A 72,089-nucleotide genomic window follows, 5' to 3' on the forward strand; every position below is an offset into this window, starting at 1 on the left:
TCGCAACCTCGACTGAATCTCCCGGGTCGGGCGGGCCGTGGGAGGACACCCCGGAGGCGGGTGGGGAGCGGCCGCGTGTCCGGCCGTGAAGTCTCTGGCGCGCTCTTAGTGCGGACCAAACTGGGCGTCGGCCATAAATCTCCGATGCGCGGAGGGGAAGGGTATCTCGGAGCATCTCTGAGGAGGAGTTGAGCGTTTCTGGGACTTGGGAAACTCCAAGTGGAGTGGGTGATGGGCGAAATGGGTGAGCCCGCGGAATGGGGGAGAGAGATAAAAAAAAACCATTGCCTTCGACTGTTTTCAGGATTTTCTCCTTCGGAGCCCGTTTCCACCGTCTCGTCTCCCCTTTCCGCCCTCTCGGATCATCCTCGAGCCACGTGGAAAGGATGGGTTGGGTTGGGGGGTGGGTTGTTAGATGAAGGGGTGTCGCTTCGAGATGAAGGAGACCCAAACAGGGACGCCGCCCACCGACTGCCATCGCCTCAACCAGCCACCTTCCCATCTCCCTCCCCGTTCGACCTTACCATACCTCCCGTCTGGCCGCCACGCACAGGGGCGGGGAACCGTCTCATCGTCGACGCAACCCGTGACCTTTACGAGGGGTTCACCCGTGGATGGACCCGAAAGTGGTCAGCCCTGCCAGGAACATCCTCCGCCCTTCCCTCCCCGCCGGTAACTCTCCCCGCACCGCACCTTCCCCCAGTTCTCTCTATCTCTCTCTCTTCCCCGGGGACAACTCCCATCCGAAGAACTCCCATTTTCTCTCCTCTGATTCGTCCCATCCCCCGCGGGAGGGATGATGTTCTGAACGTCTCATCTCTCTCCTTGACTCCACGTTCCATCCACACTCACACCCTCCAGATTTCCCATCTCCCCCCACATCCCAAGACGGGGGCAGAATAAAATATTCTCCACGTAAAAAAATCCCAAGAAAGGTACAAATAAAAAAAATAATAAAACGAGGGACATTCCATTCCGAGGGAGGTGCAACCGAAGACGCCCCTTTTGGTCTGGGGTGGGCTCTTGTGAATGCGTATATAAAGGGACAGTTTGGGCTGAAGGGGCATCATTGGCACCGCCGAGTCAACACGAGGATCATCTCCACTTAGACAAGCACCGTCGTTCGACACAACAACAGACATGAAGCTGGTGAGTTCAATTTCGGTGGAATTCTTCGACGCATTCGTGTCCTCCCAAATACGCCTTCCAGGGTCTAAGTATGCCTATATCGGGAGCATTGCCTCAGAGTAAACGGTCTTGAAAGGATAGAGCACTCAATTAGACGATCTCTGCATGATCGTCATTTCAGTCAATTGATAAAAACAGGGTCAGGGCGAGCGTAAAATTTCGCGAGTGTCTCAAAGAGACGGTCAGGAACGATTGTAAAATTGGTAGAAGTTCCTTCGATGGCGAGCAGCTGCCAGCTAAAAGGCAACTCCTGGGAAATTATGCGATTTGATGGTCATTTTTTAAGAGCTCGTAATCACATTTTCTGATTTTAAATATTCTACTCATGCTAAATCACTCCAGTGCTTAGATACATCCCCAAATATAAATATATCACGAATCGAAATAAATCAAACATGTGCGGAGATATATTTACTTTGGAATATCCATAACATCGTTTAACTGAGTACAGCTTGTATGCTATAGTGAGGGTATAGGGTAGGAAGCTATTTTATAAAAATAGAAATCTGAGATAACAATAACTAGAGTCATTAAAACTATTAGATCCCAACAGTTTTTAATATATTGAGTGTTTTTCTTCTAAAAAATGTAATGTTGAACACGTGAAAAGTTACATTCTAAACTTAAATTTATTCTACTGTGTATTGAGAATGTGACTGGATTGGGAAAAAGATAATTTATATATTACAAACTTTAGTGACAGGGCAGCAGTTGAAACCCAAGGTCTTTCGCAATTTATTCATAAACAATCGCTGATGTTTTTCGAGAAGATAGAACATGTTGATATAATTTCATAGTTTTTTAAATTTCTCTTCTGTTTCTAAAAATTAAATTATGATTTTACTATCATTTCAGCTAAAACTACATGTCACTACTGCAGCACTTTAATTTCACATTTCATTCGATATAATGTATCGAATTATTCTACAATTGCTGCGATTTTCAGCAAAATATGACGGCAATAAATCCTCTTTAGATTCCATTTTTCTGTTTTTTCTCTAGTTTATTCTCAAATCCTCTGCAAATATTTGCTAATAATACTGAAACAGCATATTTCACGAGGATTGGATACTTAGTGAGTTAAAATTTGATCATAAGCAAGTTGATTTAAGATATAAACCAGTGACCAGCAATCAAAGTGTGTGTACACTATTATTAATGGACTCGTAGATGAGTAGAATTATAGATAAGTTAGTGCAATTTATTAAAATAGAAATACCAAAACATTCATTTGCTTATCAGTCACTTAGAAATCCTTTCTATTTTGTCATTCATTAATATTCAAGCAATTATACCTGCCACTGCAATATTTTCTGGAGGGTGCAAAACTGAAAGAACAAGCTTTATAAAAATATGTATAATGCTTTAGTATGCTCACTCCACCATGAGTTTCAACTCTGTTATGGCTATGCTGATTCATTTCAATACGTTTTAAAAATACTTTTATAATTCAAAGTCGTTTGCACCTTTGTTATTTATTTTATTAATAGATAAGTGTGCTGACGCAAGCTAATAGTGTAGATCATGACACAGAAATGATGTGTATTGCATATTCACAAACGAACTCGCAAGTTATTGAATACATGTGAATAACTTAAATGTGAAAATACACTTTTCACAATCGTCTTTCGTAAATGAAGCATGTACATCTAGTTATGTTTATCTTAATTTCCGACATGCTGTCGTGAGTTTACACTGGTATAGTTACCAGTTGTACATTATTAAACTATTTAATTCCTTGTTCACATTATTTTCAGCTTCTTGTTTTGTCCGCCGTTTTGGCTGCTTCCATGGCTCAGTTCCTGCCTCAAATCATAAAACCAATCATTCCCATCACTGCTTACAGCAGCGATCACGCCCCTGATGGCTCCTACGCATACAGGTAAGCATTTGGGGAATACGACTGACAGATAAATCTGACGACGTCCGGGTACTAATTAGAATTACACCGACTATAGCACCTGTATTCTTCAAACTAACTCCTACTTGAAATAATCAGTAGGGAATTGAAATCGTTGTCGAACTCCGTCTCGATTTAAAAAAAAAGATTGCCCCGTGCCCATATAGAACGATATGATCTAGATGATATCTCGCTGTTCCTTTAGCTATTTTATCAATTTAAAAATATGAATTATTGCCCAAACGTTCTTCTATAAGGTTATTTATTTGAGTTGCATGCTTCGCATGAAAATACACATACCTGATCTGAAAAAAAATTGAAAGTTAACCCCGTAGTAACCAGGTCTATAAGAACATCACAAATTACCATAAATTTAACACAATCAGAATAACTGTTAAACGTAGAAATTTTAGAAAAAAAAACAAAAATTTATAATGCTAAAAAAATCAACTTTCAGCATTTAAAATTCTTGCCATTGCTACTTGACATTTTCACTTCGTTTCTCACGTTACTCCTATGGCTGTTTCGACATACTCCACGTCCCAATATCGCATTCCCCTTAGATTATAACCTGAACAGAACTACTCGACTTACATAATTTACTTGATTATAGAGTCCCGTAAACAATTAAAGGATTGGGCCAGTAGCATGTCATGAACTCGCCTCCTCCGCATGAAAAGGCGTTCACTGGGAGAGCAGCGGCCGAAGGCGAGAGGTTGCAATGGGGCCAGGGAACAGAGATGGGCACGCGATCTACGCTCTCCTCGAAAATATCTCGCGCGCGAGAAATGACAAGCGCCCAGGACGGTGGTTTGCGTTTCGAAACATCTCTCGAGGCTCTGAACTGGATGCGCGAGAGCAAACATTAATCGTAGATGCGTGGCCTCCGGGAGTGAAGACGAGCTCAAATGTAAAGCTCCACTGAAAACCTTTATACGACCGGTTGACCGGCTTCTTCCCTCCCTCCCTCCGCATCCCTCTATTCGTTCCTTTTCCCTTCGAGGAAGAAGGTCGACTGGATTTAAAGTTCAAAAGAGGAGGGTCTCTCGAAGTGAGTGGGGAGGACCATGCAGTCTGGGGTCATATGGTCCTTCTGGAGGGGCATACGAGATTGATGGGACCGAAAACGTTCCCATGACCGTCTTTCTTTCTTTCGCGTCTTTCCCCGTATTAATATTTTTGCATAATTTTCATTTTGCGGTAATTTTCCCATCAAGTCTCCACTACCTAACATTACCATGGTAATGTAGTTGGATTAAAGTAGAAAAACGAGTCGATTTACGTCAATAATTAAAAAGCTTTACGATAGACAGTTGGGAGAGGGGAAGGCTTTTATTTTCCTGGGAACCATTCCCATGCCACTGAAAAAAAATCGCATTGACGGCGCGCGTATAATTTTGGTGGTAGAAGAGTCTGTGATGGTATTGGGGCGGGGGAATTCCCGGCTTTCGTGCAACCTTCTCCACCGCCTTAGGGGACTTCGGAGGGAGATGAAGCAAGTCAGATTTGTGCTGAGCCGGGCACGCCGTCAATTCCGCATTCTTGCTCCGGCTTCTGCTCGGAAGATGTGACCGAGGTCGGAGCAGCCTCGCTCACTCAATTTAGTCGTCCAAATACTTTCAATTGATATGCGCCTATTTTTTCCATATACAAGTTATAACAATTATATTTCAAGAAAAAAATTAAAATTTTAATATATAATGTAAATTCCTTCCATTTAAGAAAAGGCTTGAATTGCGTATAACGTAAAGTTTGGCAGTTTGCGCTAGATTAATTTTCGATTTACATTAGGGAACGCTTTAAAAAGGGGTTTCGGTGATTTCAAGCGATAATTTCAGTTTTAATTAAGCATTAAGTCGAATAGCAAAAATACCTGCAATTTATTACTTCCTTTGAGTATGTATATATAAATAGTTCATTTGTGTATATATATATATATATATATATATATATATATATATATATATATATATATATATATATATATATATATATCAGTAGGGAGCTAAAAGCATTGTGTTACAATATAATAATATCACCAACACTCCCGATGCAAAATCTAGTATTTCACTTATTGTTTCACACTCAAATTTCTATTTTTCTCATGAACCGAGAAAAAAACCAGCAGTGCCGTTTTGCAACTCGCAGTGAACCTCAGATGAGGCATATAATGCGCTGGGGGATAAAATGAGTAAGGGATCGTCTTTCAAGTCGTGCCGTCCTCACTACGAGATAACTCGCTCAAATTACTGCACGGCAGCTGTGGTAGAAATCTGCGTAGAACGGCAGCTCGGCAAAATGAAACAGCCCATCCCCGAAGGTAACCGATATGTACTGCATCGGATAAAATTGCTCGAACGAACTGATCAAAATAGGATGAAGCGGTTAATCAACTGCTCTGATATTCCAGCGCGAGCTTGAAACGAGTTGAGACATGCTACGGAGATGAGTTAATTTAATATCTTCGCCTTGGGGTAATATACAGCAAAGATTAATGGGTGGTATTATGATTGAATGAAGTTCATTCGGGAAGGATTTAAACCAGATTTTACGAGCGCCTATTGTAATAAAACTCTGCATATTTATACACTCGAAAGAGACGGTTTACGGACTGCACAATCATTTTCAAGTAAAATAATGCCGCAACCTAGGAAACATATTATAATTGAATAAAATCATTGCTCCAGGGTAAATCAAAATCCTTAGCCTTTGTTGTAGCGTCCGGCCCAAATAACCCTGAAAATCTCTTCCCCTGTAAAACACGCACACGTAAATGTGTGAGCATATTTGGTAGTATTGGCTGAAGTGTCGTTATTGTGTACGTATGCACGACATAACACATGCCCATGGTTCGATTCCTGGTTCAGAATGATATTTTTCTGTTCAGAAAAAGCAATTTTTCACTTATTCAGCTCACTCTTTTGCGTGTGTCCTATCCATAAAGTTTCTTTCCCACGAATACCCTTGAGAGAGTATATTATCGCCGCTGAGAATAATTTCGCGTATGAATGTGCGGATCACGGCCATAGAAATCCTCCTGAAGGTTGGATTTTAATAGGTGAGGGTAGGGCTTACAAGTCTCAAGGCGTGTGAACTTGACACACCCAGGGTGAAGGGACTGGCTCCTTTCTCTATGCCTACATTCGTTTTTGTACGAAGTTCTGGTAACCTTCGAACCACAATGCTTTGATTTTAGATTGGGTGGTGAAAGGACCGGGATCCTTCTGTCAGAGACCGAACGTTCTAACCTCTAGGATACCGCCCTTTCCTATGCACAATTCATTTATTCAACTCATAAATAAAGTACGAATTCAATTAAGATATTTTATATGTTCTATACATACGGATTATGGATTGAAAATTTTGCCGAGTGCTTCACAGGAGTATTACGAAAAGTATGGGAAGAAGATTAAAACAAGAAAACGAAAGTTATGAGATTCTTTAGAATTGAAAAAATACAGGTGAAATGCTAAGGCAAGATGCGACAAACCAGAGCAGGAGCAGTTAAAATATTTTGGCAATATTTTAAAGGAAAAGGAGCATAGTAGTGGGGACGTTTGAAGAAGAATTACAGTAGCAAAAGAGATACTTGCGAGAAGAAAACTGATGGCAAGAACATGGAGTAAAGATGTATAGAAATTATTGATAAGTATTCTAAAATGGAGAGCAGCGCTATGTTGATCAGTAACCTGATATTTGAGGAAGGTGGATGGGAATGGATTGGAAAGGTTTGAGATGTGGGTGTGGAGAAGAATGGAGAAAATAAGTTGGACAAGGAGGAAGGCTAAGGGCAAAGTTTTCAATAGCCAGTGGGTGGGCGAAGAGAAGGAAAATTCGTAAAAAGCAGGAAAATTGGGCGAAGGAAATATTGAAAGATTGTGAGATGCTAGATAGAAGGGAGAAAATATTAGCTAAGCGGGGGACAGGAAGGAAGAGAATAGAAAATGTGAAAATATTTCAATAATACACAAAATACCATAATTTTACGGTCGGAGGCGGAGAATTGATGTAGATAATGGAGACCAAGTCCACTGCCTATTTTAGTCAATCGACAGCTGAGGAATTCTCCTCCAGTGGGGGGTGGAGGGAAACGTGGTGCGCTTACAGTGGCACACAGGGGTCGCACCAGATTGTAAAAGGGGGACCACTGAACGGCAGAAGGAGGGGACATGGCGAGGCATTCCTCCACACTCCCCAATCCTCCCTCCACCCCCACGGGTGCAGGAATCGTGAGCATTTCCTTCCCCTCGGAAGGGCGCGAAGCGCTCACGGAGGGAGGTCTGAAAGCGGTGGAGACGGGAGATGCCAACGTCGCACGAAAGCCGCTCTAGAGGCGGGAGAAGAAGGAGATCGCCATCGGGCCCTCATTATAATTACTCTTAACAGAGGCCCTCGCCGCCAGCGGAACTCTCTCCCGGGAGAAACAAGGTGATGCCGCGAGGAGGATAGCGAGTTGTTTTCTGTTTTCATCCCGCGGTGGGGTGAGCGTGAGCATTTTTTAATGATGTAACGACTCGATGGAAGACGAACCGTCTCCACCCCCCTAACTAATACCCCCCATCCCGACCCCTCTTCCCCCCTGCGCCAGGAAAATCATATATCGACGTTAGAGCCGATGGAGGAGAGAGACCCGGCTGAGAATCGACCGAGGGAGGGTGGGAAACTACATAATGATCGATGACTATTTTAAGGTCGGCTCCCCGAGTAATTGAAATTTTAGCCTTTTACGGCGATGTTACTACTCTCCCCTAGGCACGAACCGCGACTGTTTCGGTGGAACGGAGAGCAATTACGTGTCCTGCGTGAAGTCGGCGACTCTCCCCAGGAAAATACTCGACTCGAAATTTCATTGCCCTCTCAATAGAAGGAATTCAGTCAGCTGTTTAGAAGAAGTTTCCTTTTGGAGTAATCTTCGTCAAAATGCTCAGCTGCGAACTAAAGAAATCATTTGTTAGGATGAACGCTGAAACGCTGTTACGAACCGTTAGCGTTGCTGAAAGAATTCAAAATTCGGGGCAAAAGCTTGATCTCGTGATTCCCGGTGGTGAACGCTAGGTGGCGACCAAGTCACTGCTAACGGGGCGCGGGATACGTACTTCAATATCGTAGCGCCGGACACATCGAGAAATGGCACACACACCACCTCCAAATTTCACTGTCATGGTTGCCGCAAAACGAATTTAAGTAGTTTGAAAATGTCGTGGGCGAGGTACGTTTATTCCAAACAAAATTTGGTGAGAACTATTTCAATTATCCAAATTTGGATAGGTAGAATAACAGCAGACATATATGTGAAATTCCCGGAGAGAATAAGATATATCCATCGCCAAATTATTTACAAATAAAGGTAATGAGCGAAAATAAAATTCTAGCTGAATGAATTTTCATACGAACAATTACTTGAAAAACTTTTAAGAAAGACTACCAGAACTAATTCCAGAGAAGCATGGCATAATTGGCAAGTAAAAATTTGGCATCGCTAAGTCAGTGGATATCAATGCAAATCTAGATAAATGGAATAGAGCAGGTGAGATATTCTGCACTGTTGCTGGAAAGATTTTATGGGATTGGATGGGCTTACATGATTGGGAGAAAGGAAACCAAAATGCTTAACACGGATACGATATGAGGATTCCAAAATTATAAACTGGATTAAAACTACGCATTTTACCTACCTACTGTTCTTCCAAGTTAAGTGAGTGGGCTGAAATTAGTTGTTTGTGATGATATCGTATTATATAGTGCAATAAATAATATTACACCCTACAGTGAGGCATCTTCAAGGTATGAACTCGTGTCTCTCCCAAGATATCTGACTTCAATAAAATAATAATCAATGCAATTAAAATTCGCCAATTCACAAATAAAACATTAAGCCGGATAGGTTAGGTTAGATCACATTTGGGAATAACATAAGTCCTTCATCGTGCTATATTCAAAATTCAGGTCAGGGGGCCAGATCCTGCTCCTGTGCCGCCTGAGGCGTTCAAGAAAGTTCTGGTTTGGAACTCCTCCGAGTAATCTGAAGATGTTTGTAGTTTGAATGTGGTAGGAGATGCCCAAAGGCTTGATTCAAACGTAAAAAAAACTCGACACCCTTAGGTCAGATCCAAAACGCTCTACCAATTGGGCCACCACGGAACCGTCAATCGATTTCAAATCAAGCAAAGGGGATATTGCATGTGGAGACGAGTTTGTAGGAGAGGCTTTCATGATTCCCTAATTCTTAAATTCATGAGTAAATTCACTATACTCAAATACATGGAGGATACATTTTTAAACAAAATTGCTATCTCAAATTCACTGGAAGCATTCTGTTTTTAAAGGGAACCTATCGGAATATTTTCGAGGGTCTGCTTGGAAAGGGTGATTTTAAGAAGGTGATGTGCTCATTTTGGGCTTTAATTAATGAAAATGCGAATATCTGATGACAGAAACAATTTTTTTTCCTATCACGCTAGTTACACCACTGCCAACGGAATCAGCCAGCAGGAGCGAGGATACCTCAAGAACCCTGGAGTGAAGGGTGCTGAGGCCAACGTTGCTGAAGGATCCTCCACTTACACTTCACCTGAAGGCATCCCTATCTCTCTTCGTTACTTCGCTGATGAGAACGGTTTCCACGCTGAGGTAAGACGAATGGGGCCGGATACAAATAACGCGAACATATTCAAATAACTTACGCTAATGGTGCATATTCGATTTAACCCACACAAGGATCAAATTATCCCACTATGTTTTAATCATAATTTTTATTTTTCACCTGATTCGTTTATTAAATTACGAAAAAAGGCATTTACGCAATACTGAATTCGGGATAGGTGCACAATTGGTGAAATATACAACGAGAAAATGATTCATTTGCTTCGCGGACCTCGGAGGATTCAATTTTTCGCGGTGAATGTGGCATAAAATACAAAGCAAACCAAGGAACACATTACTGACGCTATAGTTCGTTCATATTTTTGTTCAAACAAAAATATCAAAAATATATAGATGCCTATGCTTTCCACCCAAGAACTACCAGATTATATTCAGAGATGGAATGAACATTTAGGGCTGACCGTTGTTGCGACAAGATAATCTTTTTACAAGAAATATTTTTAAAGACATGATATTTATTCACCTGAAGCTCGAATCCAGCAATCATTTGACGAAAATTTCACACGTAATATTGAAAATAATCATTTGGGTCAAAGTCAGATAAAAAAATCATCATCTAATGGTAATATACTTTGTAAATATACAGCAATAGCGCTGCTACAGCAGAAATAAATTTTTGCAAAAGGTTGATACATAATCCCCATAATTATGGAAGAGAGAAATAGTTTTTCTATAATGCGAGGTAATGACAATTAAGCTAATTTAATGAGGAATTTTCCATTACACAAATGAGCGTAGAGCAGAGGTCTCTCTCCATTCCATTGATCTTGAAGTAATTTCTCGATTCAAAGGAATGATTAAATTTTTACACTAATTGATTACATTTTCCTCTTACTGGCTTAATTTTGGTTTTTCGTCAATTAATAATAAAAATAGCACTAATTTTCATCTACTTTATTTGTATATTAACTACTTATTAATAATCCTAATATTCCACGAAGTTTGATTAAAATATTGATTACACCGTAACGTGATGCTATCACCATGAAAGCGGGCTCTATAAATAGAAAGGAAAGAAGTCAAGAAGAAGAAGTTGCGCAAAAGGTTACCATATAGGAAAAACATTGAAGTTTCTCCATATTTAAAATGCATTAAATGAAAAGAAAAGAGAATAATAAATGTGAATGAAAATATTCTCTTTAATAAGCCCGAATTCAGTTATATCCTATGGGAGAGGGAATCTTAGTTATTTTATCGAGAAAACATACATTCAAAATACGCCAACAAAAATTACCTCGAATGTCCCACTCAGATAATCATTGGAGGCATTTTTGGCTTCCAATCAATCCGTAAAGATTCATCAAGGTCCCGACCACAGTAAAGTCTGAACAATATCGGCAGGTTACTTCATTTTCAGCATCCATTTCTCGCTTTCAGCTCAGAAGCCGAAAGTGGTTCGACCGGTTAGTGAGGAGAGGCAGACGGTGAGTCGGGGGCAATGGGTAAGGTCGTCGATCAATTTTTCAAGCTCCGGAAAATTCACGTTAAGGCACAGCGCCATCATTTCCGTATTTTATTAACCAAAAATAAGAACCCAGGGATTAGGAAACCTTGCCTTTCTGCATACGCAAGCTAGCGGAAGATCGCTTACGATTCAGAGTTCTCTCTGAAGGGAGATATCCATCTTCATGTGGCCCTCCGCTGAGAAACGCCCAGGGTCCGCCGACAGATCGTGATTCAGCGCAACCTCGTAATGCGAACATCAATAAGGTGATGAGAACATCAGATTTCTGTAAGAGAGGAATAGGTTAGGTAGAGGCTACGCTTACACCCCCATGGAGGGATTTTTTCCTCCCGCCCACCCTCGAAGATTCAGGACGGCCGAGAGATCTAGTCGTGGGGCTAAAAGGTCGCAAATAATATTTGACGTCGCGGGAAGACATGTCGTACCGTGAGGTGCATCCCGACTTGATTTGAAAGTGAAACTGTGAAGGGGATTAACGTTCGTGCAGATTGACAGCACGACTTTTTATCTCGTCGGTAGATGGCGGCAAGGTTTTGAAAGATTGAATCTACTGAAGGCTAAATCACGCAGGCGACATCATGGTCCGATTGTAGTCCAACTAAACTTATATTCCGGCCTCCACGTCAATTTTAGGATTTTTTGAAAGAGTTTTATACAACCAGTTTCCCTAATTATATTGAAGTTTACCTCATATATAGGTACTTATGGAATCCCTATCAGTTGGTTTGCTTTTGATGCTAATGAATAGGCATGTGAATCGGAATAGAATTTTTACTGTGTCAAATACAGCTGTAATGGCGCATTGCGAATTGATGGCATATTTTAGCCCAAAATCTAAAGAATATATGAATTAAAACGAAAAAATGGATGCTAGTTCTTTAATAAATAAATAATTCTAAAATACAAATGTCAGCAGCAATAAACTCGTAACGAGTCAATGACTTAAGATTGCAACTATGAAGGGATTGTTTATGCGTATTCTACGTGGAAACCATGAAAGTTTCAGTTGCAAAATTACCATATTTCAAGAAACATAGTTGCAATTTTGTTAATTTTATCGTTATAGGTTTTATAGTTAATTGTATATTTAACTTATTGCACCATGCTTCTGATGCATTACAGTGGAGAATAATAAAGAAATTTTAAGTATTTATTATTTCAAAATCCATGATGAATTGAATATTTTTGGATACTACAACTTAAGGCACAATTTAGGGTGAAGCCTGCTTAGCATTCAACTGTTTCGTGAGGATAACAGTTTTTTTAGAACTCGTGGTTGGGAATGCGTATTTAATTTTTAAAAACGCAACCACAATAAAGAAAACGGTGAACCTGGCAAATTTCCCATTTAGCATGTTAGTTTGAGTTGTCTCTATTCAACTATTGCTATTTTTCAAGCAGCTACGCTCAATTCTAAGTATTTTATGCCAATGACAGTGATGGAGGACACTAGCGACCGAGGGTCTATTTTGTGAAACATTTTGTACACAGTCGCCTCCGCAAGGAGTGACTCACGCAGAGATAGAATGAGCCTACCTCAACATAACGGCGAGAAAAATGTCATTGGATTGAACTTTGGTTGAGATGAGCGAAAGCGGGGAAGGACGGTGCGATGTGGAAAAGGTGCGCCTACGGGACGAAATCCTCTCCGGGTTAAGGTTGTGGATTTTGGGAACGGTAACAAAAAAATGGGAATGTTATATTGTTAAGGTCAAAGGATGGCGACAATCTGTAACGAAGAGTCTATTTAAGCGGCTCCCAGTTGCCTCCTATGAGCAGTATCTTCGCATCCGGATATAATCCAGCTGTGGACACGCCAGACTGTGTTACGCAGTGGTGACCCGTCTGTAATCTTGAAGTTTTTGCTAATTTTTAATCGTTTAAACCTAACCGGTTAAGGATATATAGCGAATCCACTTCCGAAGGATCAGGAAATGCGGTCCACGTCGCTAAACCATTTGACTCGATAAACTAGTAAGGGAATAGTATTATTAAACCAGATGAATCATATGATAAACTATTTGCCAAACGCTTCGACAAAAATCTAATATGAAGGGCAGATCCTGTAGTTTATGAATAATTTTATTGTTTTTCGTGATGCCCCTGGGTCATATTCGACGAACTCTCATCGAGAATTTATTTTAAATTAGATGTCAGAATCAAAATTTTCATTCGGCACGCTTTTCCTTATAAGGGGCGCTTGTTTTTATTTTGTGTAGTCCGAAGAAATTCATTCATTAGGGAAAGTTCGCGCACGAAGAGTGAGAGAATTAAAAGCGAGGTCGTTTTAATTTTTGGTCGCACGGATTGCATCAATGCTTTGGAGTCAATCCTAAAAGTTATATGAACTACTGAGCGCCCACAACCATGGGAAATAATTATGAATTAATTACTTCAAAGTGGTTGGGGAATGCAAAGGGGGATGAGAGGGAGGGGGATCTGTGGGAGGAGGTTGAGAGGTGAGACTAGACGGGTGGGAGACGGGGGAGGCGAAGGATGAACTGCAGATGATCGGTTGGGAACCAGAGAGTGGTCGACCTTTAATCTACTTAATTCTCTGAAACCTTATCAAGAAACCCACATATTGGAAACTATGTCAGACCCAAACAGACCTACGCCAACGTTTAAATCCGGAATGTTCTTCAAGTCAGTGGTGTAACGGAACCCCAGTCGTGGAGTTGAAGGGATGCGGCCAGATTCTGTTTCAGTATCGCCAATTACGTGGCATCATCTCACGGTGTCCGGAATATTAAAAGGGGCAGTATCTCTATGACTGAGTTGCATAATTGAGTAATTAGTTTCAGGGAGGTTTGTTGGGAAAAAAACAACATAGAAAATAATTCAGCTCATCAATTTATTTTCTGCGTCTTGAGGACTTCGAAAAGTTTCATGGTATGAGTAGTCTAAGCGGTCATCTGACAGACATGTGAGCAACATGTCCGCCACGAGGCGTCGCCGATCCCTGAGGATTCTCTGTCAACAGAAAACTTCAGTGAATCCTGTGACCCTTAATACGAATACGTCAGGGATTGACAAAGAATTGCAAAGGTGTTTCACCCATGGAATTTATGGCAAACGGAAACTAATAGTAGCTCTTGAAATAGCCTTTCCCAAATTATCAACGCCCACAATGAAGTAAGTGAGAACATTTTATTAAATGCATCTATGCAATTTAAAGGAAACACCAAGTTGTACGAGTCTTGGTAATCATATAGTAATAATAAATCTTCTACGGGGTAGATTGGTTTCAATAATTCATAAATGCTATCGAACATGAATGGAATTCATATTACTTTTCGATTTCATAACGAAAAATTGGTACTTCAGAGCTTGCAATGCTCCAACTTCGAAAAAATAGTATGGAAAGCATTCGTTGACAGGTAGTATTTTCTGTCCACAGGTAGATAGGGGTACAGCATGGTGACAACTTGGGTCTTCAGGAAATAATAGAGAACATGACAACGAAGTACCTACTCTTATTTACGACAGAAAGCGCTTGGATGTGAGATTAGCGCGATCAAGGATCGCAGGTGGTACACTTAGAGGCACGGTGATGAAACGCCGACAAAAATGTTTCGCCCTCTTGCGCACGGTCTCATCCCCTTTGGAACAGAGCGGCGCGCAATCGGTGAAAGCGAGGGATCCGTCAGTCATACGGGGTGACCGGCGTCACCTCCACCACTCACTCGCTCGCTCCCCGGAGTGACCCGCGGGGAATGGGGGGGCCGGGCGCCTTCGGGGGTCCTTGATTCTTTCTCTCCCAACCATCCAGGCTCTCGCCCACCCCTGTCTTCTCGTTTAATCAGCCCACATCTCGTTTCCAGCGACATGCTAGAGGGCACCAGAGGACTCAGGCACGCGCATTTCATTCCCTTCCGCGAGAACGTATGAGCTGCCACACGTTCCGGGGGTTCACGAGTCCTCGGAACCCCCTCCGGGGGCCCCGAGTCCGGGAAGAGAGGGGGGCCTGTGCCCACATCCCTTGACTCCCTCCTCCCTGTAAGTTCTTTTCCTCCCACCTCGAGGCGCACTCACAATTATTGCTGAGCGCCCATTAATTTCAACGCCTCCGCTCACCTTTCCGCGGTCCATTTCTCCGAAACTACTACTGAACAGATGATTTTCTCGGCCCTCGCTGCATGCGTGCACGAAGCCTAAACACCCATGGACAGCGACGGCTTTTCGAATCGTTGGTTTAATAAGGTACTGTAAGTGAATTAAATTTCCGTCCCGGTGAAGAACTCGCCGCTCGGTGATGCCTTGAGCAACGTTCACCTTGAAGCGATGTTAACTAAGTTAACATGCAGTCGACGCAGAGCGACATTGCTATGTGCCGTTCAAAATCCATCCGTTCCTCGCGTTATCGTTTTTAAAATTTCAACGGATAGAATTAAGTAAAAATTAATTTTTTAAGAATATTTTTAGAGCGGCTTCTTTGCCATAATTTTTATCCGGCAGAGTCCATGGGTAGAAAAAGTAAATGCATGGTCCAATTACGCTTAAACATTGAAAATATTTAGTAATATATCCCTACAAGCGACGATATTGGTGAACATAGTTTAAATTCGAATAGAAAATAGAAAAAAAATAATTTTCATAATTATATTAAAAACAAAATTCATTTGAAATGATTGGAACAATAGGTAAAATAACCCAAATCAAACATAGTTTGGTTAGGCATGTATCGAATAAAATTTGAGTTCACTCAATAGCTTTAATACAGAATGAATATTTAAAGTGGACACGTGTGAACGATATTATAGACGAATATTACAACCGAGGCTCTTCCTCTTGCAAACTCATATTGGTCAGGAGGAAAAATAAGCTGCAATTAAAGTTTAAAATATACCAACAACCACAGCAGTAACAATCCTCAGAAAGCGGGTCAACCATGAATAATATTTCAAGTGAAACGCAATTGATTGAATGTCTTCATGCTGAAAAGTTTCGCGAATAAAATGATTCAGAGTTAGCGAAAGTAAGCTCAGAGAGATCCCAAAGGCCGATTATTCTTTTGGTATGCATAAAAATAGACCTTTGACATTACAAACATTATTGTCATGATTACCTTGGTGTCATGACCCCTCTTACGTGCAAACGTGGGGCTAACATAAAAAACTACGAGCGCATCTGAACACGTTCGGAGGGAAAGCGAAGAGTCCAAAAATTTCTCAGATCCATTGTTACAAAATCAGCACTCCTTACAGTATAAAAATTTTTTTTATAGATCGCTCTAAATGGGAGTGATTTAAAGCAATAAAGAATACCATCATTTGGTGCCTTATATTTCTCCTTCAGCTTTGTAATGATAGTGTTGGATGACGTAAACGAAAGATCGTGTTCTGGGATAAACTGATCCAGGAGTGAGATATCGAAGGGTATTTCAAAGAGGGAGTAAAAGAGATAGAGAGAGAAAGTACGAAAAAGATACAGGGAAAGAGATTCAGCATTTCAAAAAATTAAGATCTCACATCTCTTGGGGAGTAAGTTGATGAGATGATCTCCGATTGCGATTCGGTAAACACTTGGCACGAGAATTAATCACGGTAAAGGCAAGCGGTTCGAGATGGTACGAGCCCTTTGATTTGCGGCTCGCAAAAAGTCTCCCTACCCTTGGAAGTCTCGCATGTTGAGGTAGTATCTCAACTTCGATTTGCTCCCACGATAAACCCTACGGACGCGTGCGAACGATTCGACGCGGACCCTCCGCAATGTTACCTACCTGACAGGGGGTTGCATAAAAATGGGGCGTGGAGTGAAATATGGTTTTGTTTGTATAACAATTCCTTTTTTGAAATCTTTTCACTATCTGCATCGTGCGGAGACTATCGGATATCACCTAAGACCTCTTGTTTGAAGTCAAAACAAATGGCATCATCTGCAAGGTTCTCGTTCGTACGTAAGTATTACTGTGTTTACTTACTAATTTACTGAATTTCTATCTCCTATCATGCCGTAGTCCTCACGTCCAAACAGTACTATCTCTCGCTAATAAGGTCAGCAAAATGGATATCTAAAAGTTTTAAGGAGTGTAGATTAAACTCAGGAAGTTGTTCTGATTTGGACTTAAACGTGTGTTTGAATCATTCCTTACATATCTATTGTTCACGATATCGCACTAATATAACAATTCGATTTTATTGAGACTAGCTATTTAAACATAATAAATATGTAATATTAGCACTGATCAATGCCGAAAATAATTTATTTACTTAAAATAATTCCGTAAAAACCAAATACATTGATTATTTTGGATACAAGGATTTTTAACAAAAACCGTAATTTACTAGATCTTAAGAAAGTCCTCTAAATGAGACAAAATAGGGCGTACCCATCAGAATATCTAAATTCTCAAGACTCGAGTTCCTTCATCTCTTTTAGGGTCCCCTTTTCCCTCTTCACTTTCATTTGTCGTTCTTCAAATTGACAACTAGTTATTTTCTCATCCCTCTCCGACCGCCTCAACATGTCGAAGCCGAACCTCTCTATTCAAGAAGTAAACATTACGAGTATTCTCCACTCCATTACTGCCTGCTATGGCCAAATTAATCTTGCAAATATTAAGCTAATAAAACAAGCCTACTAATAGAATACCTCTTGCTATTCTACCTATTTTGCGTGAACAAACTTTCATCGGGCTATCTCCATCATCTGTTCAGTATTGGTTCTCCTCTTAGGGTGATAATATTTCACGAGTTTGAGGGAAGCTTAAAAATTTGTATTTAATTTAAATAAAAACGATAGAGCTGCCCGTCAGTCACTGTTACCGCGTCGACAGCCAGTTTGATTGAGCCTACTTCCCCTTCACTCTCTTTTATTTCCCTCAGAAAGAGGCAGAATTAAGCAGAACCATTGCCTGGCCTTTGGAAATAATGCAACCGTTTTTGAAGACGCTTCCTTACTCGCTACGACTTTCCGAAGAGGAATGACTGAAAGCAGTGGTCTAAAGGCCAATACATTCACGATTTGGCGGCAAATGAAAAGGGCGTGTGCCAAAAACTCCCCCTAAAACACCTCAATTCGCCACCCTAGGGTCATGCGTTTCCCACCCCTGCCGCCTCCCTCCTTCCCATCTCTCAGCCCCAGCCAACTTTCAGACACGGAATCCTTTATCCTCACCTTCCTTTTCCATCTTCTCGGAATCGTCTTTCGCTCGCACTCGGCAACACCCATTAGGATCACTAATACTCGTGTATTCCGCTGGTATTTTTTTTTCGCCCAGTTTGCCTCACTTTCGACTTTTCTCGCAGGCGTTCACACTGGTGTATGAGTTAAAAGCGTTCGGTTGGCTAAAAAAATAAAGGCTAAACTCCTTCACCAAAAACAATTCCCAACTCTCTTCAGTAATTTTCATTTCAATTCAATTTCTGACCGCCGGCAAGAATTCACAAATTTCTCAACCTCCAAATGTTTTGAAATAAACAACTTTTAAGACGGCTCAAAAAAGGACTGGGGTCAATTAACACCATTAATTTCTCGCTAGCATCGCGGGCCTTATTCGCCGCGGGGAGCAACGGACTTACCTACTAATCCAAAAAAAAACATGGACTCCAATCCCACCCCAGTCATGGGTTATGGTTGGTGCTAAAGGTCGTGAGCTCGGGCCTAATGTAACATGGTGACAGCCGAAGGTTATTCTGGAAACGAACGGGAACGCAGACTAACGCCATTGTCCTACAAACTGAAAATAATACGCCAAGGTATCCGTAATTAAACTGTTACTCGAGCACCTAGTATCAACCGACGAGATAAAAATAGAGAATGAAGTCCTCGGAAGCCTTTGTTACAAGTGCATCCACCTAACCCTAAAGGCGTAAATGGCTCTGACTATCGGTCGCTTCCCCTAATAAATCTACTCAAACTTCTTCCTTTTTTTTCGATCGCAGGGAGCTCACCTTCCAGTGTCACCACCCATCCCCGCTGCCATCCAGAGGTCCCTGGAATTCATCGCGAGGCAGAGGGCCATCAACCCGAACTACGGCCGTATCTAAGCCCTCTCCACCAGGATACCCCACGGATCCAAAGGGATAGGAAAAGGGGGATATGAAATGGTGCAAACACTCGATCCTCGTGCCCCCCTTTGCTTGCCCGGTGGAAGCCTCAACTTTCACGAGATCCCGCCCGTCACCAACCTCGAGAGTCGGTCAAACCTTGTCCTTCCCCGGTGGGAAAGGCAGGTGTGGACTTGATGGAAAGTGTACCTATCCATAAACTACCTTTTTTTTAAACAAGAGAAAAAGGACCCTACAATCCCTTCCGTGCTTTTCCCGCGAGATTCTTTCCCTGAAAAGTCTTCCAATTAGTCTCCCAACCCAACCCATCCACCCACTTCGAAGCCGCCGGACCTAAGATCATCCAGATGCGTGAGATCCCCCCTACTCCCCACTCCTCCATCCATTGGACCAATTTATATGCCACGCGCTGGAGAAAGGTCTCGGGAGAAACCGGAGCGTGCTATACAGGACTTCCCGGAGCATCCTCACGCTTCAAGCGCTGTCAGCGAAGAAGATAAGTCGTGATCGTAATAGTCACTTTCGTTGTGACCATTCTTAAAAACAAATTTATGAGTCGGTGGTCGGACGTCTCTCCGCGTTGGGATCATCGGTGGTTCAGCAATGGTGAAATGAAACACATCCGAGATGGAGTAGCGAGTGCCTGAATTAGTCAGTCCCCGTGGTCGTGCTCACCGAAAGTGAAAATGGGTGGAAAGAGGGCTTTGCCCGCAGACTCGAGCATCACCATCGCCGCGAAGCAGCGCCACGCCCTGAGTAGCGGCGGACCTCTGAAGTCGCGACGACGCTCTCCGCGAGGACCTTGCGGTACTGCCCCGAAGACCTCGACCTTTTCTCAATTTTCACCCTTCTCCTGGGGTCACTTCCTGCTTGTGAGTGACCCTTCCTTACCCCATCCCCTCCAATGGGACCGAATGGAAGTACTTTCAATCGTGATGTAAATAACTTCAAACCATCGGAGAGAAAAATAAAAATGCTACAGAAAAAAAGAAGCCGCCCTGCTCTGCAGAAAAGAAAGTGAAAAAAGCCAGAACAACAACATGGATAGCTCTCTCTCATTCTGTTCTTTTTTTTTAATTCCGGATGAAAAGCATGTCATGTCACAATGATGTATTTTTATATAAGAAATAAACTGCCCACGCATGGTCTATATGCGGTAAACTGTTATTTTATTCCACTAAGTAAGCTATGGACGATCCTTAAAGACTCATATACCTCTCCAAGGACTTGAAAAGGATTTTCTCATGACACTACGTTTTGTTATCACCACCAGTCCCTTCTTTTCGACCATATTTCCTATCCCTTTTATGTCATAAAAATTGCCTACTTTTTCCTTACTCAACACCGCTTACTCAACATCCCACCTCTATCAGAGCCTTCAAAATATAATGTACTTTCACTATCTTCTGCATCCAATCGTTCCGCCTTATAATTCCTGCCAACAGTTTCCTTCACTCCCTAGTCCGGCTTCACTTCCCTACCCATCACTGGTCATCCTAAATTTCTGTCTGCTGCCCTTATTCGGGCATGCTCAAGTTACAGGTAAATTGGCAAAGGTACAGATTCATGAGCAGGTTAAAGTTCAGACTCATTTTTCCTTCCATGTGCCATTTAATTCCACAATAATTCTACTATCACCCGTCTTCCTGTCTAGAACTTCACCACCGCCTCCATCAACGTGAAACGCGTCTTCGAAACACACCCATCCCTCCTTTCCTATATCCCGTCGCTTTAAACCACACCAGGATTACTCACACCTCTCCTTCCCAAACTGACTCGTATATCTCAAACTCCCCTCCCTCGCACATTCACACCCGCTAAGAAAAACAAAATATCCAGGGCGCCGTGAAAAATACTCGCACCCCTCCCCCACTCCCTCACACCTTCACCTCCATTGCATTCCCATATCCGGCACTCCCTTCTTCCGTAAGCTACAGTATTAGTAACATGCTTTCTAGCGACTTTATAATATGAGTTTGCTGCAGTGAAACCGTGCCACTTTCTAATGAAAGCATTGTAAATTACTAACTTTAGCGATACAACTATTTTGTTCTCTCTGGCGCCAAACTCAATGTCAAAATAGGTTGAGCAAACAACAAAATATTGAATTTAAGCAATGCCATTAAACGCAGAATATTTTCATTCTAAGAAAGCTTCGCACAGAACTTATGACAAAACATTATATTATGGACACACCTTGTAATGCGCTCTCAATTCTACTCGGTCATCTTAAATCCTTACAGTTTACTAATTACATTGCAATATTTTATAAAAAACAATAAATCTCTGAAACACTCACAGTTTTAGATGATTACGTTGAGAACTATGAAGTTTTCGGGTTGCTTGCGACTGTTTAGGTCTTGTAAATCGACTCGTAACTACGAGAAGTGGAAGTTAACAAAAATTAATGGTTGATTTTATTATTAGCTCGATATTGATTAATTTGACTCCTGGAATGATACATTGAAGAAGTATAGGGCCCTTAATCGTAATTGCGTTACCTCCCGCATCCATTCGCTTGCCAATTCATTAACAGCACAAAGCTCTTAGTGAGTAGCAAGAATATTTTATGACATACAAGGTGTGATAAAAAAAAGACAGGACTAATATTATAACTTGTTTATTTCGACGTATGCAGCTTAATCGAACTTTTCGCCCTCAAAGTACATGCCTTGGCTGACGACACACCTTTGCCAACGTTTCTTCCAGCTCTCGAACCCTGCCTGGTAAGCCGCCTTAGGGATCCTCTTCAGGTCCGCCGTACAATTAGTTTAAATGTCCGCAATAAAGTCAAATCGGCGCCTTTGCTAGGTTGATTTTAACTTTGGAAACGAAAAAAGTCTGATAAAGCCACGTCTAGAGAGCTAAGTAGAGTGGCTGCAGGATCACGAAAGTTCCGGTTCTGGCGAAAAACTCTGTCACGATCAGGGCCGTGTGAGCACTGATCGTGAATTTTGATGCGACGCGCGTCATGCCCAAAATGTCTGTCAAAATTGCCTGACAAGATCCAAAACTAATTTTCACTTCACTTCCTCGGATATCTCCCTAACCGTTAAACGGCGATTTTCCCGCACCAGATCGTTCACCAATATGACATGGTTGGGGCCTGTCAAAGTGGAAGGCCGCCTCATCCGCGAATCTTCATCTGTCGAGGTTCTGCTGGATTGAAAACGACTGTAACACTCAAAACACTGGCTTTGACTCATAGCTTCATTTACAAAGGCTTGCTGAATCAATCCGAATTTCACCGTAGCACTTTGGCCTAGTTTGAAATAAAATTTCACGCACACACGCTGTCCACTAGCTCCTTCATTGCTGCCGATGCACGCGGCGACGAACAGATTGAGACACGTACCACTGCTGCTGCGTAACGACTCGACGTAAACAAACGCAATGCCTCTCGTTTTAGTTGTCAGATGTGTCACTACATGGCGCACTGTGTCTCGTATCGATTATTGAACGGTTCGCGCAGAATAAAATCAATCCGGTCTTTTTTTGAACATACCTGGTATATCACGGAGTAGCGCTTAGGAAAAAAATAGTATATCACACCAGGAACCACTGAAAACCTATCCTAACTCGGAAGACTACTACTAATTACGGACAAATTGCATTGGATATTGATCTCGGCGCACGAAAGAAGAGAAAAAGATGTAAAAACTGATCCGATTGGATTTTTTTGATAAAACATGCCTACAGAAACGCAGAGAAAGGATACTCACATACAGGTATGTAGTTGACGCTGCGACAGTATGATTGATGTATACAAATGAAATACATTCTTCAGTCTATTATGATACAAAAGACAAAGAAAAATGCACACTTACTATGAATGCTAAATCCTGGCAAAATAGAGTTTTGCATTGCAGCTACATGCAGTTTGTCCTATGCCAAAATTTAAAAAACAAAGGAGTAAATAATTCATGTAACGTCTGGTATTTTCTCATACCTTTCCAGACTCACAATAATGATTTGTAAGGTAATATTGATGCATATTGACTTTCAGGACAAAATATCGCAAATCACGAATTTAAAACAAGTTTCTCTAACTTTTAATATTTCGGTGATGAAATATCCAATCATTCATTTACAATACGGTGTCGAGTACGAAAAAAATCTTATACTTAATATGAGCACGAAATCCTTGTTTCAAGCGAGATTTGAACCCACGACCTTTTAGCGAAGAAACACGTCTTCCGCCTCCCACGACCTACAATTACATTTTGCGATGGCCAAGCGATTACCCTCCAAGTCGGTGTCTTCACTGCAGCTGACTTTCCAGTTACCAACAAAAAAGATGTCCAATATTCATTTTTTTCAAGAAAGGATTGACTGAGGGAAAGACTTTTGCAATGTATTCCTCAATCGGCTTGATTACCCCCTCTCCCCAAAAAAGGAATTAAATTTCACCCAAAAGCCATAACTCTGTGGAATGGCATCCACAATTTCCAAATCTAATTAAAATGCATTTGCTGGATGGTTATTATTTTCAGCTGTCAGGGCAACAATGCTGAGAATCGAAAGAAAATGATAGCGATGATATGGCTATAGGAAATAAAAGAGGAGATATGGTCGTTAAACTTTTGATTAGCACATCTGTAAGAATTGAAGTGGACAAAAAAGGGGAATAATTATACGCCAAGCCCAAAAATCCGAGAACTTTCATATTTGAATCCTGCAATTAAATGGACATTAGTATGAACCACCGCCCATTCCATTCCAGATGCCTTTGACTAAAATATATACAATGTGAAGGATTACCTCGGCAGAATGACGAAGGCTAAGCAGTTTTTGGAAGACCACTCATACGTATGAGCCACATGAGGATGAATACAATATTAATTAATTTCGGGAGATTATATGACAGTATGGGAAGCATCTTAAAGCGATTCTGCGTGGCAGGTAGTTAAATTTCAGCGCAATAAAGTTTTTGATGTAGTTTCCGCATCTTGGAACTCGTAAACCTCGTGAGATGACATCTCAATTTCTCAGACGGAGAAATAATATTCATCAAACAATTTAAATAGAATGCTAGGTAAAATTGAATAATTATGGTAATGATGGGTAACATATCCGGTGATCAGAGCCGTGCGCCGAAAAGGTATTTACCGTCTCACTTCTTGCTGTGTTATTAATTACGACTCCGTCTTGGCAAGTGAAAGGAAATTTCCATTTGATTTGACTGGCTATATGAACGATACTAGCTGGTAGTTAGCTAGTTAATCAAGTGTTTTTAAAGTATTAGGAAGTGAGTTGTACATGTTTTTTTTCAATAGGGGAATGTATTAAAATAGATTAGAATGGTCAAAGGTCATGGTAACGCTCATATTTGAGAACGTTAATCTCTGCAATTACGTCTAAAGCATGTGAATTCCAAAGAAACTGCGGGATATGCCGCAACAGTAACTTTTAATGGAGTCATCCGCTAATGTGCACTGTAAAGCATGTGACTTTAAAATCATTCATTTTGGAGATCTTAAAAACCCCTGCTCATTCCACTTTACTTTCTATATAATCAGATGATACACTGTAAAAAGTTGAATTGATTTAAATACTTTTTCTCTTTTTAAGCTCTCATTTCCAGTTGCCTACCAGCGAACAGCTAGCAGTCAACGGACACTCAATTCCGGCAATACCTCTCAAGGTGTTAAGTAGAAGTACCTTAAGTTATACAGGTTGTTACATTACATCATGGTAGTGCAATTTTGTTCTGATTTCATGGCTAAGGAAATTATGAGATTTCCGATGGTTTTGGAGCAATCGAGAGGCATATGAAAGGCTGCCGGTCCCCCAACATTTTTTGTTATGAAGTTTTACATGGCTTCTTTTTAATTAAAAGTAATGACTGATAGTATTTGCTGTATTACTAGATCATAAAAAAGAGCGATCAATGGCTATTTTAAAATTATAAATGATCACTTATTTGATCACCGGCGAAATGTATTCTGCGGAGGGGACTTGTTAATGAATTTGTTATAAATCATATTTTAATGCAGCGCGGAATTGCTTTCAATTTGAAGAAGGCCAAAAAAGAAGGCAGGAAGGGTCGAAAGATCGTTTTTTAATGCGAGGAATACAATCGAATTTGGTCCAGAATGCGGAAGGAGAGCAGAGCCGGTAAACTCCAAACGTGGTGAAGTTCAGGGAGGCTGTGCCCTCTGGAATGCAACCGCAACTTCTCAATACGCTCCGAGCACCAACAGCCTCAAATGAAACTACATTAGATTCTGATGCCCTCAATTTTTAAGTTCTTCTAATTTTTTTTTTTGACAGACTGCTTAAAAAGTACACAACAAATTTGAAACTTATGCTGCTTCTCAACATAATCACCATGTAGACGTTCGCGTTTTCCACAACGGCGAAAACATAGTTCCATGGCTGTCGAAAACGCTTTGGTATAGCCCATGTTGCAGGTCAGAAAATTGCTGATTGTTCGTGGTCGAGGTTTCTTGTGTTCTTTGCCACACGACGCATGGGTTTCTAACAACTGACGCTAAGTGATAAAGAGCGATCTTTACAAATCACTATACATATCTGGGAATACTATTACAAAAAAAACGAAACGATGCCAAAGGGATATCAAGGACTGAATGGAACACAGAAAATTCGCTTTTACACAGTTTAATTCGGTCATCTAGCACACCTTCTAAACCTGCAGTATATCGAAAAATAGCAATAAACCCCCGAGAATAATGCATTGTCAACTAGAAAAAAGCGTTATTATTTCATCAATAATATATTCCACAAAAACACACATAAAACTACGAAATTTGCACAAGCGCGACCCAGATGAAAATGATAGTGTCGTTCGCAAGAGGTGAGGGTTAGGTCACCGAAACCGGTTAGAAAAAACTGTAAGAACCAGGAAAATAAAAAATGGCTGAATCCGCAGCGTTGATCGGGAAAAACCGTTCTTCCGACGTGATTACTTTGATTACCCACTTAAGAAGGGCAAGGAATAGCTACGCGATGACCAACGCGGTTAGGCCGATGGTGCACATTTCAAATCCCCTGCTGAGTACGTAAATAGCTTTCTTCGAAAATTGAGAATCCTGCGGCAGCTATATTTCTGGCTACGCCACGGGGACAATCGAAACGAGTGAAGCACGGCTATTGCACGAGTTCAAATACACGGAAAGTTCACAGGAAAAATTACAAAAGAGAATTTGCTGGAGTTTTGGATTCCTTAATGTTATGGCACGGAGAGAGAAGACCGGCGGTAAGTATGCGGAAAGAAAGATCCGTATCGGTTCGCATCCATCCTCAAGGGAAAATATGGGATCCTTCCGACGCGGGTCGGTACTGGTTTTTCCATAGGACGGCCAATTAACCAGACCGAGTGCCTTTGCTCTTCGCCCCGCTTCACCCTTCTTACCTCTGGGGACGCATGAAGGAGAGGGGAAGAGAGTAAAGAGAAGATATATCAAATAAAGATGGGAACCAAGGGTAAAAGGAAGATTAGATGTGAATCTCTATCCTTACACCATCCACTACGGACGCACATCCCCTGAGCGTCCCCGTTAATTCAGTGGCAATGTTCAATGAAATAATTTGAAGAGCGGAGGAAACAAATTTTTATTCAAATTTCGTTCAAAAAATGTTGAGAAAAACCTTCAATATAACTGATTTCATAACCACAGCCATGTTCAACTTCAATTGCCTTGGAGGAATAATTTTACGACAAAGTTCTCGCTTAGAACCCTGCTCTCAAAATTTCCTCAATGCGAATAACTCTATTCAATGGAATTAACTAATACGAAACTCACGTTCGGACAACATGCGCAGTGATCGTAACTTTTGAAATGGCTATACATGTTAGTTCTGGTTGTTCTTTTCGAATAGTTACATTGCCTGTTTATGTTAGAACCAGGAGGGCGAAAGCATATCTGAGGAAGTAGTCAGCCACAACAGCGCAATGCACGTATGCATCGGCTATAGCATTCCGTTCGAGGACGAGGTCTTGTGACGCATGCGATTTATTACGTGATTATTGACTACGAGTACTGGAATCACCACAACTACAGTTTGCGACAGTGCAAACTTTGTAACTGTAAGAAAAACAGAGTTAAGAATTTGTTATTTGTAAGGCTGCTGTAGCCACATTTTGTTTCCAAATTTTCAAAATTACGAGCACGGTGTCAATTTAATCGGAAATATTGCATTTCCTTTTTGTATTTTAAGTATTTACACATTGGTTACTCAGATCAGAGGTTTATGTATTCTACAAAAGTAGGCAATGAGGTGCCGCAAAATAAAAGATTTGGAATCAGTCAATAATTTTCCTTGCTATTTTTATTATTCTTCTTTTAAAATTAGTTCATAGTTAATTCTTTTCTTACATCGACCTGTTGACGTCTTGTTCAATTATTCTTGGTCGTGTTTTATTATAATGTGTGAAAGAGCTTTTGGCTCAGGGTCAAGTTCCGCACGACTCATTATTTATTTAGTGGACAATGTCAATGGACATTGCCCCGCTTTTGTTTGGCATTCATTTTTCTAGAAACATTCATTTCAATCCACTGAAATAATCAATACAATGTGCTTTGTGAAGCACAAGTGGTTTATTTCAGAAATGCACCATATAATTTAATCTTTAATAAACTACTCTGATGAATCAGATTTGTGTCAAAAGAAGGGAGGGAAATCTTTGGATCCAAATTAGAGAAAAATATTAGCAACGAATTTCCTGAAGAATATTTGCATTAGTCTTACCTTGGAGAAAAAACCAATTCCGTGCAGAAATAAGCATATTGCATAATTAGGAAGTTAAAACGGTTACCTGTGTAAACGAAAATTATAGCTAATTTTGCGTAATATGTTATATCAGTTATCTCAATAGTTTCAGCCTCAACTTTGTGGAAGTTCATTTTACTAAATGAAAAAAAAACTTTGTTCCAATCCACCACTTTATTTCCGGTACGACTAGTTTCGACGCTACGGCGTCATCCTCAGGTACCTGAGGATGACGCCGGAGCGTCGGAACTAGTCGTACCGGAAATAAAGTGGTGGACTGGAACAAAGTTTTTCTTTTTCATTTATTATGTTATATCAGCTTTGTTTATATATATTCTCATCTTATATTTATCGCAATGTAAATTCAGTGTGATAGATATGGGATGGGAACCAATATTAATAAAACAAAAGTTATGCGTTTTCCAGAAAGAGAAAGGCTTAAGGTTTACATTAAAAAATGAGGGCAAAAACTAGAGCAGGTGGAACATTTTACGTATCTCGGAAGGGTTTTGGACCAACACGGTCAAAGTAGTAGGGGCGTAAGGAGAAGAATTGCGCTATGCAAAGAGGCTGTCACAAGGAGGAGGGAGTTGATGACAGGGACTTTGAGTAAGGATGTTAAGAAAAGACTCGTAAAAACTTTGATATGGAGCGTAGCTATGTACGGCGCGGAAACGTGGTCATTGAAGCAGGAGGATAGACGTAGACTGGAGGCTTTTGAAATGTGGGTGTGGAGAAGAATGGAGAAGGTGAAATGGACAGAGAAGAAAACAACTAGGTATGGTGGGCGAGGAGAGGGGATTTTTGGAAGAAATCGTAAGGAAGCAGGAAAAATGGATGAAGGGCGTATTGATCGGCGGGGGGATGTTGAAGACTGCAATAGAGGGGAGTATGTTTGGCAAACGAAGAAAGGGCAGGCTAGGTTACGGATGTTGAACGGGATGAAAGGAGGAAGGAAGTACACAGAGATGAAGAGGGAATTACTGTAGAGTATTATGTTGGGTTGTGTTTTATTATGAGAAATAAAATATCTATTTTGTAGTCATGTCTATCCAAACCCTACCTTAACCGGTAGATTAACTAGCAATAATATATCATATGCCTAATTTTTTGATGAGCGAGTAAAGCATTACTAAAAAACCATACTGTCTTTTTAGATTTTTGAAACATAGGTTTAAATATTGTCCGTAAACTGTGAAGGATAAAATCGACGTCTTCCTGTCCGATGAGAGGAGTACAGGCACCAATTTTCTCCGATCTTTCGACTCTTCATGAAAATTGACAGACAAACCAAATGTTCCGTTTCCAGGAAAGTTCCATCGGTCAACATCAGTGAATATTCCGAGATTTTTCCGACCAAAATTCCGAAAAAGGGTCGGTTAATATTTGTGGATGCTTCCGTGCTATTCATGTATACCGTATGTATAGTATATACGGTTTAAGTAATTCTAAAGGATACAATAGTAATATGATTGTACTCATTATCAATGCGGATGCTATAATCAACAGTTACTCCCGAAAACGCATCTCGATCAAGGTATATCACACTCATTCATATTACTTCCTCAACGGCTTTTAACATGTTACTTCAGAGAATACATTCAGCTAGTTGTATAGCATATATTATAGTATGTAAGTAACAATAAAGACTGCCATAGTGATATGCTAGTGCACATTTACAATAAAATTTAATAATCAGCTATTTCTCCCGAGGATTCACCCAATCCAGAATTTTCTCGACGTAATGATATGATATACCTGTACGAACACCGCTCAGTTGTATTAGTGATAAAAATCGACAATACAAATGTTAAATTCACTTTAAAGTTTTACTGAGAATGAAAGTATCGATGTATTTAGGTCAACTCAATAAAAATAACATAACTTATCATAAAATCAACTATTCGATCAATTCATCGTTCACCTTTTTGGCATGCGGGCGGTATATCCCCCCTTAATTGTGTCCCAATTGACTGTAGGAGCATAAAAGTACTGTTGTGGATACAAATCATACTTGAAGGGTGAGGAATAATTATTGCGACCCTCTCCCGAACAATTTATTGCATCACTTCAATGATGAATCGCAAACGCCGCCATTATCTCCTGTGAAATAGCGCGATAAATTTATAGCGACCCTTGGATAGAGTAGCAGCCCTAGACGGAAGACCGACGACGGAAGTGGAGATACGGCTAGCGGCCCTTAAGCGAGCCCAGAGCCATAGTGTTACGACCGCGCTGCTGATGGGAGTAGTAAAATGAATACGTTTTTATTTGCGCTTCGACATCTACTTAAGTTCATTTCACACCTGTTTCATCTCAAGCTACGGAATGAGATTTAGTATTTCACCGTACGGAGTTTGCGTGTGGTCCTTCGAACAATTGCTATCGAACCCGTCGCGAATTACACAAAAATTGAAAAATAACAAGAAATGAGGATTTATATTGATTGCAATCTCAAAAGGTAAAGATATCGAGGGGGGAGGACTTAGTGCCATGAGACGCAAGTATAAGCGAGAATAATTTGATTTATTTCAAAAAGCTTAAAACGTCGTCCAATTTCGTTTCACCCTCATCCTATAACATTAGCCGGATTGCCTCGGCCATTGAATTTCATATTCTGGTAACATTATTTCCGGCACCCGGGTAAGATAATGCGCCTTAAGCCATTCATTTCTATTTACTCCCTATGGTGAATCATCCAGTGCCAATCCTTTCTTACTGTAAGGTAGCTCAGCTCCTGTCTTGTTGCCTTGCTGAGAAACCTGACATTTCTTAGTCGCGGGGTGTGAACCCTCTCTGGTCGACCTTCAGGCACCGAGAGATACATATATATAATTATTATTATAAGGTAATCTACCGGTTAAGTTAGGTTTTTGGATGGACATAACTACCAAATAAATACTTCGTGACTCCTAACAAAACACAAAATCCAGCAACCTACTCTACATCAGGCCCCTCTTCATCTCTGAGTACTTTCTTCCTCCCTTCATCCCGTCCAACATCCCTATCCTGTTCCTTCCCTTTCCTCGTTTGCCTAACATTCTCCCCTCAATTACAGTTTTCAGCATCCCACTTCCAGTCCATATGCCCTTCATCCATTTTTCCTGCCTCCATGGGATTTTCTCCAAACAAACCACTCTCTTCGCCCACCATACCTAGTACTTCCTCATTTATACATATATATACAAATATAAATCAGCATCGTGCCTCTCCTATACCCATTCTCGCCAGGCATGAGATTATTGCCTCTCCTCCGCACGCACTACGCCAACAAACACGCCCACATGTCGTCCGCACAAGGCAGCGCACACGGCTTCTTATTTTATTAAAAAAAAAGACGGAGATGGACCATGCTAAATCGGAAAATCATCTTTTGATTACGAAAAAAACAATAAAAAACTAAAGTATGAAAATAAATCCGAAGATTCCCCATCATACTGTCAGATATCTAATTTTTCACTCTCAAAAGGGCAACACACACAAGGCAACTTCTCGGGTAAGAGCTGGGTGGGAGAGAGTCATGAACTGAAAAAGGAGAGGAGAACGGGGTGGAGGTGGAGGAAGAAGGGTTGTGGAGGGAGGCTTTGGATGGGACTCGATCGTGATTCAGATGCTTCCTCTCCCCGCCGGAGCTTAAACGAAAGGAAAATGCCTGGGGGAGGGTAGAATGGGAGGAGGAGAGGGAGAATAAATATCTTTCTCGGAGAGGGGAGGGAGGGAGTGGTTAGGGGTGGTGAGGTGGTAGTGGTGGGGTTACGTCCCTCGTGAGAAATGAAGATTCATCGGGAAGACGACCACGGCGGGAGGAGAGATTATTAGAGAGAGATAGGGCGTGGCCATGGGAAAACAGACACCTCCCTCCCCCGTCTTTCTTTACATACACCGCAACAGTAAAATCTTTGTAAGTGCCCGTTGTCCTTATGGGATGACACGTTGGAGATGTTACGATCCTTACTTTGCCAATCGTTCGGTTTATGCGGCGTTTGTGGCCTCGGGATACGATCGGTGCCAGTTTGGATTATGACCGGGCTCATTATTATCTTCTTCATTTCTTTCACTGTGTCGAAATGGCGGAGAGGAAACGAAGAGGGTGTAATGTAGGATGAGGGTGAGGTAGGGAATGGTCTCACAGATGGTTACAATTAGCGTGGGTGATCCAAGCAGAATTCCCGCTAATGAAAAGTGTTTTCGTGCATAATTCTCGCAACCGACCACAATCGTATGGTCGTGACGAAGGCTTCATCATGGGAGAAAAGGTAAGGTTCCACCAGGTAAGAAATCGAGCCGTCATAAATCATTAATTCATCAGCTAAAATAAGTGAAATTACTGCGAAATCACTTCTCGGGTGAAACTGTTTTTAAGTTCCTGACTCAACCATTTTATTACTTTCCGACGTTTACCTTGAAAAGGAGCCAAAAATGACCCGCTTACATCCTTTGACAGATATAAATATATGTTTCGGGTGAATAAACAAACCTATCGCTCAAAGTTTGCGTTGAGCTATAACTACGAAAGGCGTTTCATATAATCGAACTCTTGAGTAGAAAATGAGTTAGAGAACAGATACGGAAAAAACTGAATGGCAGGAGGATTATAAAGGTTTACCAAAGAAAAGTACTTTATGGACCATACATATTCGTGATATATTACATTATTCATGTTGATGGCCAAACCACCTGGACTAAATCAATGCCTTTTGGGTTTCACAATTAATTTCGTTGTGAAAAGGCATTTTCCGAACAAAATATTAAGAAGTTTTAAAAAATTACGCATAAGCCTTTCATAACGGACCCTTTGCATTTTGGATTTTAACGTACCAAATTACTACGCAAAGTCTCCAACAAAAACATGCAAGAAGTGTCCTCGGCATAATTCGGTAATAATTATTTCCAAGTTAAGCAATTTCGCAATAGTTTTTAAAACTCAGACCGCAGAAAAAAACATTAATTAAAGAAAACTTTTATTGCCTCTTGTGAACAAAAATTTGAAATCATGCCAGCTGACATTAGTGCCTATTCTGTTTAATTCTGTTTTTACCACCAAAGATTATTAAAACATATTTTATGACTGAATAATGAAAATTTCAATGGGTACTTAAAAATGCTGGGAATCTATTTATTTGGAAGAAAAGGACATTACATAGACTCAAAAAAATAAGTTACTTTATTTATGGAACTTCAAAGATACGGACGAGGGTAAAATATAAATGTTATACTAACGCCTTTCATTAAAACTGCAATGCAAGTTTAGGTCAGGGTGAAGAAAAAGGGAGGTTAGAAGCACTGGCGGCCTTGTGGTATATGTGTTAAAGTTTATTTCAAGATAAAGTTCACCTACCAAAACTGTTAACATAATGATTCAATGAAACGTAGGTGACGGGGCCACAATCATGGGGAGATATTTAGAATGCCATTAATCGCGGGCCAGCATCCTAAAAATTAGATGCAGCTCAAGGCTAGACAACGGCAAGTCAAAGGCAGTATGATCTCACAAAGTGCACCGCTCACTGGGTTTAATTAGTAACACTATCATACGCAGGCAATGAAACCTGTGGGATAACGTGACTGCACCGGTGAACAAGCTTGTTGAGAGACCCGGAAGCGGTGATGCCGTAGATGTATCGACTACTCTTGTTGAGGCACCCACGAGAGACTGATGTTGTGTAAATGGAAGTGCTCTGGGAACTTCGTATGTGAATGATGACAGCACATGATATGATTACCATCTTCCTCGTAAATGCTCGTGCCTGCCATTCCTAAGATTTCAAAATACTTTATTCCCAGTCTTGTCTTTATTTGTAACTCATTCTGTATCGCTCGGGAAATACATAATTTTGTTGGTGATGAGCACGGTATAATAAATGTAAATAACAAATTCCACCGTTCCAAATGCCACTCGGTAAAAACACGAGCCCAATTTGAGACGCACGGAATGAAAATAAATCCCAGGGAAATGTAAGTGGTGCAATCCTCACCAAGTAGGAAGGATACGGTAAAACCAAATAGGTATGGAATCATGGAAATTGGGATCATAACTAAGTTATCAAATGAATGATTTACCAAATGGAATGATGTGAATTACAAGTCCCCGAGCAAAGTATACAAGGTTATAATAAAGAGGGTAGCAGAACAATGATGTAGACAGTTTAATTCTTGCAAGTACTATATTTTTTTGCCTAGATTTGGGGTATACTGTCATTATTAAGGTAGTAGTTATGAATGTCGTCCCATTTCTCCACCATCTTGAACATGACAATGCAGTTGGAGCATAAGGGTAATTATACGGGCTATGTATGCCTCTCATTTTTTTACATAATAAATTTACAAAAAGTAACGCCTGACAAAATAAAGTTCATAGTAGACAGCGTTGTATAAATAAAAACTTATTTCTTTCGGAAAGAGAAATAACATCTATTGAGCTATTCTGTAATCATGGAAAATCAGACACTTTACACTAATATAGAAGAAGCAATGATAGATACGTAGGAGGGGGAGATATTGGTGGGTGAGATAGGAAGAAGATGAAAGTGAATGGAGGAGGTATCAAAGGTAGCGATATAGTAAAAGCCGTTATATAAGGGAGGCGGGGACGAGATATGAAAGAAAAAAAAATACATTTTGGACGGCATTCTGGGTGATAGACAAAACTGAAAACCTGAAGAAAGTTACAGCGCATGGCCCAGGGATATTTTAAAGTATACTATCATGTTCAATAGTTCTCCAACCCTTCTAAAACCTACTTTGAAAAGGGAGACAACCTAATCATAACAATAAAAACTTTTTTATTAGCCACGCCCTTCATTCCAGGGCTCTTACGCGGTCACACATAATAATATGTTTTTGGAGAGAGAGAGAGAGATGTGATGCACCATTCATCGTTGGTTCTTACGTCTCGTCTATTTAAAGCCCATATTTATCGAATGAAAATAGGATAAAGACTAAATTTAAGCTCGCCGTCGAAACTTTTTAAACGTACAAAAACCCTCAGAAGGAGGGAGCAACTATGAATAAATCATGAAGTCTCTTGGGAGTAGAAAATTATGATCCTGAAAACGAGTTTCCTGAGTTTCTATGGTAACATGCAGAGCTTACGGGACGGCGACGGATAGAAAACGTGTTGGTCGGAGTATGAGGCGGGAAAACAAGTGCGCTATGCTCTATGGGCGCGAACTCCTCAAATGGAATGTAGGTTACCAAGGGAACGTTTCGTTCTCGACGCTCGACAAGGGCCGAGATCCAAAGAGCTTAGGATATGAGATAGGCAACGAAAGGAGTGAAATGAATGATAAGGATAGCGTAGCACAACCGGGGAAACCTATATTCCTTAGAGAGTTCCTCTACAACATGACGTTTTGTCGGCATCAAATCGGATAGTGTCACAATGACAACCCTTCTTGAAGTATGCGCACGCTCGCCTGTCATGCCTGAAATATCTTTATTGTTCGAATGCGGGCAGCGATCCAAATCCATGCAAAAAATCTCGCATCGCAATGTACAAATTACTATTGAGGGAGAGAGAGAGAAAGATAAGTACGATAATTTACATGAACTAAGATACGCTTAAAAGAAAACTCCTCTTAGAGTTTTCAAGATATGGATGAAAATTTCTTGAAATTCAAAATCCTTATAAATCAAAGACGCATCCGATACGGAGTTAATAAAAACTCCTGGTTGAATTTTCTGTTTGAAAATTCTTGGGAATTCGTATGGTAAAATAATCGTTCCCAACGCTCCAATAGGAATGTAACAAATGAAAATACTACCGAATCTAATATTTTTTCAAAATTTTACCAAATTAGGAGAACATTATTTATTTGGGTTAGCAACCATATTAGAGACATTGTTAGTTATGGTTTTGCATATTGCAAGAAGAAACAGACTTTTACGTGAAGGGGAAAATTTAAGAATATATTATAAAAAAACTTCTTTAAGACAAGCTAGGGAAGAAAAACTGAAAAAGCCAATTTGATGAGTAAATAAAACATTTGAAAAAATGAATATAAGCTTTCGGGCTCAAAACAGGTATGTACTATCCAATCTCACACTTTAAACGAGAGATATACCAAAAGATGGGAAAATCCAAAAACTATTCATGAATGAAACTTTCAATTTAAGCGTTTCGAGGGAAAATGTGGTTTTATCCTAAACTTTCTGATATATTGACAGCTTTTTGAAGAAAGGTTTACCATAAAATTACGATACATGTATAATTACGATACATCATTGCAATCGATTCCTAACCATGTACAGCTCTGCAGTGGAAGTGCTATAATGTTTTGATGAATGGAGTATTCCATTGAAATGCAGATTTTCAATTAATTTTATCTTCAGAGAATTTGAAACGCCCGTGGGTGATAGTGTTATCTACATTAGACTCATTCAAGGAGTATATTCACGATAAACACTTCAGGATATGCCTGACTTACATATTAATCATTTTCACATAAAATTTTAATGAATTTGAATTGGAAACTATTTACGGTGAAAATAAACTCAAAACTTTCAAAATCAAGTGGGTTAAATACCATGCAATTGAACTGTTGGTCGTTAGTAAAATTGCATAATCCTTCTAACTCACATTTTTTCTGTTTATTGTTGAAGTTTACCATACCCGAAACAGTCATGATCAAAACTCAAAAGATCAAAAAAATGCTCCAGGTGAGGCTCGAACTCACAACCCCGGCATAGCTCGGACACTGTCATATAAGTACCGTGCGCTAACCAATTGCGCCACTGGAGCGACGAAGGAATCGCGATAAACCTTAAAAGTTTTGGTGGTAGGTGAGCCAAAAAATAGGCGAACCGTATGTTATTTATTTTGCGTGAATCGACTGATGCGACGGTTTTACTTTAGGATTACACATTGCATCGTAAGAAGCTGGACTAGTAGCTGGCAAATGGACGAAATGGGTGTCGCCTTTTCTTCTTGAACGAAAAATATTATTTCGGAAATATTCTGGGTGATTCATTTAAATATCTTCAAACTGTTTACAATGCTCTTTAGATGTTGCAGTTGCTCAAAAAGGTTACACCGGTTAAATGTAATGTAAAGGAACTGTTGGCTGCTAAAGTCTCCACTGCATACATGAAATACACATGATATCCTTTTAATTCAATTTGTTTCTATTGATTGCTTAAAAACTGCTTAAAAATGCTTGAAGTTAATAATACGCGAAACATGCGTGAAGAGATATGATCAAAACTCAAGTGATCAAAAAACTGCTCCAGGTGAGGCTCGAACTCACAACCCCGGCATAGCTCGGACACTGTCATATAAGTACCGTGCGCTAACCAATTGCGCCACTGGAGCCGTAAAATCCAACTCGAGTGGAAGTGCCAAAGAATGTGAATCGAGTGCTGCATTTCAAATTATGTGTAAAAAACCACTAACATAACGGATGTGAATGAGCCAATGGTGTTCCTTATCCGCGTCAACATTTGGGCTCAACTTCTCTTGGAATAACATTTCTTTGATAACGATTTATTTGGGTAAAAAACCACTTTAGCGTCATTATTTACGTGCGGTCTGATACGGAATCAATGATCGTTTATTCCACTGGTTTGGTGAAAAAGATCAAACAAAACGCTCCTACGCGCCAAAAGTGGAAATTTCTTTCTTTTCTTCATGTTGATTTGCTACTTAGACGTAGATGAGTGCGTAGGTTAACATTGATCATAATTTTTTTGTTATAGCATAATTAACATCCAACTGTGAATTTTGAAAATTAAAATCATACCGATATATATTTAAATAAGTAAGCATTAGAATAATGCGGGAATTTACAATATTTTCGCGCGCTGCAAAATATCTTAATTATAATAATTTTATGTATTTCAAATAGGGCTACCCTGCGTACTGCGCATAACCAAGGTTATGATTTAATTCTCCAACCAATCAGTCCCACTACCAATGTGTTGATTTTAGTCTTTAGTTTCTTTTTCAGACCTTAGGGACTTTTACTTTCACAATTAAACCAAGAAGGGATTTAATTATGAAAGCCTTTGAAGCTACACTGTTTCCTATTAGATATTTACCAAAGTGAATAATTAGCCGATGGAAATCTACAAGGCAGAACGATTTTTTCCAGTATTGGTTTAAAACACACAAAATCTCTTCTGCCCAAACTCATTCTTTCAAATGTCACGGAAAGCTAAAGGAAGGCCCAAGAAACATAATAATTGAATCACAGGCAGATGGTTTTATTATTGGCACATAAAAATGCCATGAGTAAATCCTTCAGCTGAAAAATCACGTTTCCGTGTGGGAGTGATGCAACCTTTCCGCCCATAGTGTTTTTCTTATCCTAATTGTTTCCCTTTCCTAATCTATCCCCAAGATTAGCTTTTGCGGATTCACGATGTGGAAAGAATGAACGCCGATCATCACAATGAAATGATTTTTCCGAACGCCCGAGATAGATAAAAATCGGCTGCACAGAAAAGAGACGAACTGAGAACCTTATTAATATACTACCGTTAGGCATTTTTTTCAAAATCCCGAGCGCCTACGGAGGATGCCATCAAAGACACGCCGCTCTCACGTTGCAAAAGACCGGGTAGGCAGTCGTTCACCCATCACAAGAGCGAGAATTCCTTTCAAGGAGCTGAGAGGGCCGCGGGGGGGAAGATCTTGGGGGGTGAAAAGTTGGGTCGTGGGGGGGGGGGAGAGGGGGGAGTAAGTGACAGCGGAGTGGGGTGCAGGGCAGAAGAGTGGAAAATAAGGTGAAAAAAAATGAGGAGCGAAAAGAAAGGACCGAGAGGCGGGAGAAAGCAGAGGCAGGGTGTAGGGGGGGGCGGAGGACGTGACCGCGCAGGTGGGCGGGGAGGAGAGGAAAGACCCGCGAGGTGGTGTGAGATATCTGAGGCGGCGACTGGAGGGTCTTCCTTCGCCCGGAGGCGGGTGCGGGCGAGCGGGGAGATGACACACCGAAGACCGTGCAGGTTGGAAAGCGAGGCAGAATGAAAAGAGACCGTCGGCCGCCGCGTGCATAATGCTTAAGATACCTCTCTCTCCCTTTCCTCCCGCGCATCATCCCTCTCCTTCCCCACCTCTCCCGGTAATTCGTGAGCCGAGCACCGGGTCAGAAAGCATCTCGGCACGGCGTTGCATAAATCAACGACGCAACAACTTTCTCCCAAAGTTACGAGGTTACGAGTTCTCATCTCCCAGCGGTCTCCCCTCAATTCCCTTCCTCTGTAACCTCTTCCACCAACACTGCCCCGCTGCCCTCACATTTCCAATTCCCACCGCCCGCCCCCATCTCTCATCCCCCTCCCCCCAGAGACTCCCACGCCCTCCGTCGCTTCTCCTGTCCGTCTCCTGACGCGTCCACTCACTCACTCACTCCCCGGCCTCTTTCACCGCCACACACGCACACAAATACATGCGCGCGCCGAATCCATTCTCAACTTCTCTCCCACCCGGCTGCTCAAAACAACTCGCGTCAACCTTCTTCTCTCCCTCCGCCATGTTCCCTCCCCTACGATTCATTTGATTTGGAGGTTGATATGCGGTCGTTTCTGCGCGTGGACGTGGTCAATTAGTAAGTGTGTAATTTGCAAACCTGTGGTACTTTCGCTGAAGGCTCGGAAGTGAGATTGCAGTACAAATATGGCGATTGGGAGAACATTTTCCTTCACTCGATTGTTGACACCGGAGGGCTACGGATATGTAACCTCCGTTTATACAAGTGTGAAGCTTATTAAAGTGATGGATTTGAGAAAGCTTTATAAGTGATGAAAGCTTTTCAGTGAAGTGACATGTAGCTTTTAATACTTTCACTACATCATAAAAATAAAAATAAACTCCCTCAGATAATTACAGCGCATCTTTAGTTATGCCAGAAAATATATTATTCTGTTGATATTACATAATAGGGTGCGTGCATGAAATGTATTTTAACTGAAAGTCCTAAATGTTTATGAAAGAAGCATATGTTGCGAAGCTGACACTAAATTGTGTGTAAAATCATAGTTATAAACCAGTTTTTTACGTTTGAAATAAGGGTCAAGGGCTACTTTTAAATACGTTGCTCATTGATTGAATCGAAAGCTGCGACGCCAATGCTTGTAAGTACCATACAATTACCGTGCATTAACGGTTGATCACGCAAGTATAGTTTGCTTTGAACGCCTAAAATTAATTAATTAAATAACTCTCGAGTATTTTTTCGGGACTAAATCCTCCATGTAATGAATAGTTTCAGGCGTAACTTTGTGGGATTTTTCCATAATGAATAATGTTAAACAAAACTTTTTAATTCCACATGAAAATAAGCTTTATTGTGACCTAGGTTTCACAGTGGTGCAGCATCTTCGGGACTGAGATGCTGCACCGCAGTGATACCTAGGTCACAATAAAGCTTATTTTCATGTGAAGTTAAAAGCTTTGTTTTAACATTATTCATTCAAGTCTTCAATCAAAAGTTTCATTAAAGGTTAATTCAGATAATTTTTCAGCCAAGAACGTGTATACGTACTCGTATGGTTATTGAGCTTCTACAGAAGAGTCAGTTCGATGATTATATTTAGCTTCTGTTAAACAGTAAATTTTTTCTGGAACGTTTTTCTGTCTTTTCAGTAGTGCAAATTTGATGAAAAATTCTTTTTTCCAACCACAAATATGCAATCTTGATTTTTCCTACATCATCTCTCATTTATTATTTTTATCCTCCTTCCGGTTGTTGTGGGAATATGGGAAGGAATTATGAAAAACTGAAGTAGGCAATCATACAAAGCAAATGCTATTTGCGTTTCAATAAATGTCAAAAGTCCTGAGGGATGCTCAATATTTTTCATAAGCCGTCTAATAGGTGCCAAGCACGTGAAATTAACCTGTAGACCATAAAAATACCCATATTTACATCGATCTGAGAGTCACCTTATTTAAGCGTGGAAGGGAGATATAGGTATGAAGCGTTTTGTCAGAGGAAAAAATCTAACAATTACAGGTGAGAGAATATAAAAAGACATGTAGATAAATTATCTGTGGATGATACGAGTATAAAGCTCATAATACCCCTCATCTTCACCGAGCCTCGATTTTGTTATATGGATGCTTGGTAATTCACCTGTCGGATAACTTATCCTTGTCTTCATATGTCTCGGTTTTCATCCCTTTTATTATCTTTTTCATGAACCTCTCGCATCCTTCATTCCTTTTTCATTCTTCCCGTGGTGTTTTCCATCTATTTTTTGTCAGAGAGCCATCGTGTTTTATATGGCCGATGAGCTAATTTTATCTTCTTCTCAATATCTGTCATTCCCTTCACAATAGAAACGAGATGAGTGAAGAATACTTACTGAGAAGTTCTTGGAACTTCTTCGTAAGTATCCACACTGTTTCTGTTATTACCTTATACTAATATGCCTCGTGCCTATTTCCATTCATTTTAACGCATTATTTTCCTGAACTTGGACTTAGTGAAGGTGAGGGCTAACCTTGTCTATCGAATCTAACTGCTTGATGATCGTTGTGATGGCTGTTAAAGTTAAGGAAACCGTTTTTCTATATGAACCTTGAAATACGCACCTATTATTACTACTGAAATAAAATTTCCTCAACTTCTTCTTGTGATTTCCGTAGAGGGCCTAGCGGTTCCTTTTACGACATACATACTCGTACATATGGTTCAGAGGTTGGGTACTTCCAAACTCTAATGAGCCAGCATCAATCTACTGAATGCAGAACAGTAAACTATGCATTAGAGTTCTTTATCAGTTAAAATACTATTGATAGAAATGAGCTCGTACGGCTAGTAATATTGAATGAATGTAAAACTCCAATGGCAGTAAACAGTTTACCTTTCTAAACAAAGCACAAATTAAATTAGTTGGCTAGCGCCACAAGTCAAGAAGGGGTAAAAGGTAAAAAAGGAGAGGATAAGAAAGGTGAATACGAATACGCGTATTTCGGCCACAAAGTAGCCCTCTTCAGCGTACTGAAGGGTAATCGTCACGACAACACAAGTCGAAGTCTATTGCCTAAGGGTACGAGTAAGTTATATCCTATGTAGACATTAAGACCTTCCAGCCTTAGAAAACTTCACCCACCTGCATGGGTTCATAAAATGGAAGACATGAGGATCGTACACTATCAGCAGAATATTGTCTTAAAGAAATACCTTGAACATCTCATATACCGGACAATTCTTTCGTTCTAAGCAATATAAGAATAAATAATAATTACTTTTTGAGTGAAAAGTGTGTGCGGCAATAATTAGTGATGAAACACGCTATAATTTCCAGCTTCAGGTATTTCATACAGGGGTTCTGGAGAGCTCAAATATTTAGATTAGAGTATGACGAAAGCATGGCCATTAAAGAAGCAAATGTCAATAGCAGTATTCATCGCATGACTAAAACGCATTTCTTTAAATTCCTTCAAACCTAGAAAATCGATCTAACAACTTTAGAAACCAAATTGATTGTCCTAACCAAGTTAGACGACCAGATGCTCGCCGGAGGGATCTCTTTAGGAGCGTCATTATCCTATGGAAAGATTCTTAATGGGAAATATCATTGACTGCCTCCTCATGGTGATCAAATCAAAATGAAGCTTCTGATTCATCAATACGCACTAGAAATGATAACGCTACCGAGAATGAAAATACTAACCTTAAAGTGTGTCGTCTCTTCCCCTAAACTGTTAAAGTCCCATCTTCTACGTCACGGTTAATGGCCATACATGGGGAGTAACGCCTTGATATGGTCACTAACAGGTGATAATAATGGGTATGAAAGATCGCCATCTTTATGCCTTCATCTCTCCACGATGGGGGAATGGTGCATTCATCCTACCGAGGCGGAGGGGAGAGATAAGTGCGAATATTTGCCTCCCCCCTCCGTGCATTACACGACCGAGCAATTTGATCCGAAGGAGGTTCCCAACTCCCAGCTCACTCACTCATTCTCCTCGCGAGAGGCGAATGGCACACGGCGCGGCGTGCGTGGCATCTCACTTTGGGACGCGGCGGGACGCGTGACAAGAGCGATCTCAATCATCCATGCCCAACAAACCCCTCTTCACGGCTTTCACGGGGGAAACCGTCACGAAAAGTCTTCGACGCAGAGGAGCCGTCCAAATAGCTCAATTCTTTCAGAAAAGAGAGAATTGGTCGTTTTCTTGAAAGCTTCAACGCCACTTAGAAAAAATTACCTGGACGAAGAATTCCGATGAATTCCACTGATCGAGGCGATCCTTAGCGTCGTGCCTCGGTGCGACAGCACCCGAATCGTTTTCTTTTTCTGTCGCCTGCGTTAACTTTTCATGTTTGTAGAGAGATGCGCATCTATTGACTGGCTTCGTTAGCTCTCACCATTAGCCGCGTTATTTCATGTTCCTACATATAGTAGTGTGGCGTTTATGAAATGTCACGGTAAGTAAATCTCTTCGAGATGAAAAAATATCTGTGGTCAAAAGAATGTCCTCTACTGAGCCCAGATACGGGGAACAAGCTCCAATTTAAACATCACCAATCGTTGACAATCCACAAATACCGTAATTCAGTGTTACGTGGTGAACTTCGAAGGAATCGAGGTGGATGTGGTAAGCTGGTAAGGTGTTATGATTGGAGTCCGCGGTTGTCCCTGGCGAGGACTCAATATCCCTCCACACAGTAGTGGTGCATGTGCTCCTGGGTGAGATGGATAAACGAACCTTTAAACTTTCCTCAATACACACCACGTAATTCTGTGAGTGATAGCTAATTGATTACGATTGGCAGTTTACAAATTTACGGCCATTAAAGCTTATTCCCCATATTTGAACTTTCTATTAATTACGACCGCAGCAGCTCAATTCCCTATAGTAAAAGAACATTCACTTTTGGACTGCTCACATTTTATGAAGCGCATGAAGAGTAGTATATAAAAATGTTTTTCGGTACTTATTTCGATGTGAAGGTCAGCCCATTCCCGAAATAAGATACTCCTCTACGTACCCTATTCACATCTACATCGTCTCGATACATTTCTTTTAAAGATTATGAGTGAATACTTAAAGTGAAATATAATGCGCATCATTTTAAATCTTAGCAATGCATTTACATCTTATCGTTTGGTAGATCGATATCGTAATAAATGTCGCGTGAACAACGCGCAAAATTCCAATGTCGCAGGGTAACGCGTTGTTGAAACATGCAATTCTTCGTAAATTTACAAGCGCACAATATCAAGTATTCATTCCGTTGAGCGGAGAAAATAAAGATAAACTTGATTCTTTCCTAGTTCTCGCCCGGAAAGGTAAAGGCCCACGGCCCTTTCCTGATCAGGTGGTTTTTTCCAAGGTTTAAAAAAGTCCCCACGGAAACATGTTTGCGCGTGGATAACCAACACTGTTTTATGAAGCCGAGATGCACGGGTCTCCGAAGTTCTTCCCTTCAGACAACCTTATAAACATCTACTCAAAACCCCTGCGTCGTTTCTCGTGGGGTGGGCACTTCAACACAGCTGGGGAGTAACTGTGTCGCATTCCACTCGACGACAGTGCAGAGCACGTTTTGACTCGAAAGGGAGTTCGTTACTTGTCGAAGAAGAAGCAGGGTTAAGGAAGGCTCACCATCTCGCCTGCTCTCTCACTCTTTCGCCCCCTTCTCTTCGCCCTAGTCAGTCAATCGCCCACGCGGTGGGCAGCGAGGGTTGTGGAGACGCGGGAAGTGATTCGTCCTGAAATTCCGACGACGCTTTCCACACGTGCCAACATACTACATGGATCGGCACTCGGGCAGTCGCGCGCTCCAACGCAGACAAATCGCTCAATTAGACATTCTAATGTCTTCTTCCTTGTGTCAAGAATGTCGGAATAGAAAACCTTGTCACAACGGTCTTCGTCGCGAGTTAACTATGCTTATGCCAATGAATTAATACCGTCATCAATAGTCATCTATCCTAGACAGTAGGAAAGGTACGGCTGTGAAACAGGGAGGATTCGTACAATTTCTGCAACCGATTTTTACAATTCTTTATTTTTCATTCTTACTTTTTAATGTTTTATTGTTCTAATATTTCAGCTACTTACGAAGTGTTTCAGAAAAAAGGTGGGAACAGTGGTAATTACACCAGAAGGATTGCGTTGGGTAATAAAGTATTTACAAAGAAGTTGAAGTCACCTTAAGTAAAGATGTAATAAAAGGCTAGTGCAAAATGTAATAGAAAGCAAGGTTTTGTATGCCTCAGAAAATCGGTTGTTAAGGTAAGGGCGTAAGAGTATATTGGAGGATTTGGGTGTGGAGAAGAATGGAGAAAATAAAATGGATGGATGAGAAAAAAACGATGAAGTTCTAGGCATGGTAGGGAAAGAGAGACGGCTGCCGAGAGAAATTCGAAGAAAGTACGATAAGTAAATGGAGTTACTGGGAGGCAATGGGATGATAAAAGTGGTAATAGGCGGGAGAACACTAAGGAAACGAGGCAGAGGGGGGCAAAGAATAGGCAAGGCAATAGTAAGGAATCAAGGAACGCAGAAAGTATCTAGGAGTTACATGAGAACTGTTCTATAAACTACTGTCACATTTTTAATAACATACTTTTGTTCATCCCGTAAATTGTGATGGTCCTTCTCAAAGTAGTCCCCATTGGAAGGAATGCACCTGTCCCGTCTTTTTCCTATCCTTCAAATCCCTTCCCTTCAAAATCGTATCGGAAACCTTCACCACCGCTTCTGATGATCAAAAACCCTCTCAAAGGCGTTTCTTCACATGAAGGACCAGGAAAAAAGCCATGCGTAGGTAGGTCCTACGCATGTGCCCATAAAAAAATTACCCTTACCCGGTCCCCTCGGCTAAAAATCTATATTACCATCATAACGTAAATCCAAAGTTCGAAGATGAACATGCAACTCTTTCTTACTCGGATTAGTTATCCGCAAGTACATATATACACACACTCAGGTTTTACGGAGATTTTCCTCCTACGGTAGGAGACCCATCAATCGAACTATTATACGATAAAAATGGGCAAAACACACGCAGCGCATAAACTCCCCCACTCGGTTTCGCGTGGAATGTTTTCTCTCATTTATTTAATAAGATTTATGATTAATTATGCGGTATACTACAAGAAAATATCTCCTCAGGTAATCGGGGATAAGTTTCCACTCATCGAGCGGAGGTGAGAACCGTATACGTCGGAAACTATTACCTCCCTATTGTGATCCAATAGGTACGGTTGGAATTCAAAATGTTGTCAGATGGTGAAGAAAATTTATCACAAAAACCGCGAGCGAATAGTTCAGAGTTTAACCTCCGAGGTAAAAAAAGCACAATAAACCTAATTAGTTGCTCTAGATGAAAACCTTATTGGGAATGGAAAGTAAAAAAAAGTGTATGAAATCAATTGACATTTCAATTTGAATTGGCAGGATTCTGCCAAATAGCTGAAAGTGAAATCTTAGCGAAATCCTTTCAAGCCCGTGGAATTGTTCTCTTTGGTGCAGCAGCATTGACAAACGAGTGTGCAGCATTGCGAAACTTTTTCAAAAAATACAAATGCCGGGCTCACCGCTGGCAAGGTAACAGTATCACATGCAACCCGGAAGCCATGGGTTCGAATTACAGATAGTAGGTTTATTCCAACCACGTAATGGAGATCACCTTTTAATATTTTAGCAGAGCCTAAAATTGTATTCAAACTGGGAAACCCAAGTGCATTAAAGATAAAAGTATTTTTGAGTGAGTAACTTGGTGCTTTCCCGGAAAATGATGCGTAAGTCTTCACGGGTGTTTCACTAAGAGGACGAGCTTTCTGCTGCCGACGAGACGCTTCAATGGATGCATTCACTATCGCCCTCTGGGCGTTGAGAGCAAGGTGCGACGAGTCTCCTCCCCATCAAGGTGCATGGTGAAGAATTTGATATTTTCCCGCCGTTAAGATTCGTCTGTTGACTTGACAAGGCGGACTTCCATTATTTGAACGGCGCCTCTCCAGGAAAATAAGCTTGCTGGAAGCAACCTCTCACCTGCGTCTCCCCCCTCCAGGGAGACCATCCACTAATCCTGGGATTGGTCCAACGTAGTTCCTCTCGAATCGATTTCTCTAACCGCTAATAACCTTTTCATGTATCCATATTTCTTCAATTTAACGTCTCCCATAAAGTATTTGATACACCTCATTCGGAGTCCTCGTATTTGTTTCTTCCCATTCACTTTTGATTCCGATGTATGCCCGATGAGTTAATCCCTTCTTTCCGCCGATTCCCCTCCTTCCGAGTGCCTCGACCGCCTGTGCTCTAGAGCAGAAAATCAGCGAACGAATCATCGCGCCACCAGGGGCGAGGGGAACGATGACAATCTGTGGAATTAGCTTTGGTGACTTACAGTGTTGTCTTTGTAGGTAGATAGTTTAAACATTTATCACACTGAAACAAAGCGAGCTCACGCATTCCACAGGTTACTGTCAGCATTAATAATATGTCAATGCTTTCATTTGGTTTTGCCTTAGTTTGAGTGACTTCAAAAATATCTTCTCATAGCAGAGAGGGCAATAACAAAAATACCATTATTTTGGAAATGCAATCGTCAAAAATTGGAAGAATAACACAACATATCTCTACATATTTCTCCGGCCAGGAAAACTCCGAGCGTGTCAAAATAAGTCAAATTAAATTCGGAATTGATGTTCTTTACCAGACTTTTCTAGGTCTTTCCTGTGAAGCTAAAATAAAAAGCAGACCAAATCATACCGTCACAGGCTGTACTTTTCGGGGTAACTTTCTATATTGGAAAGGAACAGGAAGAATCAATTGCACTCCAAGCCGGAGTCATAAAAAGAAAATATTAGTGGATAATGAACCGTGTATATTTCTGTTCCTTTTCCAAAATTATACCAATCATTTGATTCAGCAAGCACAGGACTCTATTCCACAAGGATTTTCTCATGGTATTTCACGGAAACTTTAAAATAAATAAGTGCTTTTTGATAGTCTCTGAGCTGTCGATTTATTGATCAGTCCCTAACGAGTCCTATATTTCTTTGAAACGTAGCATCACGCATCAAAATCGACTATGAGATACTCGTTAAAATTCATTTGCAAATTATTTGTAGCGTAATGGCGCCTAATGCAATCCTTTGATTCCCCGACTTAAATCGCAAACAATCGATACCGCTACTGCCCTCAAGCACGTCTCAAGTTCTTTTCTCCGAGATAGGGGCTCTTAGTCTTAAGAGAGTAATAAACAAAGAAGCCGTCATTTTACTGAATGGATCCCCTTGTTCGATAGTTCTCAAGGTCTTCTGCGTCCAATCTAGTCACTGCAAAGATCTTTATTCATAGAGATTAGACGAACAATATCCCATTTACCAAGAGAACTGACATTGCTTTTACTATCCGACCAGTTAATTTGGGGGTGGGGAGGAAAGGTGAAACGTCATACCCATGAGCATGCTGTCTCTGAGAGTTGAGTTCCCTCACTTGAGGTAAAATTTACCCAACTCATAATGCGTAAAGAAAAACCTTTGTTTTCCGTCCCTTACTAAGTTGAGCACGGGCAATAAATGTGTCTTTAACTGCGATACATCAAAGAAACCGATTCACTCCGTAGGATGCTAAATATCTCCTAGTTACACCTCTTTAAGGAGGCCTTCACGTCGTCGTACTTGACATTCCACGACCTTCATTGAGAAACCCATAACTACCAAGTCTCCTGGCGCCTCCAATACGGCAATATTAAATTCTGACAACATTCACATCTCAAGTGGCATTTTTTTTTATTAAGGACTTGAGAAAAATAATATATCCACCAACTTCACAGAAGTTCATCTCTTACCGTCTACGGTTATCTTACCTCCATTATTACAATTGTTTTAAATTCGTCTTACTCTGATTCATATACTTAATTACCAGTAGCCAAGGTCATTGCAGAGAGAGGCAAATGACGGTAGAGAACAACATAAAAGGGGAGAATTGATAAAATGAGAGGAGGATGAGTAGATGTTATTGAAATATACGGAAATATTAGTGCCAAGGGGCAAAGTAGGATTAAAGGAAAAGGTTCCTTCAATGCGCATAGTTGATGTATTATATAATAATGAAAAATAATATTATAAGGAAATGAGAAAATAGCGACAGACCTACCGGGAGCCTGCTCATTACGCGTACACATACCTACTTTCAGTTTTCCGTCTTCATTTTGCGCAGTAAAGCACCAAATAACAAAGATGAAAACTCCTGCAATTTTCCACTTAATAAGTGTTTTTATCTGTTATTATGTAACAGTTTCAACACATCACACCTCAATCTGTAATTTATATTAAAACACCAAAACTAAAGGTCGATTTATGCGGAAAAGCATAGGATTGCAAATACGAACGCCTGAAAAATCATCAAATTAACGAACTTGTAGTAAAATTTAAAATGCGACGGGTGAATTGAACATAATTGGTTATCATCGGAATTCTTTTAAGAAAAAGATCCATGATGCCTTTCCTTACCATTTGTTACAGATGAAAATCACCATAATTTTCAAATCTATTCGAATTTAGTGCAAATTTCTTTGCGGACCAAGCATTTGATTCACTAGAGCGATCTAAAATTTCTTTGTAACCTGAAAATTTATCAATTACCCTCAAATAACTTACGCTAACGTAAAGTATGATTAGCAAATTTTTGGTTGACGTCCTGTAATTTAACTTTATGACGAAACAATCCGTAGGAGTGAATCATTATCCATTTTTAAGCTTCAAAATGGATCATATTTCTTACAGAATTATTTGCAGTGGGCAAAAAGGTATCGCCACCGCACGGATTACAGCAACAAATTCTCGTCATCCGTCGTTTTGCCTCGGGAAAAAGTGCACTGCGTGAGTGGAGAAGTACGGAGTCACCCCATACTGTGTTTTTGCCTCTAACCGTTATACGCATTACATGACTGTCCATCTCCCATCAAACCCCCCAGCTTCTCTCAAGGAAACTGAAGTACTCAATAATGGAAGGCCTCTGTCAATACATTTTTCAGTAATCACTCGTGCCTTCACCGGGTCAAATGCCACCCATCACCTTAATTGATTTTATACTAATGGGCGATGGAAAGGGAAAGTGGTATTCTCATATGAGCCCAACAGAAATTAATTCATAATGTCTCTTGTTAATCCCCTGATTTAGGTTACCGGGGTAACGCCAGCGAAATGCTGTGGTACGATCTGAAAACGTTGCATCGCTTTGAAATAGATGTTGTGCAGAGCCAAATTTGGCTATTTTCCATTAAAATGGTTAAGACTTGTCCAAAGATAAGTAACGTATTCCTTTTAAGTTATAGCTAGCTCCCTGAAACCTCATGATTTAGTTCCTATGAAGAGATTTTAAAATACTTTTCGTATGTTTAGAACTAGGACTTACAGCTTATTTGTTCGGGCTAGGGGGAGATTATCGATATATGGAGAAAATGATATATCTATAAGTTATATGATCCAAGGGAGAATTATAAACGGGGAGTTCAACATCATGTACTTGATAATCATCAACAAGGTGGTCGGGTCACCGAAATATTCATAAACCAAAATTGTGTTCCTTTATTCAGGGTTTCTAAGTTTTATATATCATCTCCATCCTTGAGACTGACCTTATATTCTCTTTTGTGAGTATTTTTTTCCTCTCACTTTCTATATATAAATAAATAAATATATATAAATAGACACATGTGTGTGTATATATTATTATTATTATTTGGTAATCTACCGGTTAAGGTAGGTTTTTGGATGGACACAGCTAATAAATAAAACATTTTGTGACTCCTAACAAAACACAAGATCCAGCAACCTACTCTATATCAGGTCCCTCTTCATTTCTGAGTACTTTCTTCCTCCCTTCATCCCGTCCAATATCCCTATCCTGTTCCTTCCCTTTCCTCGTTTGCCTCACATTCTCCCCGCTATCACAGTCTGAAACATCCCACTGCCGGCCAATACCCCCTTCATCCACTTTTCCTGCCTCCATAGGATTTCTCCCAACAAACCCCTCTATTCGCCCACCTTACCAAGTACTTCCTCATTTGTTTTCTTCTCTGTCCATTTCACCTTCTCCATTCTTCCCCACATCCACATTTCAAAAGCCTCCAGTCTACGTCTATCCTCCTGCTTCAATGTCCACGCTTCCGCGCCGTACATAGCTACGTTCCATATCAAAGTTTTTACGAGTCTTTTCTTAACATCCTTACTCAACGTCCCTCTCATCAACTCCGTCCTCCTCGTAAAAGCCTCTTTGCCTAGCTCCTCCTTACGTCCCTACTACTAATTCTTCTCCTTACGTCCCTACTACTTTGACCGTGTTGGTCCAAAACACTACCGAGATACGTAAACTGTTCTACCTGCTCTAGTTTTTGCCCTTCTATTTTAATGTTTAGCTTAGCCTTTTTCTTTCTAGAAAAACGCATAACCTTTGTTTTATTAATATTGATTCTCATCCCATACCTGTCGCACTGAATTTCCAATTCACTAAGCAATGCTTGCAGCCCCTTGGCTGACTGACAAACTAAAGCTTGATCATCAGCGAACCTAACTAATTTTACGAATTCCCCACCCACTTTCATTCCTACTTCCAGTTCTTCCCATGCCTCTTTAATCATTTCCTCTACATACAGGTTGAACAGCAACGGTGATAATGGGCAACCCTGCCTTACACCCCTTCCTAACACTGCCCATCCTGACTCCCCGTTTCCCACCCGCACCTGAGCAGTCTGAGACATGTACAGGTTGCGGATTAGCCTCCTTTCCCTCCAATCTATTCCTATTTTCTGCACTTTACTCATTAGTTTTCCCCAATTCACTCTATTAAACGCTTTTTCGAAATATACGAAACAGGCAAATACCTCCTGGTTGTATTCTATATTCCTCTCGATTAATAATCTCATTACTGCAATGGCATCACGCGTCCCTCTCCCCTTCCTAAACCCAAACTCATCATCCCCTAAGTAATCATTTGCCCTACTCTCTATCCTTTTGTTTATGATCCTGAGAACCACTTTATCTGCGTTGGATATCAAAATTATTGTCCTGTAGTCCTCACATGATGTAGCCTTTACCTTTTTCGGAATAGGAACTAAAACTAATGTCACAAAGTCTTCCGGCCAGATTCCTCCCTCATAGATACTACGAATCAGCCCATATAGCCTCTTTTCCCACATTTGCCTGATAGAGTACATACTAAAAAATAAGTAAGAATGCTGCAATCTTCTTCGTCCCGCTACCTCCATGACTACCAATCCCAAACCCAAGATTCATTTCTTTGCCACCAGTACTTCAAAGTGATTAATTACAGAACAGATAGATTTTAGATGCCATTTTTCCCACGAACGATATGGGATCAGAATAACGGTTTCCGACCGCGCTAAGAGGGAAAGGTATTTTGGGTCAAGGGTAGTCTGGTGTGTAATCACCCTGTGCCACGTGCCCTAGAGATAGCTTGCAGCGTCATATGCTAATCTAAAAAAAATAGTTTTCTGACTAATTTACTTTTTAACTCCCTCTTACTAATTCTTACTCCCATCTCCGTGTTTACGTTCTTTCATTTTCTTCTTTCATATATCCTGTCAGACATTTATCCCGTGACGCATGAATTACAGATTCTCTTATTCTCTACCTTTCCTCTTGTTCCCTTAGCTGATCTTTCTACAACGTTCTTTAGCTGTACCAACTTTCCAAAGATATTCAGCGTATAGACTAGGATTACCACTAAATTGGTCGGATCAGTAATACTTACCCTACCAAGAGAATTCCATCTATTCTTTATTCGCAGCTCTACTCCCCAGTAGCCTGTTCAAACTACGGCCACTCCACGTTGGTTCTTCCCCTCACTATATAATACTCCAGTCATACAACTACAGTATTCTTCGCTGACTCTACACATAACCTCATACAGACCTAATATATATATATATATATATACCATTTTCCCTCCATTCCTCATTTATAAGTTTTCTTAGCTTCCCTGCCATCACCATCGTTTTAAGGTACCCGGTGCCTCTCCTTACTGTATGGTCCTCTTCTGGGCATTCTGTCCCATTGCTCTCAGCTCAGTTGTGCAAGGATTCCACTAGTGTGATGACGACCACGTAGGCCTTAACTCCACCATTACCAGGAACGACAATCGACCCAATGGGCCTGGATTCATTATCTCTTTGTTACCGACCATATTTATCATTGGAAATTCACGTATGATTGAGGTGGTTTCCCGTAGCCTTTCTCAACAGTCTTTATATGATGACATCATCACTGAATTGGCCGTCTCACTGGGCCCATATGGCCAACGATTGGTGCGGCACTTAGCAATTAGAGTTAAACTTAAACGAAAGTGTAGTGGCACCTTTTCGGAACAGTAGTTCCCTCCCGAACGCCTACTGAATCAGGTATACCGAAATATAAAGTGTAGACTCGATTTATTCCTTAGGCGTCGCCCTTACTGACGACCTATCATGGATGAAAAATATTCCGGGAATATATAATCAAGGTAGCAAAAAATTAGCATTCATTAGAAGAGTGTTGGGAAATGTGAAGAGAAGGTTAAAGAGCATGGTATCTTTCGCTAGTTAGACTTAATTTAGAATATGTTGCTAGTATGTGGGATGCTCATGATGCTGGATTGTTTGGCGAATTAGATCGCGTGTAGCGTAGAAGAGATAAAGTCTTAAAATGCTGTCATGATAAAACGAGCAGCGTATCACGATTATTACAGAAAGTAAATTGGGAATCACTCATGGAGCGAAGGTTAAATTACGAATTTAATTTTATGCATCAATTGGATGCAGATATCTCTAGTGATTATGTATAAATGTATTACTAGGCCCATCGCTCTATTATATTAGAGATTATGTCAGTAAAATTAGAGAGATGAGGTATAGAACAGATAAATTTGAGATTTGATGAATGGATTTTTCTAACGAGTGATAAGGGATTAGAATAACTGTATACGACCGCACTTGGGAGGAAAGTATTTTTCTTTCATTTGATTCTAATCATCGTGGCATGTTGTCATTATCTCATCTAACCTTAATTATTGTCATTTTGTATAAACAATTCCTCCCGTATGCGTTGAGAAGTATATCTCATTTTAACACCCTAATGCCTAACTTATAGCTGCCATGATCTACAGTAATTTGTATCACTCAAAATTCGTAAATATTATATCTAAAAATTAGGAACGACTTAATTTTTGATGTTTCATGCCTGATGATTAATCCTCCCATGCCACACAACCTAGCGGCTGCATGCCACGCAAGCCTAAATGGCTTTGCTGGGTCATATATGGAACGTTTTAATCGATCCTCATCAGCAGATATTTCCCCGTTTACTGATCATCCGCGAACATCTTAGCAGATATTCACTTTGTGGTTCAAATCGTGCACAAAAAATATCAGCTACTAAGTGGGTATATAAAATAAAATTAAGCTCAATTTTTCTGTTAACTGTGGAACGATTTGTTAAATTATTAAAAATCAGCACAGTATCTGTTCAAAATTATTGTTTGATCATAAATTATATGCATTGCGATGAACAATACCAACAATAGAATGAAAGTACCAGTTTGGAGTTAAAAGGTTTTTCTTCATCATTTGAAGGTTCGATGGTAAAGGTAAAATGGAAATATATATTAATGCTATTTAATTAATCATAATCACGACTTTGCCGAGTTCTGCCTACATTTAATTACTATAGCGATCATATTTCGGATACACAGCACCTATCATTTTTTTCACACCGAGTATCTCCAAGTGGATAACTCATAACGGACTATCCAGAAAGGTCACTTAACTGATATTGTTTCTTGTTTTCTTAGATGACATGTTTGAGATTAACGCATTAATAACTTCGAATGAACACATATGAAAATAGTAAATATGTGTACAGGTAACGAGGAACGAGAAAGAAATATTTTTCCTTTAGTCAAAGAAGATGGTCAATTATTTCGAAACCTTTTTTTTTCTAAATTGCTGTATTACTCGTATTAAACTTCAGACGCTTCATCCCAAACGGGAAGAGTGGCAACCTTCAATTTGCAGACACCACAGTGGACGTTCAACGGTGGGCGTTACTTTAGTGCTCGCAACCTTCCCTCTCCAACTAGCCAATGAAATTACCACCGCCAACGGACTATTCCACCACCACATATTAGTGATTGCACAGTCCGTTAAGGCAAGCCAACCAAGAATACACAGCCATTTAGTTCCTGCAATCAGTTCGTTTCATCCGTGGTATTTTGCCTTTTCTGTCTCTAAAACAGCCAATTAAAAAATAATGCAATAAGTAAAACCACTCGGGTATTCTAAATGAGCTTGGAAATTAACCACAATTTAAATGAATACTTATTTATCACTAGCTATTTATTACCACTGCTGACAACATTTATTTTCACTTTGCAGCGCCAGTAATAAATGCACAACAAAACTCAAAGGTTGAGCAGGTGGTTTATATTGATCCTTTGTGCTAGGAAACAACCAGTAAGTTCAGGATATGAATACCGACAGAGTAAGCCATAATGGTCACTATTAAAGCTAATGATTATTAACCTATATTCATTGCCGAATTAAACTAAAACTCTTACGTGGCCGTTTAGCGTCAATAGCGTCACTCATATGCCTGCCTATTTTTCTCAATTATTTATTAATAAGTTCGCGAATGACATAAACGAGGATCTAGGAAATATTGAGTGACTCTGTATAAGTTTTCGTGAGCCAAATACAAAACAGTGAGTGCCCCATCCAGACAGGATAAGTACACATAGCACAACCTCATGCTACATACTTGTATGCTCTCTAGAATGCGGGATGGGAAATTATCAAAGATGCCGTGAATTTAACTTAACTGATTCGAGGTCAAACAAAATTTACCATGACTATTTGAATCATACCAAAATACGACGGCAGCTATTCTTTATTCCATTCTCTCAACACTCTATGGATCTATTTATTCAGTTTTCGTTGATATTTCCAATAATAGTGGGTTAACTGAAACCATCTCTCACATGTCCCAATGAGACAATTCAGGATATCGGGGCAGAGATAATCGGTTAATGCCTTGACTTTTAGGGCATTAAATTCCGTATGAAGAAATCTTGAAAAATAATGTTCAATTGGCGATGGAGTCATAAGTTATTACAATAATAATGTCACCGAACCCAGCGAAATATCTTTGTACAGCGTTATACAGCTTTCACCCATCATATTGTACTACATTTCCCAGGATAATAAAAAAGCATGAACCAAAATACGAGAGAAGAACAAATAAGATTACATAATGCGCTTGTTCAAAGAAAGGCTAACTTGTCCGCCGAAAAATGGGCATTTTCTTCGGGCGAGTACGTGCTACAATGTGATCTTCTAAGTGATCACGATTGGTTCCAAATTTCTGAGGCGCATCATTATGTTGAAATAATCAACTCCGGCTGTGGTAGCGTTGAAGGCTAGCAGAACTGTTTCCAAATCACATTCGCCAACCATAGTCAAACAAACGTATTTTTAATTTAAACGATATCCATAACAGCCAAAAAATAATGAGTTGCCTTTGATGTCACCATCCGTGAATGGCAACCACTAAATCACCGAAAAATTTGGTACCAGAGTCGAGACGCCCCATCCAAAAATGGGAATTTATATACGCTTCATGTATGTGTGCCACATACGTAACAATGATACCAATATGAGACATATATATGCAGCATATAAAAGTAATAATTATATTATTATTAGGTAATCTACCGGTTAAGGTAGGTTTTTGGATGGACACAGCTGTAATACTTTTATGTATGTAATAATTTTTGCCGTTTTATGTTTGGGACATAAATGTACGAAATATACCTGTACACGTAACACCTCGAATATGCATGCGTAATAAACAAAATACCTAATTAATTATAAAAATATATATAAAAATTAAAAACATAATAGTTATAATAATAATTATATATATAATAATTATATATATATAAATTTAAAAAAACATAAACACAGTAATCAACCCGAAGGTCGGTTTAGTAGGTGATGGTAGAGTTCTCCCAGTACTAAGCCCTATACGGCGTGTGAAATATAAATACTATATATATATATATAGTATTTATATTTCACACGCCGTACACGTAACGTATATATATATATACACACACACACATATTATATATATGTGTTTATATATATAAATATATATATATACATAAAAATACATATATGTATATATATATGCATGTGAGCTATATATGTATAGCTCTCTCGCTGCAAAATGTTTTGTCATGGCTGAAGCGGAGACTAGAGATAGCTAAAATGCGCTTGTTTTCTGAGGTAAGCCTAAAAAATGTGTGAGCGGAAGCTCGAAAAGAAAATCACGATGAGGCTATGTGCTCACCTTCAAAGCGTTAGAACGCATGCCCGTTGTTCTGCACGGTTTCCTCTTTGGCTGCTGTCCAACAATAAAGATTTCTCAGTATCGGCGTTAAATCTTTGGCCAAAGTGTAACAATAATATACTGAAATCTTTTGAAATATATATTTCAGCTGTTGCGCACATAAATTGCAGCTATCCCGCATGCATATGCATATAGCATTCATAAAACGGAGAGGAATGTCCTTATATTTTATACGCATATGCTTTTGTAATATTAGTGGCAGAGCTAAATTTTCTCTCTATTCAATTCTGTCCATTCTCTTCAAAACGCACCATAATTGTCGCAAACCTCTGAATTTTTTCACCATCCTCCTCCACGCAGAGTTGGAGACATGTGACGGCTTTGCGCAAATCGGCAGCATCTCGTACGAGCATCGCTACCCGCGCATCCGGCGGCACGCAGTAAAACTTCTCATGGTTTATACCGCACCCAAGGGAGCAATTAAAGTCATCCTATAATCGGTAACCGCCTGTAATTACCAATGAGGTTATTTGCATTGCATTTTGAGCGTGAAAGGTCAAATGTGAGCAATCGAAAGAGTAGCACGGATGCGTTCTCAGTGCCTTAACGTTTCCACGGGATTCATTTCGGAATGATTGCTCCCGACCGCCCCTTCCCATCACTCAACTCAATCCATTCCGCTAATGAGAAAAACGAGTCGTGAGTCTCAAGTAATGGGCGAAACTGTCATTTACCGAATGGCATTGCGTTAAATTGAGTTGATAGTCCGCACTTGTGACAGGGAAAATACCATCCCGAGGAAGATTTTATTTCTCCGCCATAGGCGCGGATTTAGTTTGAACTTTTTTTTAACCTTCCCTCGAGATGGATTTCGCGGGGGAATTGATTACTCCTCCTTAATTGAGAAAATTGAACACACAACATTCTCAATTCATATGAGAGAGAAACTGACATGTAAATGTTATACTTATTTGGATGACCAAACAGGTGTACGGGCATGCGCTATTGAGTAGGTAAGCGATGCGGGGATGCAGAGTGCACGGGTATGCCTTCAAGGATAATGTGTATAGGGAATATTTTAGATTTCTTCAGACTGTTTGACGATGTGGTTAAGCAATAATATTCATTAAGCTTCCATGATTTTATCGAATTCACTGCCAATTGACGCTAATGATTGACTCAACTTGGTAGCAAGCGGTGTATTTGAACGGAAAATTTACGTCATGACGAAAAATTACGTGAAGAGCTTTTCAACTTAAGTTTTTCAATAAACTGTTCAGATAAAATCGACGACTGATAATGATTGAACGGTTACTAGTATAGAAATACACTTCGTTTTCATCAAGTTCGATGGCTAGACTGCTATTTTAATGTGATCAGTTACAGTCTTCGGAATGTTTATTACCAAAGACAAAAATGCTGGTGCCAGATTCTTTGTCATATACGTGCCTTGATTTCTCGACCCTCTATCATAGCTACAGAAAGGCTTCAGGTGAGGTAACTGCGTATGATGCAACGAGAATTCTTGGTCATCGGGTCAAGCATTTAAGGAAGAGAATTTCTACGGTCATTCTCAAGAGGTTACGAAGAGACTTCGGCCGGACATTCCGACGTTCGCGTGAAAGGGAAAGGTGACGTTTATCACGCCAGAAAAAAAGTGGGATTCTTTTTTGAAAAATAAGTGAATTAAAGAGTAGGAAAAGCAGTGCATTGCTATTTAGATGAAACTTAAAGTGTTTTGTTGCTTGAAACCAACAAAATATTGCCTCGATGATCCCATTTCACTTGAAAACTATAAATAAAACTTAAAAATTATAAATTCGAATTTAACACTGCAGGAGAGGCTGATTTAAAAAATGTCAAGATTAGTTTAGCCATCATCTATACTTGAAAACTTCAAGTGGTGCTACAAGACCAATCCGTGGAAAAACAGACCTAGTTCAATCGATTGGAGTTTCTTTTTCCATCTATTGTTCTGTTCCAGAATCTGATCCATCTATTTGAGTTCTCAACAGAGTTCCTTTCCCGACTTTAGTTGGCCGAAGCGTTTCACACCAATCCTCGATGTGAAAACTAAAGTGAATGGAATGGAGGAATGGACATTTTCAATTCATATCATCGAAGAAAACGGAACCAGAAACCATCCACTGACCATATATACAGACCTAAGGGGGCATTGGGATTGCAATTGATATCTGATAGCATTCTCGAAAGTAACATATTAACCCAATTTTGTGGCTAAAATGTTTATGTGATGCAATTGATACCTGACCCCTATGTTATTAAAAAGCAAAATATGACCTTCGACCCGAGTCAAATGGAGAAAATATTGAGTAATAATGCAATTTTATTATTATAATTATTTTATTATATAATTATAATTTAATAAAATTATAATTATAATTTAATTATAATTATAATTAAATTTTATTATTTAATTATGTTCTTCACTGACTTTCCTATTTTATGTTGAAAATGCCCACCGGTGACTATAAATTTAATATATGAGGAGAAATCGGGCATGTACCACAGAATTCACCGATAAAATGTTTAAGCTAACATTTCTTTTTAATTTTTAGATCTTACATTTGCATTAATTCAAGTTCTACTTGCCTGCGAAACGAGCCAGCACAAAGATAATTTAAAAAAAAGAATAAACACATGTTCATCGAGGTTTATGAGTAAGCGATTCTCTTACTGAAAAAGGTTTTCAGGAATGGAACTTTAATGGGTTGACTTTGCTGGGCCCTTAAGTCATTCGACACTTGTTTAACGATCCGCTAGTGGCAAGGAAGACGAGTGGAGAGTGTGTTATTAAAACCATTAAATCTGGCCTTTCACTTTCGGAATAAAACATGAGCCAATGGCCTCCACTATATGGAGATGCAGTGACGCTTCTCCTCAGGATTTCTTTACAAGAGACGATTAAACAATGGGTGTGAAGAATTTCTCCGAGCAAATGGAGCGAGGTGAATGCCGATGGAAAGAGATTATGGGCTGATGTAAAGTATACGGCGGGGAATGAGCTTGAAACTATATTGCCCCAACCTTTTACGCTCCAATGTCGCGATCTAACAGGCGTCAAAGTTTCTTAACGAGACACGTTTAGCAATCGATGAATAAATCATTGTAACAAACGAAATATATCCAAAACATATGGAACAGACATACGTTCCAAAATATGCACGTCCTTCAGCTGTAAGGAATATAATCTTTCGTGGAAAAATTGAACGAAATTTCAGCAGCAGGAAAAAAGCTAAGGTAAGTGGTTTTGAGCATTCATTTAAATAAAGGGAGATGTACATGGTTATGGTTTTTGGTTGAATTGACTTTTTCTGTGCCAAGATCGTATGAAAAATTAACACCGTTCAGTGGAGCATGGAAATTCTTCAGTTTTATGCTTAAATGCTCAGAAGTGCTTCTATATTCCTCTCATACTCTTAATTTAATAACATTTACCTAGAAAAGAGGCTAGTGAAACGTAAAAATGACTCAATGAACTTGCAACTTACATTTATCAAAGCAATTATTTCCGAGCAAATTTCAATTTTCACAACAGAATCAAAAATAGGATTTTTATAGTCTCAAACATCTCTGAGTCTACTAGGAGCTCGGATGATGGAGGTATTCACCCAAAAGCAATCCAATTAAACCATTTCTTCGAACCCAAAATCACCGCTTGCGAATCCAGATTGACCCGAGTCCAGCTGCAAAGTATCATTTTTCAATCCATCAGAAATTCGACCCAAAACGAACAGATGCATGGCTCACAAAAAGTCTCCGCCGGTGAAAATCCTTTCGCCATTGATCGTGTTGGGAATATCTCGTGATGATAATACTAAAAACCCCTCGAATAACCCACTTCGGGGAAGAACGGCCGGGAGACCGGTACGAACGCATCAAATATGCTGTGTAGGATTCCGATCTCTTAGATCAACGTTGTCATGGGAACAACGAGGAATCGATTCCATGAGCCCCTCCCTCCCCCGCACGGCTGCCATTTCAAAGCGTGTTTTGTTATTTTCTGCATCCTTAAAGAGAGATATCACTCGAGTGGGGAATCATGTATTTTCTTGCGCACCTCGCCATGGCATACTTGTATGCCACCACAATTTATTTTTCAGAGACGTGGAAACACACACCGCGACCTCTTTTTCCCACGAGATAGAAGGTAATAGTGGAAGAAAAAATGAAAGAGATTGCTCTTTCTACTAGCCCATCTTCATACTTTACGGCACTGACGAAGCACCCAGAGCGTCGGATCTCCCATGCCCTCGACCCCGTGCGCGGGCCGAGATGCGATTCGGAGAGAGGGGGCAGAGAAGTGAGGCTGGGAATGTGGATGGGTTGAGTGAGCGAATGAACTAGGAGGATAGGAGGGAGCCAATACGAGGAAATCGAACGCCGTTGGAAGTCTGCGTTGTAGAGAGAAGGTACAGAACGATAAAGTAACCGTGAATGACACGAGGTGACGAACAAAGTGTCAACTCCACATTCTGGAGATCGTTTGATGATTTGAGCGGACAGAAAAATTGCAGCTACAATTCAAAAACATCGCAAGATTGTGTTGTGATTCTGGTGAAGATAGACTTGGGGTTGACTCTTTTCTTTCAAGGAAACCTTCGGTAAACTTATATATACAATGAACTCGAAGGAAAAATTATCAATACATTCGGACGTGTATTGGAAAACATTCCACAAAAATTATTTATCGTTCTCGACCTCGGCGTTAATTACAGAACATTTTGCTCGATGGTTATCGAGTGAAATGGCATTTTGATTTCCAATTCTCAGTTTAAACTGATGTGGTCCTCTGCGAAGAGAAAAATGTGCCGTCTTTTATTTACACGAAACTTGTAATGCTGGTGGACATCTATCGTGATAAACGCCCTGGTGGGTGCTAGTATTGTGGAATGCTGCCTATTAAATGTCTAATCATCACGGCACACTGTTGCAAATGGGAAGATAATTACTACTTTCATTTCATTTTTGCATGTACTCCCCATGAGTAAATTATTTAAATTGTTACCTTGTTAACTTGTTTGTCTACTGTTAAGGGTATATTTTATCTGACGCAGAGACTAAAGCTTCTTAACTCTGCCCAACATGTCACAAAATACCGTTACACAATGCACTGCACGAATTAATTTTTAAATTCCTCGTACCATCTGCCTTGATTCAACCCAAGATGAAAAATCTTTTCTTACCCCTTAGCTTCTTATCCAACAGTCTCCTTTTTTAAGTCTTCAGAATTTCATAGACACTTACTATGTACTGCATTGACCTTTCTCTTATCCGAATTCTTCCAACAACGTTCTCTCTTCCCCACCATTCCCAAAATTTCTTCGTTTGTTTCCCTTTTATGCCATTTTATTTTCTCCATCTCTCCACAACCACATCTCAAAATCCTCCAATCCATCCAATCTGCATGCTTAACTTCTCTTCCCCAACGACAGGTTTGAATCTACAAAACTACGCTCCATATCAAGGGTTCCACTCATATTTTACTCAAATATGTCCATATTAAGGTTCATGCCATCTACTTCCTTGTATTTTTAAAAGCTTTATTACGAAGCTCTTTGCTAAGCGAAATTTCTATTTTTTTAAATTATTTATTTTCACTCAATTATGAAAATATACGATTCCGTGTGGTGTTTTGATTCTTTTCAGTTTCATGAGTTATGCTTAATTTTCACGATTTCACTAGTTGAAAAACATGTATTCTAAAATTTACAATATTTGCCGATTGATAAAAATACAATTCATATACTGTGAATAAACTCACCGGAAAACAAGACTGTGATGATGGGTATAGGAGTAAAAACCAGGCGTCAGGAAAAAGAAAGGAATGCGAGTGATGGGAAGGCCAAGCGCAAAGGAAACGAGAGAGTAGTCGAGTCATGGTTGAAACCTGCCACCAGAAGAACGGACTGAGTGAGGATAGGTAATTATTTTTAAGTAGTTACAGACCACGAAAGGTGTAAGTTAATTGCATATGGGAGTTTTACTCAGGTGTAGCTTTAAATCATGCTAGGATTTTCTACCAAGAGCAAGAGGGACTTGATAACAGTTGTGATCTCGCGGAGATAAATAGGGAGTTCATTGGGGTGCTTTCAAGATCAGGATTGGTGATAGGATCAACCCGACTAGAATGCCGTATAGACTTAGTGCTGCTTCATTTTTCAATACTCTCTCCTTTAAAAAAAAACGCATTTTCAGACGGAAAGCAGTCTACAGGCGAACCAAAAAACTGGAAGATTATGCCAATGATAAACGTGACACAAAATTGCCTTATTTATTTATGATTCGCCCGAAACTTGGGAGATCTTTCTGCCCGAGAGGATAACTCAAGACATCGTTCCATTGTTCCTGGGAGAAACCTTCGGGCCCAAATCAGAGTGTTCGTGGGCCTTCTGATGTGGTACGTACAACATTAAAAAGAGTTCTTCAAATCTCCATTGGAAAAATCATACATTTACTTTTGAAATTAATGAATGAAAAATGCAACAAATTCCTTAAAAAGTGATTTTTGTGATCTATTTATGATTTGTAAAACGATTCTTGGGTAGGAGGAGTATTGGGCAGGAGAAAAGGGAGGACAAATGATGAAAATGTTATTCGAGAACAAGCTAATAAATAGTTGAATTTGAATTATTTGCTCAATGCGCTCTGCACTCTGTCCTTAGGTACTGAACCAGTAGACATAAAAGGCAATTGAGAATGGATTTTATTTGTATCCGAGAGTTTACTTCTTTTCGTTCCCCTTACTAAAAAAATTATCCAAATTAGTAAAAATGATTACAGTTAAAACAGTCATTAATACGGCATTGTTCAAAGATGTTTCCCAGGCTCTGAAATGTAAATGCCGGAGGCAAAATCTAGTTTCGTGTATTTTTTCCCAACTTCGAGGCCGTTATAGTATGGCAGGGATTATCATGATATAAATGCTATTTTCCCCTGAAAATATTTCACTGAAACCAATTTCGAGGTGATGGAAGGAGTTTAAAAACGTTTTCACATGCGAGAAACGATTTTTTCCCATAGAACCCTGATCACATGTAATGCGATATTTTTCAACACTATTAAATGTAATCTGAAACTAATTTGTAAAATATAACTTTCATGTGGTCCTTGATAGGGACATGGAGCAGCCTGATCCCGGTCCAAGAAATTAGGCACGTGAAGGTAACTAGCCTTACTCGTAGCAAGCAGAGAGCGAACAGAGCGAATAACAGCCCAACGGACGGAGAAGACAGAAGGATTTTAAGGAGGCATGTAATAGAGGGGGTGGGTGGGTGAGGGGGGGGAAGTTGACGCCTCGTGAGATTAGCCCCCTTTCCGCACGCCCCTGAGCTCCCTGACCCGGTTGTTCCACTGCCGTCGTGAGCGAGGTCATGGGGGGGAGTGCACCCTTTCCCCTCATGCGGAGGGATGGGAGACATAATTAGAGAATGGGAGGGGGGGATTCAAGTCGGGAGTCGTGGGAGGGAAAAGGGAATGGGATCAGGGGACGAAGGATGCAGAAGCGGAGAACGGGATGGCATAGAACTTTCCTCGTGCGGACGGGTAAGGGAGAGAGAGACGGAGAGAGGGACAAGTGGCGTAACTGGTGAGAGGTTAGAGGGAGACTCGTTGCGGGGGAAGAGTGGGGACGAGCCATCGGGCGCCCCGCCATTTTCTCTCCTCCTCCTTCTTCCACTTCCAATATTGCCGTGGTATTCGAGGTACTCCCACTTGCAAATTGGATGCACTTCGCTTAGGCGATTCTAATGACCGAGTGGTGGTGCCTTGGCCTCTTGAGGGGAAGGATGGACTGTTTGAGGGAGGGAGGGTTTAGAGGCGTACGGCTGTGATTAGCCGGGAGACTAGGGAAGAAGAAGCAGATGGCGGGATCCGACGAATTATGGACACGATCGGGAGTGGTTACGACCTCTCTGCGGCGGTGAGGGTTAGACTGTGCCCAGATGTGCAGGTAGTACGTGCATTGTTGGTTCAGTCGTGGCCGGATCAAGTGCGCGCCGTGATTTAGGTACTCGACCGTGAGTTAACTGAGTAAATGTGGCGCTTCACGAGATATGCTAGATTGTGGTTTTGTGAGTATTTCTGCTCATTTAGCAATCAGTAACCCATATAGGTATTTTAGAGTTGAGAATTTCGAGACAAGAGGTCACAACATTAGAGTAAATTCAGTGAAGTAAGTCATGCCAAAATGTTGACTGTTTCATGCTGGACATTATTCACTTCATAGGCATTAACAAAATCAAAGTACGATGGTTACCCTAAAGGAATTTTTCTCATAATCAATCTTTCGATGACACTGCGGAGGTAAATTAATGTACAGAGACTGATCAATATCCATGAAGAGAACAAGCTAAAGAGTGGCACAATATAATACTTTTAAGTCACACACACTTGGGTCAACGATTTTCCAAACAAATTCCCCATTATAGTGTCATTAAAAATATTACTCTACTTCGGTGCAAGACCAAGATCAATTTACTTAAAATTGAATGTGGCACTAGTTTAAAAAATCGGTAAAATAATTTATCTATCAGGGGAATCCGACATTATCCACCAATAAAACCAATTCCACGAACTTTAATACTCATTTAAGCACATTTTCTTTTACTGCATAAATGAAACAACCATATCTCCTGTAAAAAACATGGTGAAGCTATTTGTCCATTACAATAACTCTTTTTAGTTTATTGAATGCTGATGACTGAGGACATTCCGCATCGAGAGCAGAAAACAGTTCTAACTAAAGCAAATGACAAATGTTCTTGAAGACTTAAGCCGAGAGGGATGCACGTACGTATTAAATCACGACGTGTCCACTTGATTGTAACTTCGATCTTCAGAGTCCAGAATATACACGTATTTTATCGTCTACAAGTGACAGTGAAAACTATGATAATTACTACTAAGAGCTAACATGAACGTAAGTAGGATGTTTATTGAGACATGTAAGTGACTAATAGGCACGTAATCATAGGACATAGGGTATTGGTGCAGTATGATGCTAGGTTTGTGAGATTAAACACTTAATCAACAGTCGCCAGAGTCAACATAGTTGTTTGTTTATGGTGAGGAGGAGCTAAATATGAAAAATTATGCATGAAAAAATGAGTATGAAAAACACGTAGGAACAATCTCACATTTCATCATCGTGTCCTTCGAAGAGCAAGATGAATTAGCTAAGGTGATTCGATAACACAGTAATGTTTAAAAGTTATATTTATAAGTACGCATTTAAACCACTCTAAGGACCACAATAAATCTAACCACTTAATGGAGGACCAAAAAATTAAATGCTACCCCATCCCGAGCGGTCTCTGTCTGTGCTTTTCGAACGGGGTTCGGTTCAAAAGCGCTACATGTGAAAGTTTTTACACAACCATAAACTACTTAAATTAGGGATTTAGAACACGCATATTTTAAGAAATGTTAAACATTTGTTCACCATTAACTATATGGTTTACTAGGTAAAAAAATTGAATATATTTCGTCACATAGAGGACGCTGACAAGTGTTGTGATACGGAGAGCGCTTAAAATACAAGCAGACCTTGACATAAAAATTTCAAATGTTATCTCATGGAAGAATAGTAGCTTTAGTCCCAGTTGGAATTAGCATAACTATCTTTACATTGTGTTGCCAGAGAAAACATTTAAGAGTTTTATATGTGTATCACTTTAAAAGTCGTTTCTTCATAGTGTTCGAGAACGTGCTGCTATGTTTACAACTGCCATTAGGTCATCTTTCCGTGGGACCCCGTAAGTCTCATCCCAGTCACATTAAGGCCATCCCAATTGCATCAGCATCCAGACACGCCGCTTTCAAGGACTTCAGCCGAAACATGGGCCCGTTTCACGCTCGGACCGGCGTAATGACATTGTTCCAATTTCTGTGATTTCGTTGGCGTGAACCGGATCTTAAAGCAAAGAATCATGTTTCAAATTTATAGGAGAAATTACCAAGCTAAATTAAGGATCAAAATGAAAAAGGTATCATTCAAAAGCATACTCCCAGATAAGAGAGGGGATTATACACATATCCATTCTTTTTTATACCTCGTAATCAAGGGCCACATTATAAGATGATAAGAACATCATTAATATAGCATAAGGAAGCAGGTTTTCATTCGAGTATAACACTTAAGTTACTACATAGACTCTCTTCGCATTTGATTCTTTCTCAATCCCTGTCCAGTAATCTACATACCTCAAGGCAAGGGTGGGTAAACTACGTCTCGAGGGTCATTTGCGGCTCACGAAGTCAATTTGTGTGGCTTGCACACAAATTTAAAATACTTTTGATACTTCATAATATCAGAAGGAACAAAGAACTTTTAAACGTACTTTTTTCTTTGGTTCAACGCGTGTGAAACTCGCATGAAACGGTATCATCAGGTATCTTATATTATAACATGGCATCATCGGGAATGATGATGTCGTTTCAGGTCGTCCGCCTTTTACCAATTAATAAACATTTGTGAATTAAATACGTTGGTCCTATTTACAATATGGATACACACAACTTCCACAAAAAACCCAGAAATCATAAATTTTATTCTTAATTTTAACTTTTAAAAGTGAATAATCACGCTAACGAACGGTAGTGCAGATGTTATTTCCAATATATCGTTCATTTGCGCATCGAATGTAGAGATTATTTTCACTTTTCGGTAATAATAGTAGCCTTTGCATGAGTATTATAATAATGAAATTTTATAAAACATGGATTTTAAATAGTTTTCTACAGATAACTCACTAAAATAATTCACGCATGACAATAAATAAATCAAAGGATAGCTCTCTTTTGAGAGATTGATATTCATCTAATGCCTCGCAAATTAGTATGGGCAGGCTGACTATAATTAACAAACTCAGGGTTGCGGACAGTTGCATGAATCCAAATGACGGCAACGGTTTGAGCGATTATTAAACAACTTTAGGCTAAGATCTAACATGAGTGACATGACATGACAAATTTAATTTAATTTGTTATGACAATTAGGTTTTGCATGCTACAATCTTTCTTAACTAAAGTTTTACATCTAAACTACACGGCAAATAAATGTATTATTGCCTGGAATCAAACACAGTCTACTCTACTAGTGGATTACTGTGTTTATAGTTAATGTATATATATATATATATATATATATATATATATATATATATATATTTATATATATATATATATATATATATATATATATATATAATTATATATATATATATACACATACGCCCGAGGAGTCAGTCAACTCTTCATAACTCAGTAACTAATTACTGCAGGAAGCTATACATGTATATACAGGGTTCGTCCGGAAAATAAGTGTACTGACTCCTGGGCTGGGCGCGCCTCTCCAGGCGCGCCCAGCACCGCTCTGACGGGCTGCGATTGGAGGGGGGTATGTTGGCAAGCGACGCTGAAAAAGGCAGTCGGCTCTGAGCTGTGGTGTAGTGAGGAGCTCTGTTAACGCGAACCTCCACGCTCGACCCACGTCACGGAACGCGATGCCGAAGTTTTTGGAGCAGCGTTATTCCATCAAATTTGCGGTAAAGCTTGGGAAATCGTCTACCGAAACTGTCGGTATGATTAACCAGGCTTACGGGGAGTCAGCCATGTCCAGAAACATGATATTTCGGTAGCACAAGATGTTCGTGGAGGGCAGAGAAGAGGTCGACGACGAGTCTTCGAGAGGTTCCCGATGGTGCCTTCGCGGGAGCGTTCCAGGAATGGGAACGCCGCTGGAACAAGTGTATCGACTCACAAGGGTCCTATTTTGAGGAATATTAGCTTAAGATATGTAAAAGTGTAATAAATTTTTTTTCCTGAGCTCAGTACACTTATTTTCCGGACGAACCCTGTATTTGAAATAGTTAGTACCACCGCACTGAGAACAAGCATTCAATTATGCGTTGATTAACGAGAGAGGAAAGGAGAGAATCGTAGATTTTGCTTGCCTTTTTTCATGAAAAGGGGCTATTGGATGATAATTACATATCCCCTTAGAGAATATGCAGTTCATTTGAAATGATTACCATATCGGTAGGGTCCAATTCTTAGGCGTGCATCGGAGAACCACTGAAAAATATGCCAGACCCCAGTAACGGAACCCCGCTTTGGGAGGTTAATAAGTTTTCTATCGTATCGGGTTGTGTATATATATATATATATATATATATATATATATATATATATATATATATATATATCTGTCTTGCAATCCACATATGGCTGCTTCAAGTGGTAGAGATCGAATTTTGAGTGAGACGAAGTTCAAATAAATTCATGATACTTGAAAGACTGCTCGAACAAAGAGGATTTGATGTAGAGGAGTCTAGGATGAAAATTTTATAGCGTACGAGAAGAGCGAGGGATTGAACTCATCCGTTTGAGTTTTCGAGCAAGGCTGCTAAAATAATTTCAATGCAAAATATCTCCATCTCTAGTGGTAGTGATTTTCAAGTTCGCCAGCCACTCTTACTAGACCATGAATTGACATAATCCAGTAATTAAATAATAATAAACTTGGGAAATATATATTCAGAACCGATAAATGCAAAATTGAAAATTTTTAATAACTATTTAGGTAACTGGATGATACTATATTTTTCAGGGCTCATTCATTTCCGCATATTAACCATTGACATGTGGTCCTGGACAATCGCTCTGCCGTTGAGACGTAAATGACTGAGATAACGAATTATTTAATATCCATTGGTCTAGTAAAGGATATTTAACGACTCCCTGGGCTGCTTTTTTTATTTTCTAAATAAAATAATTCCTTCGTAAAATATCGGTAGAGATTGCGCAATCTCTACCGGTCGAAAACATTAATACGCTGACTCAGTAGTTCTCCAAGAGTAAAGGGTGTTTCCCCGACGGCCCCGGCGGCAGCGGGGTAACCTCCTCGTCTGCTAACCCAAAGTCGCGGGTCCGATTCTCGCCTGGACGGGTTTTCCTCCACCTAGGGCTTGGGCATTCGCTATCATGCCCCATGTGGAGGCTGTTTTTATATCTCAGGTAGACTCAAATATGGCATCCCTGGTGCGATGATCGTGCGTTGGCTCAGTGAGATACTGAATGAACAAGGGACTCCGGCAACTATAAAATTGAGCCTAATATTACATCGGAGCCGAAATGAGGCTGAGATTATCCAGGTGTTGAAATAGGAGTGAGCCGCTCTCACTTACGTCACGTAATAAGTTTCACGTGTTAGAAGATGCGCCGGCTCGAGATTAATCTTTGATGAGATAACTTTCTTATGTTGGGGAATAAAGGCTCAGTGAATTTGTTTCGGTCGGAGTAATACGCGCGCGTCTATATTCTCCTCCCCCACCCTCTATTGCCTTGCCTATCCCCTCAACCGAAGCCAGTTTTTTTGTTCCACTCAAAATTCTGAGTAATGTGACGAGTGTCGTACAAGTCGTGTGCGCACTCTGATTGAACCAAAGTTGTTTTTTGCCTCACTCCCGTAGGTGACTAATGGGGACACAAGAGCTTCTTTCGTCCGAGGGCCGCCGTAATAACCGGCGTGATTGTACTCGGGATGAATCGTGGAATCGAACAAAAACAGTGCACAGCGTAAATTCTCATGTCACGACCCAGAGTCAATGATGGGTGAGTGAAAGTGCAAGAGGTAGGTTTATTCTCACGGAATTTAGCTCTCTTAAAAGTTATTAATAATTAAGGAAACTCATGCAGAAAACGCGGGGCACGTAGATAAAACATAAACTGGTTTTCACATTCTATTGATGTAGAAATCAAAGAATAAAAAAATTAAGAGAGTGTGGGCGAATTTATATCATACTCGAGTTCGTACACAATAAGGAACGGCATGGCAAGAATTTTACATTCTTCATTAAATCAGTTATCACTGATGGAATTAGTCTTTATTTTTTAGAATCTATCGATATTTAAAAAGTTATAATTTCGCCTTTTTTCTATTATAATTTGAGATTATTTACAAGTCTGCTTATTACATAGGCTTACAATTTGCTCCTTCTAGCGCAACTTATTTCCAATGTGAATATGTTTTGAATACAATGATACACTCGGTAAGGCGTGTGAGGAGTAACATATTTTTAGGTTTCTTGTATTCCAGGAACTTCAGACTACAAGGACTCTCGTTTTATTAAAGATAACAACTCGTTATCTCGGAAAAATTGCGAATTTACGAAACATTTACGAATAACCTAATACATAGAAGCTTGAGAGGGTTAAGGTAAATTATCCCATTAAGGATTGTAGGGGGATATCTAATTAGGGGTACGTACGAAAACGTTGGATGCAAAAGAAGCTCGGAAAAGTTGGCCCTTACCCTCTCAAATGCCGTCCTCAGATTAACATTCCATTCGGTGTACGTATACTGAGCCTTAAGTGCCCTCCACATATTGGCACCAGGCAGGGTGCAGTGGTGGGCCCATCATCACCCGGGGAACCGTCTGCGGGAACCTGACGTAATAGCCACTTCCATTCCCACCTTTTCAAAATAAGTGATACGAAACTCGCCTCTAAAAATTTTGCAAGGCTCATATTTCGGCTTTCGGGAAAAAATAAGAATCGTTCCCATACCCGCCTAATGAAAGAGTATTAAACATAATTACTTATTGGGGGTCTCCTTTATAACTGAAAAATCTCGGTCCACAAGCACGTTAATAAACCGGATGGTTGGTTCGACTAGGTGAGTGTGGGGTTGACCTCCAGCTAAACCTAGGACATGTACGATACAATTAACGAATTCAAGGTAGGGCGTCCAGTTCTTTTTCCTGCGTCACCTGTGCTTTCCAGCCGC

The 72,089-nt window shown here is 40.1% G+C and overlaps 1 protein-coding gene and 2 non-coding genes across 3 annotated transcripts; 1 reads left to right on the plus strand and 2 right to left on the minus strand.

The window, feature by feature from the left end:
• Positions 1-1,140: 1,140 nt before the first annotated feature.
• Positions 1,141-19,207, plus strand: LOC139693631 (endocuticle structural glycoprotein SgAbd-2-like). The gene is made up of 4 exons (XM_071591867.1): positions 1,141-1,149; positions 2,946-3,070; positions 9,550-9,718; positions 19,103-19,207. The coding sequence occupies exons 1-4, from the start codon at positions 1,141-1,143 to the stop codon at positions 19,205-19,207; spliced, it is 408 nt and encodes a 135-aa protein (XP_071447968.1).
• Positions 19,208-36,611: 17,404 nt separating this feature from the next.
• On the minus strand, positions 36,612-36,701 carry TRNAI-UAU (transfer RNA isoleucine (anticodon UAU)). The gene is given in 2 exon segments: positions 36,612-36,647; positions 36,664-36,701. It is a non-coding gene; the product is annotated as a tRNA-Ile (tRNA).
• A 480-nt stretch (positions 36,702-37,181) lies between these two features.
• Positions 37,182-37,271, minus strand: TRNAI-UAU (transfer RNA isoleucine (anticodon UAU)). Its single transcript is given in 2 exon segments — positions 37,182-37,217; positions 37,234-37,271. It is a non-coding gene; the product is annotated as a tRNA-Ile (tRNA).
• Between the last annotated feature and the right edge of the window lie 34,818 nt (positions 37,272-72,089).

This window comes from Hetaerina americana, unplaced genomic scaffold (genome assembly GCF_022747635.1).
Source record: "Hetaerina americana unplaced genomic scaffold, ioHetAmer1.1.p SCAF_5, whole genome shotgun sequence".
NCBI lineage: Eukaryota > Metazoa > Arthropoda > Insecta > Odonata > Calopterygidae > Hetaerina > Hetaerina americana.

Bases quoted from the DNA above. Each gene is read 5' to 3' on its own strand.
- LOC139693631 (XM_071591867.1), top strand. The intron at 3,071-9,549 runs GTAAGCATTTGG...CTATCACGCTAG, and splicing joins GATGGCTCCTACGCATACAG to TTACACCACTGCCAACGGAA. The intron at 9,719-19,102 runs GTAAGACGAATG...TTTCGATCGCAG, and splicing joins AGAACGGTTTCCACGCTGAG to GGAGCTCACCTTCCAGTGTC.